Source organism: Cornus florida, unplaced genomic scaffold (genome assembly GCF_030987335.1).
Source record: "Cornus florida cultivar Cherokee Brave unplaced genomic scaffold, ASM3098733v1 CherokeeBrave_3.0.0_Hap2_Chr09, whole genome shotgun sequence".
Lineage (NCBI taxonomy): Eukaryota > Viridiplantae > Streptophyta > Magnoliopsida > Cornales > Cornaceae > Cornus > Cornus florida.
In genome coordinates this window covers 35,489,543-35,561,631 of record NW_026775579.1, presented here as the reverse complement: position 1 = coordinate 35,561,631, position 72,089 = coordinate 35,489,543, and the positions used below count along the sequence as shown (strand labels likewise).

At 35.0% G+C, this 72,089-nt stretch overlaps 2 protein-coding genes across 3 annotated transcripts; both read right to left on the bottom strand.

Moving 5' to 3' along the window:
- Window positions 1-18,126: 18,126 nt before the first annotated feature.
- LOC132273668 (NAD kinase 2, chloroplastic-like) lies at window positions 18,127-26,713 on the bottom strand. The gene is made up of 8 exons (XM_059774668.1): window positions 26,451-26,713; window positions 22,808-24,736; window positions 21,571-21,692; window positions 21,334-21,475; window positions 21,018-21,242; window positions 20,753-20,827; window positions 19,474-19,575; window positions 18,127-18,737 (listed from the first exon to the last, which is right to left on the bottom strand). Exons 1-8 carry the CDS (start codon window positions 26,667-26,669, stop codon window positions 18,534-18,536), a joined length of 3,018 nt encoding a protein of 1,005 aa, XP_059630651.1. The 5' UTR covers window positions 26,670-26,713; the 3' UTR covers window positions 18,127-18,533.
- Window positions 26,714-30,748: 4,035 nt separating this feature from the next.
- LOC132273667 (uncharacterized) lies at window positions 30,749-64,422 on the bottom strand. 2 transcript variants are annotated; one of them, XM_059774667.1, is made up of 16 exons: window positions 64,262-64,422; window positions 59,436-60,197; window positions 59,162-59,247; window positions 59,026-59,060; window positions 58,853-58,931; window positions 58,643-58,721; window positions 52,162-52,245; window positions 51,896-52,068; window positions 51,431-51,487; window positions 46,586-46,745; window positions 41,307-41,526; window positions 40,798-40,911; window positions 39,951-40,076; window positions 39,711-39,762; window positions 31,201-31,379; window positions 30,749-31,104 (listed from the first exon to the last, which is right to left on the bottom strand). In XM_059774667.1, the coding sequence occupies exons 2-15, from the start codon at window positions 60,079-60,081 to the stop codon at window positions 31,227-31,229; spliced, it is 2,064 nt and encodes a 687-aa protein (XP_059630650.1). In that variant the 5' UTR covers window positions 60,082-60,197; window positions 64,262-64,422; the 3' UTR covers window positions 30,749-31,104; window positions 31,201-31,226. The 2 variants fall into 2 exon arrangements, with proteins under 2 accessions (XP_059630650.1, XP_059630649.1); XM_059774666.1 differs by having other exon boundaries at window positions 30,749-31,379.
- Window positions 64,423-72,089: the final 7,667 nt, after the last annotated feature.

The following is a 72,089-nucleotide window of genomic DNA, read 5'->3' as shown; positions in this document are numbered from 1 at the left end:
TACTCCACTACCGAGAAGGAATTACTTGCCATAGTGTATGCTCTTGATAAATTTTGGTCCTATCTCTTAAGGTCAAAAGTCATTGTCTATTCTGATCATGCTTCTTTGAAGCACCTTTGAACTAAGAAGGAAACAAAGCCTCATTTAATAAGATGGATTTTGCCTCTTCAAGAATTTGAATTTGAAATCAAAGATAAGAAAGGCATCGAAAATATGGTTGCCGATCATATTTCAAGGTTAATAGTAGAATCTTCCCCAAGCCCACCAATTCATGATTCATTTTCGGATGAACAACTCTTCTAAGTTTCTAATGGACAAATGCCTTGGTTTGCCGACATTATGAATTTTCTTGCAATTGGCAAACTTCCGACTAATTGGTCAAAGCAAGCGAAGAAGCGTTTCTTTGCTAACATCCAAAATTACTATTGGGAAGAGCCTGTCTTGTTTCGATATTATCCAGATCAAATTGTGAGAAGGTGCATTCCGAAGAGTGAAATTCCAAGTGTGCTTGTGTTTTGCCATACCTTAGCATGCGGTGGGCATTTTAGTGCAAAAAAGACCGCTTTGAAGGTGCTTCAAAGTGGGCTATTTTGGCCCACCATCCATAGAGATGCCTACAATTTTTGCAAGGAGTGTGAGAGATGTCAAAAAATGGGATCAATGTCAAGAAGAGACATGATGCCCTTGACGAATATTCTTATTGTTGAAATCTTTGATATTTGGGGCATTGATTTTATGGGTCCTTTTCCTATGTCTTATGGATTTCAATACATTTTGCTTGCCGTTGATTATGTTTCTTAGTAGGTGGAGACTTGTGCTACCAAAACCAATGACCACTCCGTGGTTGTTCAATTCATTAAATCCAATATATTCACTTATTTTGGTATGCCAAGAGACATGATTAGTGGTGGAAGAAAGCATTTTTGCAATCAATTCTTAAAGCAATTATTTCTTAAGTACTCCGTTGCTCATAAAGTCGCCAGTCCCTACCATCCTCAAACAAGTGGGCAAGTAGAAGTTTCAAATCGGGAATTTAAACATATTCTTGAGAAAATGGTTAACACAACCCGGAAGGATTGGTCGAGTAAGTTGAATGATGCTTTGTGGGCCTACTGAACGGCATATAAGACTCCCATCGACATGTCTCCTTATAGACTTGTTTATGGAAAGTCTTGCCATCTTCCGGTTGAGCTAGAACACAAATTTATGTGGGCGATTAGAAAGCTCAATCTTGACCTTAACAAAGCCGGAGAAAATCGGTTACTCCAATTGAGTGAGTTGGAAGAGTTGAGACACAATGCCTATGATAATGTCAAACTCTACAAAGAGAGAACCAAAGTTTTTCATGACAAACACATTATGAAGAAATCTTTTGAGCCTGGTCAAAAAGCTTGGCTTTTCAACTCTAAATTAAAACTCTTCCCCGGAAAGTTGCGGACCAAATGGGAAGGTCCTTATGAAATCATTTCTGTTGCACCTCATGGGACTGTTGAAATTCAAAGTTTAAAGAATGGCAACACATTCAAGGTGAATGGACAAAGGTTGAAACCCTACATTGAGGGACAAGTTTTTCAAAGACATATAGAAGCTGCCCTTTTGGTAGATCCAATCTATGAAGAGATATAGTGATGCACTTAATGTTCTCAAGAGATGTTTAATCTTCATGCATATTCTTGCATGTTCGATTGATCTCAAAAGATGTTCGATCAATCGAACAGTCATCTCTGCATCCAAACACCTCTCTGTCCCATCGTGCGTAAATTTCCTGCGTATTTCAGCTCTCTATGTATCGTTCGAGCTTTATTCTCGATCGATCTAGAATTCTTAGATCGATCCAGCTTTTCCTTGGATCGATCTCAGTTCTATACTTAGAAAAAATTTTAAGGCTTTGAAATATCACCTTTCTGTTTATCGATCGAACATGTATACAGGTTTTCATCAGTTGGATCGATCGAGACTTGGTCGATTTACGCTCGATTGATCAAGTTGTTTTTACCGAAAAAAAAAATAAAATAAAATAAAATAATTATTTCACCATTGTGCCCTTGTGTGTAGTCATGCATATTTCCTTGTTTTATTTAGGTTTGATCTCATATCTCTCTTTCATCTTGTGCTATATTGCCTTAGATTGCATGCCTTCGTTATTCTTATCCCATTAGATATTTGATGTGAGTTTGCCAGTGTGGTTATTCAAGTAAGTTGTTGATTCCAAGTTTGAGAGAGACGTCTTTCGAAGTGGATCATTATCGTGCTTCATGTCTTTGCCACCATGGTATACTCTGTCTATCTTTTCCATTGTTCTCATTGCACATTGAGGACAATGTGCAGTTTAAGTTTGGGGGTAAGGTGGCTTTGTTGCATTCTATTTAAAGTTGAGCTTTAAATGCATGATTGAGATTGGAGATCCATGTTAGCTATGATTTTGATCTTTTGAGGACTATATTGCTTAAAATTTAAAAATTATTTGACTTGAGAGTCCAATACTTTCTGTATCCCTTGTGGATGCTATTTAGGAGTAAATTTTTCGAAAGATTGATATTTTGCTTGCATTTGTGGTCCACATCATCCTGATTTTGTGATTGTTTTGAGATTTACTCTATGATTCTACACTAGCACAAGCGCACACTAGCATTCATTTGTGGGATACATGCTTTGTTGATTATTGAATTGGTTATATCCCAATTGAGCTAGTAGTGCATTGAAAGCTTTCATCTTGACAAAAGTGGATAACAATCCCTTTTCATTGAGTAGCTTGGATTCTAGCCTCATCAAGCATTGAATTTCTAGCGCCGAAAGGTGGAGGGCCCAAACTCTAGGTTAATAATTGAACGCCGCTAAAAAAAAAAAAAAAAAATGAAAAAGAAAAAGTTGCAGAAGTAATAAAAAAGTGAGGACTTCTCCCAAAAGGTGAGAAGTGGGAATTGATTAGATGGAGGTTGTTTTGATTTGTAACCTAGTTGATTGGAGTTTGTAAGTCCTTAGGGGTGTTTTAACGCCTAATGCCCTAAAGCCGTCTGGTTTGGGAGTTATTGACCTAACGCTCGATCTCATGGATCGCTAGAAAGCTTAATAGATAAACACATTGCACTATACTTCCATCTTTGATCCTTAGGATTAAAAAAAAATAAAATAAAAATAATCGAGTGAAAAGAATAAGCGCACCTAGATCAATAAAGCTTTAATAAAAGGTCTACTCTTTGTCTTGATGATCGGTACTAGATTTATGTGCTAGTTTGAGAGTAAGGATGTGATCATTTCTTTAGTTGACTTAGATAGCAACATATTTGATGCTGGTCCACTCAAAAAGGATTCTAGAGTTGTTTTGATTTGCATGATCATTTTCTTGATGTGTGGAGGACCATACTTATTTGCTTGATGTTGAAATTTTGAGAGATTGCTTGGAAATGGTTGAAAAATTGCATACTTGAGGTAGTTTTCTCCCAATGCTTGTTTGTAATATTGGTGTCTCTTTTGTGAGAATGAGCTTAATGTTTGTGAGTATCATTTCTGGAAACCCTTACAAGACTTCACTCGTCCACTAGGGGTAACCTATGGGTTTAAAAGGCTTGTTGCATATGCTAAATGCAATCGTGTTTCCTACGAAAGTGGCGTTATCCATTTATTACTTTTTAGTTCAAACTTGTATAGTTGTTCATTTCATTCCTTTATTTTATAGTTCATTGTTAGGGACTAGCAATATTTAAGTTTGGGGGTGTGATGAGTGCTGAAAAGTGCGTATTTAAACCCCTTAAGCTCGAGTATTCTAAGACCTTTATCTATCTTACTTTCTCGTTTTCGACTAATTTCATGTTATTGCCCTTTTTAGGTGCTTATCCTCAAAATATGTCAATTCAGCCAAATTAAAGCATAAAAGAAGCAATCTCAAGCTGAATGGAAGAAAGGAGCAAAGTGGAAGCAAAATGGTGGAAATCAGCAATCTTTGATCGATCAGGAATACTTTCGATCGATTTCACATTGATCGATCCAGCCTCATCAAGATGGATTAAAACCCTTGTCCTTATCTTCAAAGAGTTTTCATCTTCGATCGATCTAACTTTCTTCAGATCGATCGAACTTCCTTGATCTTATCCTCACTTACCACTTTTGTCTTTTTCCCAAAATATTCCAAAATATCTCAGAGATTTGTCGTATTCTAAAAAGGAGCCACCAAGGAATGATCGATTTGGCTTTAATTCGATGGATCAAGCCACAGTTCGATCAATCTCATCTGAATTTGATCGATCGAACCTCCTCAAGTCTGAAATAAAATAGAGTCCAGCTCATTAAAAGAGGGCTTGTGGTGCAATCATTAAGAGGGACCTTAGTGCACGAGACCTGACCATTGGGTGTGACACTTGAGCTACCTATATAAGGATTTTGAGCCATTTTTAGAAAAAAAAAGGAGAGGAGAGGAGAAGGGAGATAACTTAGATATCTCATATCACATATCTTGGAGAGGAGGCTAGAGCTTCGAGAGACATACACTATTTTTTGGGAGTTCTTCCATTCTTCTAGGGTTTTCATAAAAAAGAAGAGCATTCCTACCATGGAGATGGCCCTTGAGGGTTAGAGGACTACATCAATGAGTGGCTAAATATCTTCTTGGGGCTAGAGTTAGCTCTAAGCATGCCTTCTGGACCTTGATGTTTTGTATTTTGAAGGGATTTGTGTTGTAATTTTGTCTTGACATTTGATTTATATATGAATCTTGTTTTTACAATGATTTGTGTTGATTAATACTTCCAATTGATCATTTCATTCTATCCATATGTTTATGTATGCTAGAGTAGATATTCATATGTTTATCTCTTGGTTTTGTGATATTGATACATGTCTATGTGTATTAATGTTATGAATTTAGAGATTGTCAAGGCATAGTGTTTAAATAGAATATTCTTGTGGTTTGTTTGATGGTCCATACTCATTTCATGATGGATTGTGCCTCTACCTTAGTTTAATTAGTTTAATTTTCATGTACTTAGCTTAGAAGTAGTGTAATTGCTTTATTTTCTTAGATGTGAGGACAATCCATACTTATTGTTTGATGTTTCATATTTATGAATGCAAGTAGTACAATTCTCTATCTTGTTAGTGTGTTGATTGTGAACTTAAAGGAAGGATTAATGGTTTAATTTGATATATTGTGCTATTCACTAGGTTATTTAGACAATGTATACTTAATTAGTCAATCTATGCTTGTTGATTCAATCAATCACATCTCTTTGTATTGCAACACATGTTTCCCCCCATTCATTACACATTGAGTATCTAGAATGGTGTTGTTTAGTGGTGACCTCTAAATCCTAAGACCTCTCTCTCGTCTCTACTCTTTTATTTACTTCAATTGCTTAATATTGAATTCATTTACATTATAGTTTAATTAATCAAACAAACAATAGATCACTCGACTTATTAATCTGACCTTGTTTCCATATTAACATAGCCCCTAATCCCTTGGGATGATCCCTTCTCACTTATACTAGATGGTATAGGTGTTAAGCGGTTTATAAATTTAAAGTATGATGCCCACTTGACACTAATTTCGAAACTCAAAGTGTTGTGCATTATTTTGTGTACACGCTCGGGAAGTCACCAAAACCAAATAGTTTGAAAAAGTTGACATTTTTTAAAATATGTAAAATTAAGTAGTGAACTTTTAAAATTTCCCTAAAAATTAGTTATATACATAGTAATTCATAACATATGATTAAACAAAGTAAAATATTGTTTATACAAAAACTGCTGCTAAATCAAAATATTGTTTATACGAAAACGGCCGCTAGATCAAAATTTTGTTTATGCATGTTGTTATTAACATAGGACCGGCCACCTCATGTTTGGGCCAGGAGGCCCAGTACTTTCACTCAAACAGACATTTTCGTACTAGCATCGATTTGTAAAGCTGAAGAACCCTAACATACGGAGCTCGAACCAGGTTTAGGGCAACAGCGTTCATCCTTCAAGCACTTTCAGAGAACCAGAGAGAGAATGATAGAGAGAGAAAATTGAATCACTGCAAATCTATGATGCTACTCCACTTCACAGGCAAGTACTCATCTCTACACTCTTTGCTGTGATTGAAAGCATATCACTTCGTATAATACATCTGCAAAAGTCTGAAAAAGTCTCACCTTCAAGAAATGACAATTTGTATCTGCAAAAGTCTTATCTCTCTCTCTCTCTCAAGAACTCTTCACATCTCAGCAAAACTCGTATCTCTCTTTTCTCTCTCCTATTCTTCTCCTCCTCTGCAAAAACCCCCATTGCAGTGTCTGATTACTTGATTGATGACACAAATTTTCTCCTGAACTGCTTCGAGAGTGTCTTCCGTCTTAAAGTATAAGTATCTGAATAGGCCTGAAGAGACCGATTCGGTTCTTTCATTTCTCCAGGAAAGTGTTTTTTTGTGATACCCATCTCGAGAATGTCATAAAAATTGGCGCGTCGAATTCTCTTTGCAATCTTGAGCTCCCCATCAACCCCAAATTCTAGTTTTTTCAAGACTTGGGTTTTTCTTCTAGCCATATCGTGAAAATTGTTTCGTCTGACCCACGGATTCTAAATCGTAGCGTTGATAATGGGCTTGGCCGGTCGATTTTAACTTTGAAGAGTGTTTTGGGTTCCAATATGGATGTGTCTAGGGTTTTAAAGTCACCTGGGTGGTTTTTAAGGTACAATTTGGCGAAAACTATTATACCCAACATTGAATTTTTGAAGATTTGTGGTATTAGTTCGTCACAAATAACTGGATGGGTCTCTATTTACCCAACATTTTTCTTGCATAAACCGATGAGAATTAGAGAATGAGTCAAGAGGGTTGATGAGATTGGCATTGACAAGAAGTCCAAGAAGTATCTTCATGCTATTCGGGCTATTAGTTCGTTGTCTATAGAGAAGTGGGAGTTGAAATTGGAGCTCTTTAAGAGTTTGGGGTTCTCGGTAGATGACATTTTGTCAGCTTTTAGGAGCGCGCCTCAGGTTTTTGCTTATTCAGAGAGGAAAATTAAGGAGATAACACAGCTTTTCCTCAGCACGGGCAAATTGGATATCTCATTTGTTGTTAATTACCCAGTAGTACTTGGTTTAAGTGTTGAGAATAGGCTTAAGCCACGTCTAAGGGTTCTGGAGGTTTTGGAAAGGAGGAATTTGGTTCTTAAAAACCCTAGTTTGGCAAAGGCATGCAAGATCACTGATATACTCCCTTATTCAGATCAAGTTGGCGAATTATTCATGTTTAACAAGACCTCATTGAAAGAAGAATTATGTGCTTAAAATCATGACAACCTCCTGTGTCACTGTCAGATTTAATACCTAGAGGACATGATTCCACAGCACCCACCCCAAATGACTTGGCCACATATCATGGCAAGTAAGTTGGTACTCTTTTGCACTAGATATTCACTTTTTTTTTTTTTTTTTGTTTTTTTGGTATCCATATGGTGTACTACTCTGAAAAACATGGATTAAATTTCCAGCTGGCTCTCATTTTAAATGAATTTAATTGAACATTTCTTTTGGTTCCACATTTTCAATTGAGGCATCATGTTGAATAACCCTGATAGGTATCATATTTTGCTCAAGCTTTCTCACTTTGTGTGTCAGGCAATGATTGTTGAGGATCTGCACATATAGCCGTGATCTTATTCTTCACTTTTAGTTTCTCATTGTGCATACTTGCATGCTATTATAACTGAAGTACTCATGCATGTCAGTACGATCTACCAATATAACCATGCTTTGGGGAAGTAAGGTGCTTCTTCCATTGCTATCAGTATCCCATTGAAGTTGTCTGCACTCTGCAGGCTGCTTCTTGCAATAGTGAATGTTGACTTAGATTTACTGAGTACTTCTTAATTGTCCTTCTTTAGCATAACTGACGTGGCTTCTTTTTTTTCATTTCCTTTCCTACAAATTTCCAATATTTGGGAACCTCTTAGATGATTCTGGTTTAGTTTGTGGATTTCTGTTACCACCTTGAGACTGGATTGACAGGAGATTAAGCACTAAAGTAGAGAAGGTTTTTGAGACTTCTCAGGGGAAAGAGAAATCTAAAAGCTCTTATGTTTCTTCTAAGAATCAACTTCTTCTTTTAAGGTCACTCTCATGAACACGCTGAGTTCATCTGTTGATGCCAGTCCCAGTAGGAGCAATATCCTGCCTTTTGTAGTCGCATTCCATTAATTTCTTCTTCCTTTTTTCCTATCAACCAAATTTTAACTTGTAATTGACTTCATGCCCTCAACAAGTTGCTTAGATTAGGGCTCATACAGTGGTCTTTCGAAAATGCCCTTAACAAGAAACATGGTGTAATGCTAACATGTAAAACCATACTACTACTATTTTTTTTTGGTTAATTCAAGTTAAAGATGATCCCAACTTGGAGCCAGAATCATTAATTTGTTAATGACTTCTTTTTTGGTCCATAGAATTAATGGTGATATGAAGGAGCATTAAAGTATTTTTTCTCTGATATGAAGGAGCATTAAAGTATTTTTTCTCCAAAATTTGATTATTTCTCAAATTATTTTCTCTAAAATTTGAATTTATCGCAAGATGTATGTAACTATATTTGGAATGGTAATTTTATACATTTTTTGTGTTTTGGGCTTATTCTTTCTCCATTTTAGAGATATTATTGTTTAAGAAGTTAGTTTGAATTATTTTTCTACTAATTTGGTAGAATCTTACGATTCTTGATCCAATTCTACGGAGCCCCCAACGACACTACGTAGAATCCCGATCCTGACAACCTTGATCGTAACCACAAAGGGTTGTATCCTAGTGTACTTCCTCACCTTTCAAGTGGGCATGTGAGTTTCTTGTCAAGGAGAGAAAAATATGTAACCATGAACTGTTTTTTGTGAATTATTGCATCAAACATGGCAAACGAGTAATTATGGCAAGAGTGAGACCATCAAAACAGTCATCTCATGATAAGAATTATGAATTTTTCAACAACTAGATTGAGAGATTTGTTAAAACATTCATTTCACTTTTACAAATTTCAAAAATTGTCTCAATAAAGTGGTTATTAATGAGAGTTGATAACTCTTAAACAATTTATTGTTCTATCATTTCCAATGTTTTAACACACTACTTTTCAAAAACAATTTCTCGCATTTCTTCTTGCTAGAGGAGGTAATGCAAACTGCAAAGGAGCATATTTCTCCTTACAATCAGATTGAGAAAACATACAAAACCACAATATCAGAGACAATCCTAAGAAAAGCAAAAAAAAAAAAGTAAAAAAAAAAAAAAAATCCAAATAGAGAGGAAGAAAAGCATGAGAAAATGGCTCAATCCATTATTTTCATCTTTTTTTCAATACTACTTGAAAGAAGTTAGTTATGATCTTAAAATGGTTTAACACAATCAATTCAAGATGATGATATCCAATAGTCTATTAGATTAATCTAACAAAAGATTAAAAGGAACTGTCATCTTTAAGTCCCACTAGAGATGATGATATCCAATAGTCTATTAGATTAAAAGGAGAAAACATCGCAAGGAGGTAGCTGGGACTTGAGAGGGTTCAATTCATTGCAGAACTCCATTAGAGATCCTACTTCAATATCGGCAAGTGTTTCTATCTATTTGATTTCTTGATGAGAGACAACGCCGTTAAAGGTCCCATTGCTGTTCTGATCTTTATTTTCTAAGACCGGATAGGCTTGGTTGGTAAATTCTAGAGCGGAACTATGAGTCTTACCCACTTTATCTACACCTTCTTTTAAGTTTGATGAGATGTGAAATTCTACCATTCATCTTGTATCTCGTGGTATAATGTCAATCGGAGTGACTGTGTGATTGAAGACAAACTGCAATGCATGGCGAGCCATGTACAACCTCCATCTAGACACCATAGCAGAAGTTCTTTTCACTCCTTCCTTACAAAAGATTAAAAGGAATTGGCATCTTTAAGTCCCACTAGAATGCATAATATTTTCAATTTTTGTCAAGTTTTGTTTTAGAACATTAGTCGTTTAATTTATTAATTCTTGATATATTCTTCAAGTTTTTAACTTTAGATTGATGCAAAATTGTTCATTATAGATTTTTTTTTGGAAAGTGTTTTGTTCATTATAGATGATTGTGGAAAATTCGGTTCTATAAATAAGGAAACCGTGTGTGTATAGCTGTAATTAGCTAAGGAAACCGTGTATGTATAGCTGTAATTAGCTAGGAGATTTTGTAATGTTTTAGTCATTGTAATCCTCAATTTTAGAGAATTAGTTTTTGGTCAATATCTCTAGGATTAGACAGTTTCCTGGTTTTAAAGTTTCCTAATTTAGATCCTCTGAAGTGTCTATAACAGTGTAATTTCATTGTGATTTCAATACCATTGAATTTCAGCCCAATTTGTGTCATGGTATCAGAGCTGTGGGCTCAATTTTGGGAATTGTATTTCTGGTCTTGCAAACTCTCATATCGCTAGACTAATTATTAGCAATCTCCAACCCCACACTATCACCCCTCAAGACCGTAACCCTTTTACCAAAAGACCATGTCAGAAACAGTCGACAACAGCAACACCACGACTACCTCGGAGGTTCCTTTGACTGAAGGCAGCAACTCGATTCCAACAGGGGAATTGCAGAACATCCAGGCAGCATATAGGTTGAACGGGAAGAACTATCTAAAGTGGTCTCAACTGGTTCGCACGTTCTTGAAAGAAAGAGGCAAACTGAATCACTTACTCGGTATTGGGCCTAATAAAGGGGATCCCAAATTTGATGCTTGGGATGAACAAGACTCTATGGTGATGTCTTGGTTATGGAACTCTATGTTGCCAGAAATCAATGATACATGTATGTTTCTTAACACAACCAAAGAAATATGGGAGGTCGTGAAGCAGACTTACTCTAAAGTCCAGGATGCTGCACAAATCTATGAAATCAAGGCCAAGATTTCATCCACCAAGCAAGGAAGTCGATCAATCACATAGTACTCCAATATGTTGCAGAGCTTATGGGAAGAGATGGATCATTATCAGTGCATTTAAAAGAAATGCAACAAGGATGCAGCCCTCCTTAAGAGGTTTGTCAAAAAAGACCGAACTTATGATTTTCTTGCAGGACTGAACATTGAATTTGATGCAGTAAGAGTCCAAATACTTGGAAAGGAAGATCTGCCATCACTTAACGAAACAATTGCAATTATTCGTGCTGAGGAAGGAAGAAGAGGAATTATGATTGAGAATAACCCAGTGGACAGTTCGGCCTTGGTTACAAAAGCTGCAAATGTGAGGAACTTTGGCCGGGAGCAACCATCTAATGAAGACAACAAGCGGGCAGATTTTACAAGGCCAGTCAATAAAGATTCCCTATGGTGCACATATTGCAAAAAGTCCCGCCATACTAGGGACAAATGCTGGAAACTCTACGGCAAATCGAAGACGGCAAACAAAAAATGAATGGCAAAAGGTGGACAGCCAAAGGGACAGGGGCAGGCGTATATGGCAAATATACAACAGGATGGAGAAGATAAATCTCAAGAATCATCTATTGAGTTCGATAGAGAGGAAATTGAGAAATTGAAGAATCTGCTGGGATCTTTGGAGAAACCATCTACAACAGGTACTTGCACTTTGGCGTTCTCAGGTATATCTTCCTCTGCTCATGCTTTTAAAGTCTCGGATATATCCACCACAAGCTCCTGGGTCATTGACCCAGGAGCTACAGATCACATGACCCACTCGTCACAAAAATTTATCTCATATACACGTTGTCCTAGCAATAGGAAGATAACAATACCCGATGGTTCTGTGGCAATAGTGGCCGGTCAGGGAGATATTTTTATAAGCAAAACCCTCACACTTATAAATGTTCTCCATGTACCAAAATTATTTACCAACCTTTTGTCAATCCACAAGCTCACTAAAGATTCTAATTGCAGTGTGGTGTTTTATCCCTCTTGTTGTGTATTTTAGGAACAGGGCACGAGGAGGATGATTGGACATGCTAGAGAAAGGGATGGTCTCCACTAAAGATTCTAATTGCAGTGTGGTGTTTTATCTCTCTCGTTGTGTATTTCAGGAACAGGGCACGAGGAGGATGATTGGACATGCTAGAGAAAGGGATGGTCTCTACCATCTTGAAGAACCCAGTGGTCAAGTTAGTGTTGCAAAGACAAGATTTGGCTTCAACACCTCTATCTTGGTCACCCGTCATTTAGAGTCCTTAAAATTATGTTTCCTTTATTGTTCAAAGGATTAGATGTTGAAAATTTTCACTTTGATGTTTGTGAACTTGCAAAGCACAAACGTGCTTCTTTTCCAATAAGCGATAAAAGAACATCTGTTCCATTTAATCTTATTCATAGTGACATTTGGGGACCGTCCACTGTTTCTAACATTGCTGGGGCTCGGTCGTTTCTTTCATTGATGATTGCACTCGTGTGTCTTGGATCTTTCTTATGAAAAATAAATCTGATATGAGCTCTGTCTTTCCTGTTTTTTACAACATGGTCAAAACACAATTTGGTACTGAAATAAAAAGATTTCGTTTTGACAATGCTAAAGACTATTTTAATCAGTTTCTCTCACCATATTTTCGAGAAAAGGGCATAATACATGAATCTTCTTGTGTTAACACACCCCAACAAAATGGTGTGGTTGAACGAAAGAATGGTCACATTTTAGCTATTACAAGAGCATTCTTGTTTCAAAAAAATGTTCCTAAGCAATATTGGGGGGAAGCGGTTTTAACTGCTGCTCATATGATAAACAGATTGCCTACAAAAGTTCTTGATTTTAAAAGTCCTATGCAAATTTTAACGAAATTCTTTCCTAATTTCAATGCTTCAAGTAGACTTGTTCCCAAAATATTCGGTTGTGTTGCTTTTGTCCATGTGCATTCTCAAAACAGGGGAAAACTTGATCCACGGGCTGTTATCTTTTTTGGCTATTCTTCTACTCAAAAGGGGTACAAATGCTATCATCCTCCCACAAGAAAATTCTCTGTGTTAGCTGATGTCACTTTTGTCGAAGAACATCATTACTTTACTCGTCCTTATCTTCAGGGGGAGATCTCATTCACGGAAGATAAGGACAAGGATCTTTTTCTTCTTGATTTCCCATTGTCCTCCTCCTCAGTTCCTGTCTTTGTTGTCCAGCCAAACACTTAGTCCGTTCCTATTGACACTCAGTCCGTTCCTGTTGATCAACCTGAGCTAGTCCAGCCTGAGCCAAACATTCAGTCCGAATCCATAGAACCTTAAACCGAGCCTCATACACCCAAGTCACAAGAGATGATAAAGGGAAAGCAAATTCAAGACTCTACTCGTCCACTGTTGGTTTTTCCAAGAAGAAGGGCACCAATCACTCAATCTATGCAGGTTCAATCACTCAAATCAACCTATGCTCTTGGACTTAGCGAGGTAATTACTGAACCTATTTCTAATGAATATGGTGTCACTGAAGTTCTTGATCAAAGTGATTATGATATTCCCATTGCTATTAGAAAGAAAACTAGAGCATGCACTAAACACCCTCTATGCTTATTCATGTCATACAAGAATCTGTCCCATAACCACAAAGCCTTTCTCACAAGCCTAAACACAATCTCCATTCCCAAAACCATATCCGAGGCATTAGGTAATGAGAATTGGAAGAATGCCGTGAAGGTCGAAATGGAAGCACTTGAGAAGAACAAGACATGGAACTTGGTGAAATTGCCGAGAGGGAAGAAACCAGTGAGATGTAGATGGGTATTCACAGTGAAATACAAGTTAGATGGTTCGTTGGAGAGGTACAAAGCAAGGTTAGTTGCTAAAGATTATACCCAAACATATGGAATAGATTATCTTGAGACATTTGCTCCTGTTGCGAAGATGAACACCGTTAGAGTGTTGTTGTCATTGGCTGCTAATCTGGGCTGGAAATTACAGCAATTCGATGTCAAAAATGCCTTTTTACATGGTGATCTCAAGGAGGAGGTTTATATGGAAGTTCCATCGGGGTTTGGTTCGAATACAGGACAGGTGGTATGCAAGTTAAGAAAGGCGTTGTACGGATTAAAACAGTCTCCAAGAGCTTGGTTTGGAAGGTTTGCCAAGGTAATGTTCGATATGGGATACAAACAGAGCCAAGGCGATCACACCTTGTTTGTAAAGCACTCGGCTTCAGTGGGAGTGACTGCATTGTTAGTCTATATAGACAACATTATAGTGACAGGTGATGATTTGGAAGGAATGGAGAATTTAAAGAAGTGTTTAGTGAAAGAATTCGAAATCAAAGAGCTCGACAAACTAAAGTATTTTCTCGGCATTGAGGTAGCACATTCTCGGGAAGGAATTTTCATATTTCAGCAAAAATATGTTACATATTGGCTGATGGAAACAGGCAAGTTAGGTTGCAGACCAGCAGAGACGCCTATAGAGTTCAACCACAGGCTTGGAGATGCTCTGGAAGACACGGCAGTAGATAAAGGCTTCTATCAGAGACTTATGGGAAGGCTTATCTACTTGTCACACACTAGACCAGACATAGCCTATGCAGTTAGTGTTGTAAGTCAATTCATGCACAATCCCAAAGAGTTACATCTTAGGGCTGTGTATCGAATCCTACAGTACTTAAAAGGCACACCGGGCAAAGGAATTCTATTTAAGAAGGGGGAGGAGCTAACTCTTGAAGCCTACACTGATGCAGATTATGCAGGGTCTGTAATTGACAGGAGATCTACCTCAGGTTATTGCACTTTTCTAGGAGGCAACCTTGCGACTTGGAGGAGTAAAAAATAGAATGTTATGGCAAGATCCAGTGCAGAAGCCGAGTTTAGAGCAATGGCACTTGGGATTTGCGAATTATTATGGCTAAAAATTGTCTTAGAAGATCCAAGAGTCAAGTGGGAAGGTCCAATGAAGCTTTATTGTGACAATAAATCAGCCATTAATATTGCACATTATCCAGTGCAACACGACAGTACGAAGCACATTGAAGTTGACAGGCACTTTATAAAGGAGAAGCTTGACAGTGGCCTAATTTGCACTCCATTCATTTCCACTAGCAATCAACTTGCAGACATACTCACCAAAGGATTGTCTGGAACATTTTTTCAGAGACTAGCAAGCAAGCTTGGAATGGATGATATCTATTCACCAGCTTGAGAGGGAGTGTGGAAAATTCGGTTCTATAAATAAGGAAACCGTGTGTGTATAGCTGTAATTAGCTAAGAAAACCGTGTGTGTATAGCTGTAATTAGCTAGGAGATTTTGTAATGTTTTAGTCATTGTAATCCCTGATTTTAGGGAATTAGTTTTTGGTCAATATCTCTAGGATTGGACAGTTTCCTAGTTTTAGAGTTTCCTAATTTAGATCCTCTGAAGTGTATATAACAGTATAATTTCATTGTGATTTCAATACAATTGAATTTCAGCCCAATTTGTGTCAATGATTGCATTGCTGATGGTTATATATTAGTATATCCTAAGTGACCTAGTTGATAAGAATGCTAGATTGGAAGAATTTAAAGCATTAAAAAAAATCATATGATCCATATCATCTAGTGAAACGAAGAGAGTACAAGGACAAAGTGTCTCATAATATCATCGTAAGAAGTATTTGTTTTCAAATGAATCATAGCATAGAGGTAACGATTTAAGTATGGTTTTGAACAATTCAGTGTTTAAAAAAAAAAAATCGTAAAATATCTTCAGGTGGCTGGTTTGGTAACTTTTAGCCAAAAGCTTTTAGCTTTATCATTTAATCTTTGAGGTCAACTTAGCATTTTTTTTTTTAACTAATGGAGCATATTGGTGAGTTAAGCTATGTGGACTTGAATTTTAATTTAAGTTGGATCTGATAGAGATGCATTTGAGTCTTGGAGAAGTTAATGGTTTGAGAAAGTAAAATCTATTTTGGTTATTTCTATGAATGGTGGTTATTTCAGGTGCTGTGGGGAGCGGGGTGTGACAAATGCTATCAGAGCCCTTGGTTTGATTACCTTAGGACATTGGGTAAAGGTTTGGACCTCGGATACCTTGGGAGTTTAGGTGTCTTAGAGATATAAATTGTCCCATTTGAGGCAAATGATCATGTCAGAGGTGGGATTTTGCAAAGGAATGTATTATAAGTTGAAGAATTGAAGACTAGTTGGACACCATTACAACTGAAAAAGCAGGATCTTGGATTGACCTGTTGTGGTAGAAGGAGCTGTAATTGGATATCTTTTCTGTGCAACAGACAATTGATGATTATATTAGATGATCTTTTTTATCGGTTTGAAAATGTAAGGAAAAAAGAAATGAACGAACTTGTTATAGCTTTTTGTCTGACCAATGTTAGGTTGAAAGTTCCAGTTCTCTCATTTTGCAACTGCTTAGATTTCTCTTGGCTTGCAAGCTCAGGGAGATTGATTTTTAGAGGTTCTAAAAGTATGACTTACATTGAGTTGTCCGCAGGGGACCAAATTCAGTTTGAGAATGCTAGTCATAAGCGAATCTGCCATAATCAAGTTACTTGTTGCTGGTGAAAATTTAGAGGAGGTTGAAGTAATTTATGCCTCGAGTTGTAGTTTGCCAGGGGAAATCCCTAGTGGTATTGGGAGATTTTCCTCTTTGTAAAATCTTGTGATTTTGTTTTACAAATATTTAGTTCCTACCAACAAGTATTTGTGGGCTATGTCGTTTCGAAAACCCTTGATTTGCTGGGCTGCAAAGTACTACAATCGCTGCTATATCTTCCTCCTAGTTCCAAGTCTTCACAACCTGATGAGTTTGAAGATATTGCACCAATTTTTTTTTTTTTTTTTTTTCCTGAATTGGTTTTTTATTTTATTGATACAAATAACACAATACAGTACAAAAGAAGAAGTGACCAAGGAAGATCACCAAGAGAGCATTAGTCTAGGGCATACATACCCCAGACTAGAAAAACAACAGAAAAGAAAATACATCAGACAACTGCATCAAGAACTAAATACATCAGACAACTAAGAAGAATGTCAAAACAAAAGCCATCCCAACCGGACCTTCAAAAACATAAGATGAAGATGCTGGATGGATAGCCCAACAGAAGCAAGGCCTTCAAAACATGCCTCAGTAGCCAGGTGCTGAGGAGAATGGGTAGGTACCATCATGAAGCCTTCAGTTCCTCTCATTCCCAATGCACCAGAGGATAGTGGTGAAAAAACACCTTTTCAATTTACTTTTCATAGAGTTTCGCTTTGTATCTTGCTTTGTTTGTAATTATGAAAACAGTTTTCTGTTCTCAGAAAATTGAAAACTCTTGGTTCAGTTTTGTGAAAACTGTTTTGTGAAAACTCAGTTATAAAAAGGTCTGCATTTGGAGAACAGTTTTTTATAGTTTTCTGAAAACTATTCTCTATTTTCTGAGTTTCTGAGAACTGTTTTCAGAGTTACAAATCGAGCATAAGTTCTTCAATTCTCCCCACTTGCAGAGCTGTGGCAAAGTCGCAACACCAAAACAGGTGATCTCTAGGAACTTGTTGAAACTGAAGTTTAGGTATGGAACTTGTTGAAACTGAAGACATTATTAGGGGTGATTTGAAATACATTAGCATAATTGCCGATATTGAATTGACATGTGACCTTTGACGTGGTTGTTATAATAAATAAATTTGAAGTGAAACTGCTCATTTATAGTTTGTCTGGTTTATAATTGAAAAGTTACTGGGAGCTTAGTTGTATCAACAATGTGATATTGAATTTATTTGAAGATTAAGGTTAAAACCTAGATTTACATGGAATGGAAAATAGTTATGATGATTTGCTGATTCATAGGATAATGATTTAGGAGTTGAGAGGTGTTGAGTTCTTTGAAGGAATTGAAGTTACTGGTTTTGTGTTTCTTGCTAAGGGCAGCCTCTAATGAACATAGTATGTATGGTTTGCTGGTGTTTGTATGGTAGTAACTCAGTTAGACAGGATGTATGATTTTTATAGTGGGTTGCTAATTCTGGTCTATTGTAGAAGTCTGAATATATATTCTTTTTTTACCCTCAAAAGGTCTCAAAGATTACATTTTTGCCCTCCCAGATTTTTTTATTTTTTGAAAATTGTATAACCGCCTCCAACAATCTTCAAAAGGGGTGCATACAAGTGTCATTTCCATTTTCATGGTGCTTTTCAAATAAAAATTAGTCATATAATCCATAACATGTGATAAAATTGAGCAAAATATTGTTTATTATACAAAAACTGCTGCTAAATCAAAATACTGTTTATACAAACCCACATGGCAATAACAGAATTGACAGTTTATTTAAACTATATTACAAAATGGTGTCGTATTGTAATATAGTTTAAATATTTCTTACCAAATTTTGAAATATGAGAAAATTGAAGAATAAAGAGGGATAAAAAAAAAAAAAAAAAATGGCAGACCCTACTTTAATATATGGGAGCCAATGTGGAGCAAGAAAAATATACTCTCTCTAAGCTGGATCATCTGTAATTCTTTTGTAACTGATAATAACTCTCTCTAAGCTGGATCATCTGTAATTCTTTTGTAACTGATGATATGTACAGTAATTTACACGAATCTCAGACCAGTATGAAACTCGTTCTTAGAGGCTTCAAAGGGCCTTCTGATCTACCCTCTCGTTCCAATTAAGGCAACGAACCAAGCTATGGAACCAATCGCCCGTTTGGTCAGACTTATTGACTGTGGGAAGTGGATGCTCGCTCATAGATATACGGACGGAATCTCCTCTTAGGAGTTGTTGTCTTCTCTTCCCATCAAACGACACCCATGCGTTACTCCGTCCATCCTCCGGGATCTGTTCAGATACAATATATTCTTTTAGAACCTCCAAAAGTGAAGAATATTGTCAACCACCATACAATCAAAGACTACGTTTTCAGCATTTCATTGTAAGTGTTAGAATATATTGTACAATAATATTGTTACCACGTATAGGTTTACCATATAGGGTTTATGATTATTTGCTCTCCGAACGTATCATCTCCTATATAAATCCCTATTCCTATTTATTTTTATATTATTCACATTAATACAACACAGAGTTCTATACTCTCTCTTATTTCTAACAATATGTATAAGCAAGCATAAAAAAAACACTTCTCACGAGTACCTAGACCAACTTAGATGTCCTAAATATGATACTTGCATCAAGGGTTTCTTTTCATTTTTTAACTTTACAACGATTCTTTAAATTTGCTTTAAACTAGTCAACTATTTAAATAACTAATTCAGGAAATTCGATTCCTCATATTTATAGTTGACATTGCTTCCCGTATATGTTTTTAAAGCCTATACTAGCTTTCTCAGTGATGACAATTATTCACAAGCAATGTACTTGCATTATGACTAGTTTCCCGGAAAGGGCGAGAAAGTTGCAAGTATATGCATCCCACTCGCCTTGTTCCACATGTCTGAGACGCTGGAAACGTCTTTTTCCTACTGCAGTTAATAATCTATGTGGAGCAATCAAATAAAAATAATACAGGAATCAAGAATCTATAATTGCTTGTAAAAATGGAGATATGAATCACCTTTAATTCAAGTCGTGCAGAATCTGGAAGAATGACAGGTCTGAATGAGAGGGAGTGCGGGCAGATTGGTGTAAAAAGCATGCAAGGAACGTTTGGATGCACCTGCATTCCGATGATCCGTTATTAGAAACATGAAGCCTTGATTATTTAAATGCAATATAAATCAACTACTACGTACTGACAGGAAAATATCAAGCTTCCAAAATTTTGTTACAGCATCAGATACGGTCTATATTTGAAAACTGAAATAAAACCCTCAACCCTCCAAATTAATCTCGTTCTTTCCTTAAGCTCATGTCCACACAGTACACAGAGAGCAGACTGGAAAATATCAAAAAACAAGACTATTTATAGAATCCGCAACAAGAAGGTTTTCCACTACCCTCTACTAGCATCTGTAGGTAAAGGTTCCATGGTTTAGTATACTCTTTACACGCAGTGCACCTAAATAGGAATTAGCAAATTTCTGTCTAAAAAATTATCCACCCTTGAACACTTTGTCTCCACAAAGCATCACAAAAAATAGGCCACTTTCGTAAAAACCTTAGCATTCACTAAGGGTACCAGGCCTTACTTCCCAAAGAAAGGTTAAGGGTCCAAAGGCATGCGTGTGTAAATCTAGGTCTTAACCTAATCTTGGATCCCTTGGATTTCTCACTTCTCATTCAATTAGGAAAAAAAAAAAAAAAAAATCCGAGCATTCCACACTTTTTCTAATAAGATATTAACCACCTTCTCAAAACCAAGACGGAAAAAAAAAAAAAAAAAAAAAATTATAAGAGGATTCCTCCAATATTTGTTCTCCAAACATCACATTGTTGACTCCCCCAGCTTAATTTTATGCCCAAAGTTCCAGTAAATAAACTATCCAGAAGCATCTCCTCTCCCGCCCCACATACACAAGTCTCAAGTAGACTCCAAACCTCAACAACCCTAAAATCAATAAGAAAAAAAGTTTAATATTTGTAGTTCTCATTGGATTCGTACTCCCTTTGGTACAATATCATTTTTGCTAACGTATAATTTTTCACCTTTACAGTCCCCATGTTCATATTTCTTTGGTCTCAAAATAAAGATTCCCCATTGATAAGAGCTCATCTCAAGAAATACTAGAAAATACTAAAACAAAGGAAAGAGGAATTAACTCCCTTTCAGCAACGGGTCCTATCTAAAATCAAGTAACAAAGCTGACTCCTTAAACTAACAAATTTATATGGTACCGCAAGCTCTACAAATACTTCTATGGCAATAAATTCAAAACTCAACAAGGCTAGCGTACCATGGAACCTCCGGCAGCTGTAGAGTAAGCTGTACTTCCAGTAGGCGTGGCAACTATGACTCCATCTCCTTGAACCTATCAAATAAATGATTGGCAATGTCATTAGGAAGTGAATGTTTTCCGCTATTTATAAGTTTCGATGAGAAAGTGGTTTGAAAATTAGAACAATCTGACTTTGCTATTAGCATTGCAAGCATGAGAGCAAGATTGACTCAGTTAGTCAGTTACATATATGAATGTAAAGGGCTTGGCTGAGGAATCATACCTTAGTTATAAGGCGGTCATGTTCATAACATTCAATTTTGGAGAGGTACGGATTAGAACCTCGGTCAACCACGATCTCATTTAGAACATCAAATACTTTCCCGGTCATAGCCTTTCCATTTCGAAAAATTTCACACCGAAGACGCATTCTAAGAGTTATATAAACACCATCCAGTGTGTTGTTCCCATGGATGACTTCTCTCAAGTCTTGCCTATAGTCTTTAAACTTCAGAAGAAAGATAAAGAGGAGTGAGGAGAAAGATCATTTGTAAAGAGGCAAAAGATTCTGTCATGAAAGTTCGAGTCAAGAAGCGTACGGAATGAGAAGTGAGAAATCCAAGGGATCCAAGATTAAATGATACAACAGGGGGAACAGCACCTCTAAATATATTTGAGGCATGAAGTATAACCCCGTCTCCTCCCAAGCAGGCGACAAAATCAACCCTCTCATGAAGATCACTGCAAAAGCACATTGGCTAAGGTTAGCAAAACTTTCAATACTTTTAACAAAATTAGAAAAATGCTTTTGCAATTGGATCTATGAGTTCTAGTACCTGGTATCCTGACTGTAGAAGGTTTGAACAAACCCAAAACCTGGGATTCTTGCTAATAAGTCATGTACATCAGGTTCAACAAGAACAATCATTTTCTCTTGGCGATACAAGAAAGAGGCAATCTGCATTTCAGATACAAAAATTTCTGTTCAATCGCTACACCAAACACGAATAACTTTACATGTATACATAATTGCTGATGAAGGAATGACACACAATTTCTTCAAGATACCACCAAGGGCTCAGCCCAACTATCTCCTCCTTCCAAACAGAAGGTTGAGTCCCCAGCCGGAAAAATTGATACGTGTGTGACTTACCTACCCCGACCAAGAAAAAAACAGCATATATAATTTAGTTACAGTAACCAAGGGCATTGCTCAAGCGGTATCTCCTCCCTCCTTCCAAATGGAAGGTTGAGAATTTGAGTTACCTAGGATAAGTGTGTGTGTGTGTGATGTACCTACTGAAAAAAGATCATGTCAACATTTCCAACTAGACATCCCCCTAGTGGAAAGGGCAAAAAATTCCAACAAGAAAATATATTCATATTCTTATATAAAATCATATAATAATCTTTCCAAACCTACAATCATGAAAGTGAGAACGGAATCACGCCTGGGACAGAGCATCCAACAGGGGAAAAATGAGAGATGGAATTAGACCAACAATGTATGTCAAGCTCTGTAGACATACGTCCTAGACTACAAAATAAATAATAGGGAAAACCATATAAAATCTCCCTCAACTTTCAAAATTTCGTAGATTACACATTTGAAATTTCATTTTGATACAAAACCCTCTTAAACTATTCTGAAATGCTGCCAATCACCCCCTGCCATTTGCGGACCGGAACATTATTGATGAAATTGTATACACGTGCAGAACACTTAATGTTTTTGGTCCTGAAATCTCTATAATACCCTTCTTTACTGACAAAAATGACCTTCGATAATTTTATATCCATCAATCGATCCATAATGTTACTATGAGTTATCTGTTTGGATCTAATAACCAACCCATTTTCATGCACATATATTCATCTATTGCAGCCAACCTGTAAATCGTGTTGGCATCCATGAGAGGGAGACTATGATAAACAGAGAACTGAAACTTAAGGGGAAACATGAAGATAACAACGACAAAAATACCACAATTGACCATACTATAGTAACAAAATATTGGAATATTTTGTTTGAGTTAATTATAAAATAAATATATAAAAAATGTAGCATGCTACCTCTTTAGCTTCTTCCAAGAGTTCTTGGCCCAATTTCTTCAACAATAATACAGTTTTTGGTGTAGATTTCCACATAAGCATCTGCTGCTGGGTGCTAGGATGCGAGAAAGCCAGTGAAGATTCTGTTACCTTTTCTCTGGTGCAGGAAAATCCATCTGTCCGAACTAAGAACATCTCTGCTTTCTTTCTTGACTGCACCCTCACGACACCGGTTGTGGAAGCACACATATTTCCTTCAATCATCCCCAACTCGTCGTCACCCGAAGTTGTGGAGTCTTCAGTGTTGCTCCTCTTCTCCTCTCTGACGGTTGTAGACACAACATGTTTATTTAATTCCTTTCTTACACTCTGAAGCTCATCTATTTCACTAATGGTATGACTTTCCCTTTTACCGGATCCATTCAAAGAGAGAGCAGAGGAAACATAACCATTACGACCTAGATATGTCCCATTACTAAATGGACGACTCTGAGGCTTTGAAGACTTCTTAGTGCTCAGTGATCCATTTGAACTCCCCGCTTCCATATGCCTTGATTCGGGACTGGTCTCAATGACTTCACTCTGCAGAATTGTCCCATTATAATTATTTCTCGAATCAGATAATGTCTCCAATCTTTTCCGCTCATAATTAAAGTAAGTGGGAGGTGAAATCTTCTTATTTCGGAAGAACCCGGACATCTGTTTTCTGGAGAAAACATTGCAAGGAGGTAGCTGGGACTCGAGAGGGTTCACTTCATTGCAGAACTCCATTAGAGATCCTACTTCATTATCGGCAAGTGTTTCTATTAATTTGATTTCTTGATGAGAGACAACGCCGTCAAAGGTCCCATTGCTGTTCTGATCTTTATTTTCTAAGACCGGATAGGCTTGTTTGGTAAACTCTAGAGCGGAACTATGAGTCTTACCCACTTTCTCTGTACCTTCTTTTAAGTTTGATGAGATGTCAAATTCTACCATTCGTCTTGTATCTCGTGGTATAATGTCAACCGGAGTGGCTGTGTGATTGGAGACAGACTGCAATGCATGGCGAGCCATGTACAGCCTCCATCTAGACACCATAGCAGAAGTTCTTTTCACTCCTTCCTTACTATGCAGATATATGGGCTTTTTGGTTGAATCCAACACTAATGCTGCAAATTTCTGGACCTGCTCCATTGAGGGCACAGCGCCAACTTCAACCGGAAGTTTGACCAGTTCAACTTTCCTCGACAAATTGGCACCATCTAATGCTGCTTGATAGAAATTATCCTTCACAATCTCTCCTCTGAGGTCTACGATCGTTTTAAATCCTTTCTCCATTAGCCACCCCAGACCTTCTTCTGTTACCTGGCCACCCTTCCAAAAAGCAATTTCGGAATCTGTAGATTCCTTGTCATCTTTTGAGGTAGACAAATAAACAGGATTCCAGTTTGCAAACAATGTATGACACGGATAACCATCCCTGCGGGGAAAGCCAGAATCATAGCAAACATTCTTCAGCCTCTGCAATTTACTCCATACCTCCAAGCTTCGAATATCATCAAGCATCAAATAGTTTTCGAGAGCAACATGTAAGCTCTCACAATACCTTTTCATCTCGCCCCTAAAAAGGGCAAGGGGCGGAAGCCTGTCCTCCATTACATTAACATCTGAAACGTCGTGAAATGCATTCATAATGGAAGATCTTCCCGAAATAACATCCTCTTTTCCTTTGTTCAGGAGACATATCATGCAACCAAGAACGGACACTAATTTGTCTTCCAATAATGGATTATCATCTGACACGCCATCATATGAAACACTGCACCTTCCGGTCAATGGATTGCAAAATGTGTCCATTAATGCATTATGAAGTTGTTCAGCGGCTCTAAAGATTCTGCAGTAAGCCTCAACTTCTGCAATATCCCCAGGAAGTGGGCCAATCCAAGGCGAGTTCGATGAGTCATGGAACTGGACAGTTCATATCCAAATAAAGCACTGTCAGTCTATAACGAAGAATAATCAACTCATAATCTCTTCCATCAGAAAAGATACAATAAAGCAATCTCAAATACTGAATAAAATGGAAAACATTTTACCGTAGCCTGAAATGGGTAGCAAAGAATGCAATAAGATGGGAAGATGCACAATAAATAATCTAAAAGAGTAAATTACTGAAGCCATATAACAATAAGCTCGAAGAACAATTTGAAGAATGTTTCAATCTTAAGCGCATATTAATTACATTAGCATATTTTTTCAAGAGGGGAGTGCTCCCAAAAGAATACACAAAACACCAAAGGCCACAACTAAAATATTAAGCTATCCACAAAATCCAAAAATCCCCCAACGATTTACAATTATGCCCGTTAACCCAAAAAACAATAAAGTATACAATATACTGTATTTGAGAGACGAAATAGGAGTGTCCTCAAAGCCACACTGTAAGGCAGCAGGCTCACCAAAAAAGCATAGTTTGACAACCAAACTTAATACAGTCAAGTTTGAGGGACAAACAATTTAAAATAATAAAATTGCAAAAAAAATAAAATAAAATAAAATAAAATGTAAAGTTAATTCAATTGAAAATATGCACTTTCCCATAAAAATAAAAATAAAAAAGGGTAATGCTAATCAATTCATCCCTTTTCAGTCTATAATAACCAGAACGATCATCTAATTGACATCCAATTCTGGAAAAGAGCTATAATAAATTGACTTCATTACAGTATACATGAGCTCTCTGTTTTTAAATTACAGTAGCTCACACATGCAAATCAAACTTTTGCCTTCCCTATCCTTTTACTGAATTTGACCAACCTGAACTGCCATCTTTGACCAACTCATATGATGTTGTTTAAAGTATTTTGATATGATTTTTTTTAACAGGAACACCATTGTAATACATGTCCCACCTCAAAAATAAATATACTATTAACATTTTCAAACTAACCTTCACATTTACTTGATTAAACAAGTGCACTAATTAGAATATCTTATCAAAGATAAATTTACTAATTGATTTATCATCAATACAATCAAAAAGTCTAAAAAACTACTAACATAAAAAGTTGGATTTCCAAATAAACTAAAATTTTGGGACGGAGGGGTAAGTGAGGTAAATAAAAAGTAACATAAAATTTTGGTTTTTTTCTTTTCTTTGGTAAAAAAGAATAATTCATCTACTAGTCACTTTAGACTTAATTAAACAAGTATACCAATTAGAGTATCCTTTAACAAAGATAAATTTGAAAATTGACTCGTTATCAATACAATAAAAAAAGTATTAAAAAAAACTAACATAAAGTTGGATTTCCAAAAAACCCAAATTTTGGGACATGGGGTAAAAAAAACCTAACATAAAAATTTGATTTTTTTTTTTTTTTTTTTTCCTTGGCAAAGAAGAATCAATCCACCCGCTTAGTCACTTTGGACTTTCAAATGGGTTGGACGCAACCGCTCACAAACTATCGACATCAGTTAAATCCAAACAGCCTTACCAGCTGAGCTGCCTTTCGGGGCTAAGAATTTGGTGATTTACTAGTCATTTAGTTAAACATATTGCTTCAACTATAGACACACAGTGACACACACACATATGTGTGTATAACTGTATATGTATGAACTATGAACATATATACAATACTAAGTAAATTCACATAATGTAGAGAAACGAGCAAATCACCTGAGGAGAGTCCGAACCATGTGAAACGGAAAAGGGTCTTGAAGACACCAAACTGACAACTGACCTAAGACGACGCCGTTCGAGCACTTTGATTTGTGATCTCTTGGTGTCCCTGAAATGGTGGAATTGGAAGCAGCAGAGATGATGGGTTGCTCCGGAGGCGGCAGCTGACCGGTTCCTGTAGGGGACGGACACGTGGCGTGAGCAAACACATGCCATGCCACCATGGAAATAGAAATAATTGCGGGTGTGTATACATATGTTTTATATATACATATGTTATATATATATATATATATATATCAATGTGTGTGTGGACCGTGGTGGTGTGTATGTGTTGGTTAATGTATGGTTGGTTTTGGATTTTTGAATGAGTAGAGAAATCTTTGTGGATAATCCTAAAATCGGTGGCTGAGTTTGTTTCGGCTGGTTGCTTTCCCATTTTATTTGTCTTTGATTTATTTGATTTGATGGTGATATTTATAGTGAACAAATTGACAAATAGTTCTTTAGCGTAGGAATTGTGGACTCTTGAGCAATATTATTGTGGATGAATTCATATTTAATTGGTTACTAATTCTAGAAGAATTTTTTTATTTATTGTTTCAATGAAAAATAATAATAAGAATAAAAATGACAGAAAGTAATAAATAAATAAAATATAAAAGAAAAGAAAATTAGATCTTCAATTTTTTGCTAAATAAAATTACTTTCTACTCCTTGATCTCTCACATGCTTTTAAAGTATTTAATTCGAGAAGAATCTATTTTTTTTTTGGTTTTTTCAATGAAAAATAATAATAAGAATAAAAATGACAGAAAGTAAAAAATAAATAAAATATAAAGAAAAGAAAATTAGATCTTCAATTTTTTGCTAAATAAAATTACTTTCTACTCCTCGTCTGATCTTTCACATGCTTTTAAATATTCAGGTTTTGAAATCCACAACACAACCTTAATCTTAGGACCTGTTTGGCATATGATGCGTTTTAGACATTATGTTTTTTTCAATACTAAAATAATCGTTTTGTTATAATAGTGTTTTGAATAGAAATCAAAACGAAAATTTATTTTAGTTTTTCCGTTATTATAGTACCAAAACACACAATATCATTAATTTGGTGATATGAATTTTGGTTAAAAAAATCAAATATATTATAAATTATTCCAAACCAATATTAACAGTTTCAAACATGATATGAGTCCAAATTTAAATACCAAATATTATAATACTTCCCAAACTGAATATTGTCAAGGATTTAATATTAGAATATTATTGCATTTAGATAAAAATATAATTAAAATTACACTTGAATCGTAGGTCATGTTTTACCCACTTTGGTGAATGTGGAAAACAAAACGTACCAAAATTTATTGAAACGTACCAAAATTTACTACTAGTGTTTAGGTAAATCAAACTCTATTGTCTCAATGGTGGTCTATATATAAAAAAAAAAAAAAAAAAAAATGTTCTCTATTTTCAATGGTGGGTTAGATAGGTTTCTTAATATATAGTCTTTAGTATTTTGAGTTAGAGTTTTGGAGAAGGAGGATATCTAATCTTAGCAACAAATAGATGATATTTATTTTTAGTATTATTTTTGGCAACAACTAAATGATATTTGATCTTCTTTACATGAATATATTAAACTTCCTTGAAAAGCTTGTAGATGAAATAGTGTACAGATTTTGGAATGCCTGAATTTACGGCAAAGGGGTCAACTGGGTAAGAGTATTCCATTTATTAAATGGATATGCTTGAATTTTTAAAGGATTGCTTAAGGTTGTGGGATAATTTAAAAGAAGCGTATAATGAATATTTTACGAAATCTTTTTTTTTTTTTTCAATAAATGTTATGAAATAAATAAATAGTTTACGTTTATATCTTCAATTGGCTTAAACTTTTGGGTGTCATATTCATAAATTGCTTGTTTAATATATAAATTTGTCTTTTATAATACAAAATGGTATAGTGGTAAATTAGTTAAAATAGTTTCTTTTTCTTTCTCCCCCAAACATGATTATTATCATTTCATTTTTTTTTTTCATTTTTTCATTAATTAATCAAACGCAACGTGAGGTTAACATTATCTTCTTCTTCTTCTTTTTTTTTTTTTTTTTTTTTTTTTTTTTTTAAACTAACGTTATCCTTTCTTTTCTTGAGCCTTAATGTCTGACATTATTGTTTAGAATTTAATGTTGTAGAGTTTATCATGCTATATATATGTATGTATATAATACATGTTTCTTTTGATCATAGTTTTTGTTGAAGAGACGAGGGCAACTCATACATCAAAGATGTAACACATTTTAACAAAAATATTTAACAACCCATCTATAGACTATAATCCAAATGTTAATCATTAATGTCACACTTATGTTACATAAGATACTTAAATTATTAATACAACACACATATGTTAACAACACAATTATATTATTAGTGCAACACATATTACATATGATATACAATACACTTTCTTCATTAATATAACACATTTACATCACACATTACATCACATACACATATGCGACACATTTATTCTTGTTTTTACATCGCTTATGAGTAATTGTGTTTATGAATAATTTAAAAAAAAAAAACTAGAAATAAATGTGTAAAATTGTATACACTACACTTAATGATTTATTAATTAATTAACTAAAACTTAAGAGTAGTATAAAAATAAGAATTTTAAATTTTAAACAAAACTATCATGTTTACCAGTCAGAAAAATCAGCCATAAGATTAGTAATAGATAACGTTAGAAATTTGAGACTTAGACTGCTGAAACATTTTGTAGACTTTTAAAAGGCACAAATAGATAGGATTGACTTCGTCTTTCCAAGGAAGTCTCTAATGAAACAAGTGTGTGTTATATATATATATATATATATATATATCTATCTGACTTATTCGTAATTTTCCTTTCAACATATGTAAATATCAAAAGTGAATGGGTTCCCTATTTCTTTCCCAACACTCCACTTAGGAGTGAGAACACATCTTTGGGTTAACCATTAAGTTTACTACAACTAGCACCAGCAACACATTCTTTTTCTTGCCAAACTAAGGGAGCCCATCCCGACATATGAAATGTTTAATCCGAATTGAACTCTAATCATACCTTCAACCTTAACTACTCAACTCGAACCCAACCTATCTTTCTACTTTTAAACTCGAACTTGTAACTCAGATTTAGATTTCGGGTTAATTCTATAATATGATTATGGATATCCGAATTAGTATAGCAATTATTGCTATACTAATTCGGATATCTGTAATCATATTATATAGAATTTGATATTATAGTATTGTGTAATCCTTGGTTGGTTGGTGTATCCCATAGATGGTTTGTGCTGTTTTGGTTTGTGCTACTTTGAATTACTCATATGACCAATTTGATTAAATTATTCTTAAACAAGAAAGTTTTAAAAACTTACTGCATTTTTTTAATAAATTACTAACAAATGCTTATAAAATTAATTCTTCTAAATATTAATATATAATAGATTAAGATTTAACAAAGAAAGTTGAAAAGAAAAGAATGGTCATAATTTGAATAATATATATAATGCATTTAAAATTAAAAATATATATATATAAATAATATTATAATTCAAGTTGTCACAACCCAAGCCCGACTCTAGTTAAGTTCTTGTTAACAATTTTGACCTAGACCCAACCTTAATTATAAAACTGATTGTCCAATCCTGCGAAAAAATAAATTGGGCTCGGATTGCCCAACTCAGGGAGGGGAAAACTCCAATATGGGCACACCCATCCCGCTTGGGGAGTTAAACGCTCGACTAACTAAGCCACTATATGATGCCCATTTACACAAACTCCTTTGATTATAGGATTTTAATATAACGAAAGAATCATTCTTATATTATATTCTGTTGTACGACTTTGAAGATAAAGAATAGTAGTACTTGTCATCTGTTCCAACACTACAATATAATTGAAACACAGAGATCTCTCATGCATTATACTACAGATCAGAAACCAAAAATAATCACTTTCCAAAATAAAACCAAAAATGAGTTGTGTCTGAGGCTTATCCCTCCCCACACTCTGACATGGTGCCTCATGAAACATAAGGTCTGAAATTCGGCTCCCACCGAGTGCAAATAATTCATTGGGGCTAAGCCTCTGCAGCCATACTCCACGATTTACCCGGCCAGGGGTGGAGAGGCATCTTTCCCGTGTCCTTGGAGATTAGTCGGGACAAAGCCCTGGATACCCTAGGTTAATCTAAAAAAAGGAAGAACCGATAGGTAATGATCTAAATTCCCTATTAAACTACAAAGATCACAATTATTGGCATTTGGCACATCTTAGGTCCAAAACAAAAAGTTAAAAAAGAGTGATTTACACAGAGTCCTTTGGTTATTTAACATTTTAGTACAATGAAAGAAACACTTTTATATGATGCACCGCTGCTGTTAAACTCTGAAAATAGAGAATACACTAGTTACTGTCTAGAGCTCCCAACCTACGTCCTGATCAAGACCATTCAATGCATATTCATTGCTTAAGCTCTGCGTCAAACGTTCGTTACCCTGGTCTCTCCAACAAAAACTCTCAGCGCTAAAGCAGAGGTATTTGGACTCCGTTGTGAAAGCATCAAATATTATTGAACAGAATCGATTCCTGCAAATCACTTTTCAAGTTTCTATACCTGAACAGTCCAACCATTTGCTTTGAATTTGCAAGAGTTCTTGTCCAGGAAAATGATGAAGCTAATACCATGGACGCCGTGTGGTTCAGATTGTTCAGTCAGCATCACCGAGTCCATCACTTCCATCCCCTCTCTTGGATATAGGTGCAAAATGAGAGTTAGGTTTCTTCTTTTGTGAAGCAATTTCAGCATTTTTTCTCAAGACAGCTCCCGGTGATGGGTAGGGGCGCTGCTGAAAGAGAGGACCCTGAAACCAAAGAAACAAGAAACAAATTAATTTGAAGCACGGATCTTCTTTGGGATGGTCAGTCAGTGAGCCTCAACTTGTTACAAAGACAGGCAGTCCATATATGTTCAGTTAGTGAATGTATATGGATGAAGAAGGAAAAGAATTATGATATTGACCATCAAACCGACATCCTAAATGCGGAAATACAGACAGATATATATATATATATGGAGATATCAAGTCAAAATTATTGTAAAAAGATAATGATGGAAATTAATATAGAACGTGGATTATTTTTATAACTCATTTGAACATTTTAAAAATAATAATAATAATAAAACCCCTATAATTAACATTTTGAGTCATTATATTGTAACAAACTGCGTGACTCCTAAATATGCACTGCTTAGAGTGCAAAAAGTAGGCATTTCACAATTTTTCCTGAACATCAATCCGTATAAAGTAAATACTATTCAACAATTTAAAAAGATTGAACACCTTGACAACTTGAATACTTCGTAAATGCAATTATATGGCGATGATTAAGCCATGACACATGACGTGGATAAATTTTAATATAAGACTTTTACATGGCTATGAAAATTTTGCATTCTCAAGTTCTTCGTAGCCTGAAGATGTAATAAGACCATATACAGACTGAGGAAATGGATTATGTAACACTAAAACATCTAAACATAATTTAATGTGTCATAAAGGGAACAATACTTCAATTGTGATACGAAACAGAAAAATGTGTGAAAATACATCAATGTGATATGAAGCAAAAGAAAGGTTGCTTGAAGCAACATGAATAAAGTATAAAACAGAGAAGGCGGGCACCTATCCGAAAACTTCTCTAAAAATTGAACAGTTATCCCCTTAAGGACATCTAATTTCTTACCGGGAGAGTTACATGGTTATATAGAAATACTAGGATATCCAATGAAAACGAGATCTTCACGGAAAAATTGCTAAAATGAAGTAACACCCCCATATTTATCTCAAACTCAAGATACCTACATATTCAAGATATTGAGTATCTCAATGATATTAGTGCACAAAAGGAGAAGAAAAGAGCATGAATCACTGGTATGTGCTATACTTGAAGTTCTGGGGAGAAAAGGAAACAAATAAATTTGGAGATGACATCAAGAAGCTCGAGTCATACAAGAATGCCACCAATTTGGGATTTATTATCCTATAGTTACTAGTTGCTTAGGGGGCATTGCCTAGTACAGTGGTAAATACTCGGGCTGTCCAGCGTGATAATGCAGTTCGAAACCTAAGGCAGCCACTTACTTTCTTTTGTTTTTAGGGGTTACCTCCTTTTTCTCTTGTACTTTTTATTTTTATTTTTATTGAAACAAACACATTTAGGGGGTAAAAAAAAAACCTGACCCGGCCACTTTTTGCAAATAATGCCAAAGGTTATGTCTCAATTAACGGGGACGAGGTACCACACTAGGTAATGACCTTTATAGTTATTAGTTAGTTAATCATGTTTGAGGCTGTCTGGACAATGAAAATAGAAAAATAACGTACAGGAGGGTCAAAATCCCAAAACAGTCTGGAAGTCATTGTAATACACTCAAGTCTATGCTGGATGACACAAAATCGCGAAGCTTGTTGAAAGAGAGAGAGTATATGTAAACGTATATCTTATTGAGTGAATAATACAATAAAACAATGGGGTTTATATAAGAGAAGCTACAGGAGTAGTTGAGTAGAGAACAAGTAAAGCCTATACATGGTAATGCTATATATGGTAATGAGGGTTAGGTGAAGGCGGCTACAGAATACAGAAAACTCTAGTAAACCCTAGAATACAATGTAATCTAACTGTACACATGTGACAGCTCATACTATACTTTACAACCCTCCCCCTCAAACTGGAGAGTAGATGTCAATAATTCCCAGCTTGCTACATATGAAAACAATATAGTTCTTGGGAAGTGCCTTAGTGAAGATGTCTGCCAGTCTGCTATGAGGAACAAAAGGTGTAACAATCTCATTCGAGTCAATTTTAAATCGAATAAAATGGCAATCGACTTCAATGTGTTTAGTTCTCTCATGATAGACTAGATTGATAGCAATACGAATAGCTGTCTGTCAAAATGGAGAGGAATTGGGTACAGAACTGAAATCCCAAGTTCCTGTAAAAAGGTCTTCAACCAAGTAAGATCACAGGCAATGTGCGCCATGACACGATACTCTGCTTTAGCACTGGAATGAGCCACAACTGACTGTTTCTTGCTCCTCCAAGTTACTAAAGTTCCTCCTATGAAGGTGCGGTAACTCGCGGTGGACAGTCGATCAGACGGAGAACCAGCCCAATTTGCATCCGTGTACCCCACAATCCGAAGATGTCCAGAAAATCAATAAAGTAGACCACATCCCGGTGCACCCTTGAGAAATTTCAAGATGCGTACAACTGCCTCCATGTGGGGTACCCGAGGACTGGTCATGAACTAGCTCACAACACTAACTGTATAAGAGATCTCTGCACGAGTGATTGTGAGGTAAGTAAGTTTACCTACAAGTCTCCGATACATCTTGGGATCATCGAGTGTGTCTCCATCATCGACCTTAAGTTTTACATTAGTCTCCATAGGTGTAGCTACAAGTTTCAAACCAAGATATCTAGTATCCTGTAAGAGATCAAAAGTATACTTTCGCTGATAGAGACTAAGCCTTACTTCGACCGAGCCACCCAATTCCTAGAAAATACCGAAGTTTGCCAAATTTCTTAGAAAGGAAGCTAGAACTGAAGTGATGGATTAAAATTTGTATTCCAAACCCAGGTGGAGCCATATAAATTGTCTCAATAAGGTCACCATGCAGAAAGACATTTTTAACATCAAGTTGATAAAGTAACCAATCCAGATTAGCTGCAAGAGAGATTATCACACGAACATAATCCAGTTTGGCCATAGAAGAGAACGTCTCAGTATAATCAAGGCCATAAGTCTGAGTGTAGCCTTTAGCAACAAGGCGAGTTTTGAGACGGTCAACACTACCACTTCTTTTTAACAATGAAAATCCATCGATAACCAACAACCTGAGTATCAAAAGGCTTAGGAACAAGGTACCAAGTATGATTCAATTTAAAGCATTTATTTCTTCTTCCATAGCTTTCCTCCACCCTGGATGAGAGTGCCTCCCTGTAGGACTTTGGAAGAGCAATAAAGGATAACGACAAAGAAAAAGCTTGAAAGGAGGAGGACAATTCATTATATGATACAAAATTAGTGATAGGGTGATTGGTACAAGATCTTTTACCTTTCCAAATAGCAATGGGTTGATCAATATTAGAGTCTGGAAAAATGAAAGAATCTCTAGGTGTTAAAGCGACTGGTGGAAGTGGCAAGACTGTGTTTACTACTTCAGTTGTAGGAACATGATTAACTACTCTTTTTGGCGACAAGCATAGGCATAGAGCTGGTGGGATGTCAGAATCAAAAACAAGAGTTGGAAGAACAGACTCTTGAAGAACAGAGTCCTCCAAACGATTGCCTTCCTGGGAATAATAAGGAACATCCTCAAAGAATGTTATATCTGCCCACACAAATTGTTTATGAAAAAAATGCATTTGTGGGGAGGAGGATCAAGTTTGTCTCGTTCAAGGGTCAGATTGTGAACAAAGCAAACACACCCAAACACTTTTAAAGGAATACAAAAAGGGTCTTTATCAGGAAACATCACTTGGAAAGGTGATTATCCTTGAAGAACCCTAAGAAGGCATATGATTTAAAATATATACAGCAACCAGAACCGCATCTACCCAAAAATGTTTTGGAACATGCATTTGAATTGTTAAGGCACGACCAATAGCTAGGAGTGGTCCATTCTTTCGTTCAACAATTCTATTTTATTAAGGGGTATCAACACAAGATGTTTGATGGATAATGCCCCTCCACTCAAGAAACTGTTGAAAAATATTAACTTTACATTCAAGGGCATTATCAGTTCTAATAACAAGTAATTGAGCTATTTTGAATTTCAGCATAAAAGGATTGAAAAACAAAGAACACTTGAAATCTATCTTTAAGGATATTTTAACAACCATCTACTCCAAAAGCTTAAGTTGTTAGAGAGAGTAACTTAAATATATAACTCTTTCAACACAGCCCCTCACGTGTGGCCTTCTTTTTTGGAACACAAGTTTCAATTTTAATTATCAGGGCGATGGTGAGGTTTGAACGCGAGACATTTTGGCTCGAATACCATGTTAACAACCATCTATTCCAAAAGCTTAAGTTGTTAGAGAGAGTGTAACTTAAATATATAGATCCTTAAACAATTATAAACTCAAGTTAAACGTGAATAATCATCAATAAATGACACAAGTATTGATGATTATATCATGTTGCTCAGTGGGAACAACAAAAGCAGAGTGGTTTCCCTTGTCAATCACATGGGCATGAATAGATGCTCTTCGAACTTAAGCAAAAGTCTCACTAGCTGTGGGTGTCTCCTTGCCAAAAAAATCCGTGAACTGATCTGAGTGAGTTCAGGTTCAAGTCTAGATAGAAATTTTGCCAACTGAAACTCCTCCCTGCGTCGTTTCTGTTATTCTATGTCTACAGTCAATGGTTGGTAGACATTCAATACTTCCCAAGTACCCTTCAGTTCTGAGTAATAATCTTCAACAGAACGATCTCCTAGCTCGAGATTAAATATGTCCTGGTACAACTAATAAATACGAGAAATATTCTTCTCTGAAGAATACATGTCCTTAGATTTTCCAAGATATCTTTGGAAAATTCTAGGAATGACACGTTGAATATCTCAGGTTCCAAGCTATTCCATAAACAAGTCATAATCTGAGCATCTTTTTTCTCCCAAGCCTCAATAATCTTTTTATTAGTGGTGGGGTTTGGTTGATCGAATAGGACTGTTTTCCTTAAGCCCGTAAGAATACCTCTACGGCTCGAGACCATTGAAGGTAGTTCAAGCCTCTCAGTTTGGAGTTAGTGATTGACCCAAGAAGATAAGAGTCCTTGGTATCCACAGGGGGGCTGTCGAACAAGAGATAGGAGCCAAGATGAGAGAACCAAGATCAAGTCGAGATGAACCCAAGAGAGATTGCCGAGACGAGAACCGAGATCACCGAGGAGAGATTGCCGATAAGAGATCACTGAGAGAGCCGAGATGGAATCGAGATCGAAGTCTGAATAAGACTGGAAAAAAAATATTTAAGAGGGATCGATTTCCTTTCTGATACCATGTTGAAAGAGAGAATATATGAAAACGTATATCTTATTGAGTGAATAATACAATAATACAATCGGGTTTATATAGGAGAAGCTACTGGTGTAGGAGAGTGGAGAAACAAGTAAACCCTATACATGGTAATGCTATATATGGTAATGAGGGGTAGGCAAAGGCAGCTACAATACAAAAAACTCTAGTAAACCCTATATACAATGCAATCTAAATGTACATGTGTGACAGCTCATACTATACCGTACAACAAAGCTTATAAATGAAAACTTAAAGATGTTGAACCCAGCTCAAAGGATAATATACATTGCAGCTGCCTATTACTCAGGCTAGGTTTTCCAGCTTTGGCGATGAAACTAAAGAAAAAGAGCGTAATTTTTCTCTTTTATCCATCTCCTTTACCTTCTCCTCTCCACTGCCTTCATTTATTTCTTTAATTCCTTCCCCTTTGTTCTTCTTCCCTTGATCAAAGGCAGCAGTAGGTATGTCTGCAACAACTGCAGTGTCTGTTTCCTTGTCCTGTACCCTTTTTTTCTTCTACTTCTTCCAAGTGCAAGATAACCCCAAGGTGTTGTTTTTTCCCATACCAATAAAGGCCCTCCCTTCACCATCCCTATGCAGATGGTCTACAGGGCTTATTTAATATTCCTCTTTAATACAGGGCGCTTACCAGTGCTTGTGTGCACATAGACACAGAACTCTGTAGTAAGGACACAAGTCCATATAATGAAGAGCAATTTTACTAAAATGATGAATTACCCTGACCTCCCTTGAGGTTTGGCCTCTTCACCCATAGACTAAACCTTTGGAAAAATCACTCTGACCTCCATTGTCAATGTTAGAGCCGTTAATTGAGTCAAAGTTTCTGCACATTTACCATTTTCATAATAAACATCACAATAGCTGATGTTTTGTTGACATAATGAAATTGTTTCGAAAACAAAAATTTGCCCCTCAACTTACATCAGATGATATCTATCAAAATCTAGGAAATATAAGTTTCTCCCCTCCCTCCTCTCCCAATCTCACAACTAGGAAGGGAACATACATGCCAGCACTACAAAATTTATGTGACATACTATTTCTTTTCCAACTACATGGCATACCATAGTTAGTAGTATAGTATAGATTAACACCATCGAAGAAAATAAATTCCACCAACATGCCGTCTCCGATTCATTCCCTTTAGTGCTTCAGTCTACCACTTCACTGTCTGCACAGAACAAATTTCCCTTCACCAACAGAACCCTTTCAATTCTCTCTCTCTCTCTCTCTAGTTTTTGCTGCTTTGGCCATCCCTCTTCCTCTCTAGATTGTCAAATTAATGTATCGAATCAAAATGTAATTTCCACATAATAGATTGGTATTCACTTTGGTTCTCAGATTCAAGTATTTCTGTCATGAAATGAAATTGAATCTTTGAGTTATAGATTCTAGAGTTTCAAAATAGTTCGTCTCCAATGGCTATCAGAGGCATAGATTTCAAGTGATAACTTTTGATTCTTCGTAAAAATGAAGATTTTATTTGATATCTATATTTGTGCTTAAATTTCTTCAGCTTCTCATAAGTATATTATTATTCAAGTAAATTGTTATCACTAGATTACACCAACACACGAGTTTCGAACTTTTGCTAATGCAGTATAAGTGTGTATCCTTTAAATATTTAACTTGTGGGTTCCACTTTTCCCAAATCTAGAGAGAGACAGATATGAAAGATATGTTATGAGAGAGTACTAGAAAATAAACACACACAGACCCTAGACGTCTCACATGTTTGTGCTTTCTTCCATTATGCATGTGAGATGTTTATCTGTCATGAAAGAGTACTAGAAAAGACACAGATCCTAGAAGTCTCAAATGTTTGTGTTTTCTTCCATTATGCGTGTAAGACGTTGTGCACGTGTGAGAGAGGGGGCTAACATGGGGGTACACAGAGAGAGAGAGAGAGAGAAGACCTTATATTTCCCTCCCTTCTCTGCTTGTACCTCAGATTTGTAAAAAGAAACAAAACTGCATCTAAATGCACATGTAAAAGATAGGGCATTTTTGTCATATTGATATCCGCATATTTTGTTTGAACCTTATTAATATGGGCATATTAGTCATTGAAAAATTAGTGTTAATTTTGTCATTTTAGTGTAACTATGGCCAATTTTGGCTTTGGAATAAATAATTTTGACGGTTCTAGCAACCACTTAATGGTCAGGGGATACTCTGTTCTTTTGCCCAAACTTCAAGAGAGGTTGATCGCAGATCAAAGTTTAATCTATGGGTAAAAAGTCTAAACCTCAGAGGAGGTCAGGGTAACTCAACCTTACTAAAATAAAAATAAAAGGATCTAAAACTGGACAGAGTAAGCCCTTGGATGCATGTGACTCCCAAAAACAATCAAAGAGGAAAAATTGGAATGAGGTTTGCCTTAAATAAAGAGAACAACAAGTTTTAGTTAATGAGGGCAGGCCTGGCACAACGGTAAGGTTGGTAACATTCCTACATGGTTTAACTTATCGATGTCCTTGAGTCCAATTAAGATAAAGAGTGGGCAATCATCTAACCTTTCTCTCGCGCTAAAGCAAAAGAATTAGGGAGTTCTTCTCTCCTTTCTTTGTTTTCTGTATCCAACCTGGAAATACAACTTCTCTACATACTAAGGTAAGGCTGCACAAATTTGAACATCATCTGTCAGGGCCCTCGTGCACTAGGTTGTCCTTTTTTTTAAGTAAATTTTAGTTGATCTATTCAAGCGTTTGTCATATTCAACTTTGGTTATGACTTGCCGTGAAAAAAAGAGAAAAAGACAAAGCTTTGGTCATGGAAAAATCTAAATACTGAGTGCAATATGCCAAACCAATTATTATGAAATGTATTTCAGAATGTGTCAAAAATTATCTGCACGCATCCGAAATCCATTTCCTATGTATAGATAAAACAGTATCAATTTACTTTAGAAACATGTCTTGAGACGTGGACAACAACTTCCACACGTCCACTACAGCACATACAATTTATTTAATTGTGTAAAATGAGTTTCATTAACGCGTCTTTCATAGATATGAAGATGGGCAATACAACTCAAGTAGCTAGAAAGCAATAGATTTATAAAATAAAAAGCACTTAGTGTACCGTGGCAGTGGTATCCGCTGCTCGTGGCTGAACTCCTTTAAGGCCTACAACCCTGCAAAATCAGCAATAGATGATATTACCAGTGAAATAATCAGGTGATTCTCCAGATTACCTATGACCAATTTAGGACTCAACATTTGACTAATACATAGCATTCTCAAGCAAAGCATGAGAGGACCCACAACATGCACACAAAGAGTTGATGCCTCAAGTCCTTTAAATAAGATATGCAAATCATACCAGCCACCACGTGGAGCATCAGAATAAGAGCTTGGATCCATGGGGTCCAATTCATCATCCTCAGTGTAGGCACGTTTCTTGCTGTCTCTTTTATTGCCTTTTCCTGTTGGGGGTTTCATATTGGACCTATAAACCCAAGGACAAATTAATTATGTCAATATGAAGCTCCAAAATTTGAAACTTTTTAAGTTCACAATATTTTGATTAGATTTCTATTCAGTTTGTGCGAATCAATATTCAGTGAGATTTAAATTTCAAGTACTTAGATCTTTAACTAAGTTTGTAAAGCCAAGAGGATCCCAAAATAAAAGATAGAATCCAGTTCAAGAGGGAATTTATTTTCTTAGTTACGATATATTTCTTAAAAACTTTATACCACCTTGGTCTTCTGTTATTCGCTTTGATGAAGTTGCCATCCTTTCACTTCCTCCCTGTATTGCTTTTATTTATTTATTTTTAATTTTATTTCCTGCAATTTAATTGTCTTTTTAGGTAGTTTTCATACTTTGCTCTTTTTCCCCTACTTTTAATAATATTCTTGCCTCTTGTTCAGAAAAATCAAATAAAGGTGAAGAGATTCTCAGTGTTACATAGCTTTAAGGACCTCTTGAAGCAGAAGAGTCCAATATGAGCTTAAATCCAATGGTAAACCTGCTTCAGTCCCTTTGGAATTGATTCCCCCTCCCTCTATATGCGCATTAACAAATGAAAGAATTTTTAATCATATTTCAAATCCCCCAAATGGTACAGAGCAAATTAATTTGACAGCTAAGGCACAACATTTTAAATTAAAAGCTTAAGTGGCACAGCGTTTGAAAAACATTAAGCTTCAAAACAGTTAGGATACCTGTGCTTTGCAAGCCTTTTTTCTGAATCTTCTCTAATACTTGCAGCATTGGGGATCTGCTGTTGGGTTTCCAGGCTGTGTGACAGGTACTGGCTTTGAGGAAGATTGAGAACTCTACGTTCAAAAAAAGATTTGATAAATATACAGAAATAATATCCTTTGTTGATCAATAATAACCATAATGATAATGGTGATAATAATGAATGATAATAAATATAATAAAATTATTAGAAATTTATGAGAGATGTTTTGGACTTCAAGACTTTTATCAAACTTGTAAATGCAGACTGGCACTTTATATATATATTTGGTAATCAGCTGCTTTATTTTTATTTTGTATCACTATCTATAGGTGAGAAATCTACTTATCAAATTAAGGTATAAAAAGCGAATACAAACAAGACTTATATGAACTATTGTTTTTATAATTTCATTAAAAAAAAAAAAAAAAAAAAAACAACACTCCAGTCAAAATGATTGGTTGTGATAAATAAGTGGAATTATCAAACCGTGTGCAATGATTGCAGTAACCCCACGACTGCACAAGGCCTACTCCCCAACCACTGCATCCCATGCATTTCTTTAGCAAGGATGACTTATCAGCCCCATTCCCATTAGCTGCAGTTCTGGAAATAATGCTTCCATTTTGGTGTGAGGAGACCTTCAGTGATGACTCAGGGTGCTCCCATTGTGATACATGCGTCTTCGTGTTGTAGTAATATTTTTGACCTGCATTTAAACACATAGTATAAGAAATACATACTTAAATGGTTAAAGAACCTGCATAATGAAAGGTCCCTGTACTCCATAGGCTGATAGTAACACATTTTTACCAATTGGTACATTATATAATTTTGAAAATTAAAAATGCATTTCTGCTGAAATAAATAGTTATGCACTAAAAGAACTGATAAGCGCCGAATATTGCATATTCAAGCGCCCTTACTTGCATTAGTTAAGTCCATTTTTGGTTTATATGTATATATTTTCTCCAGTTCTTTGTTTCTGTGCATTTTTCAGGTTTGTCTGCAAAAAGGGAATAAAATGGAAGCTCAGAAGGCTTGTTGAAGAGCAAATCAATCCGGGCTTTTGCATCCGGAGATTTCCAAGAAGAATCCGCTAAAATAGGTCCATGAAGCCCTTCTACAATGAAAAAGGAGCAAGTGATTCTCAATAGGCCAATGACAAATCCCTGAAGAAGAAGCTCAAAGCAGAAGCAAGAGAAAATGCATTCTGATGCATTTTCGAGCGCTCGAAGCACCACCTTCGAGCGCTCGTGCAGCACAGATGACAAACCCACGTATGCTATGCCATGTCATTCGAGTGCTCGAAATCAAAGCAGAATGCCCCAAGGACTCTTCGAGCGCTCGAAACCCATTCTTCGAGCGCTCGAAGGAACATGCAGACCCACTTGTGCCTTGATTCCCTCAACTTCGGATTTCCCTCTTTTATGAGTTGGTTGGAGATGTCTTTTGATGGGAGTTGAGCCTCATTTTGAGGGGGTTTGGTAGACATTATGTCTACAAAAGAAAGGGGAAACCATTATTAGATATCATATATCATTTGGCAAGATTTTTTTGGAGAGAGAAAGGAGGAGAAGATAGAGTTTTGTGTGGCTAAAAAAGGAGAGCTCGAAAATGGGGGTTGGATCCAAGCTTCTTCCTTCTTTTAGGGCATCCATGGGTAACTAACTCTTCCTCTAGGGAGGTGATGAAGCCCTCCCTTATAAGCATGTTCTAGCTTAGTTCTATTTTGGGGATTACAATGTATAATCTATGGTCTTTTCATGATCAAGAGCATTTCATTTGTTGTAATGGATGTTGATGTATATGAATGATTTTTCTAAGTTGATTATCTTGTTCTGGATAATGTCTTACATTAATCATATTACTTATGTTTTCATGGTAACAATGGAAATAAGGTTATGAAATGGTTTAATGGCATGTTGGTAGATATCTTTGATAGGCCATTGCTTAGGTAATCCCTTTGATGGTTTATGCTTAATCTCTAGCTTCATGTGCTTCAATATTTTATCAAGGGTTTGATAATCTTTCATTTAAGTAAGTGTGTTTAAGCTGCACTCTAGTTTAGGTAGTCTAAACATATTCACCTTTGATGGATTATTCTTGTTTATGATTCAATGTACTTCTTGTTAATTATATGGCAACCATGTGTTGCTATATAATTCTTGACCATTATATATTGTTTTTCCCCTAAATTAGTTCTAATCTAGCATGTGTATAGGGATGGAGGCAGATTCACTTCCCTAGTTTTCTTTACTCGTAATTTATCTCTTTTAATTCTCGCAAGCTTTTATTTTATGAACTTCACATTCTTAGTTTTAGTGACAATCCAACAAATCCTCTATAAACCCCCTTATCATTCTAAAAAGATTCTAGATACTTAGTTTGCCATAGACTAGCAGTCCCAGTGGTTCGACTTACCCGACCAATAGGCCTATTTTACAATGATTTGTGCTATTGCAAATGGGTTGATTTATAATTGATAATCGATCCGTCGATCAAGAACACTAAGGACTAAACAAATAATATAGTTAAAACAGAATTAAGAATGACAAAAATCTAATTAAGAGTGACAACTGTGGTAGGATAGGTATGAGGTCCTCAAGCCCCACAAACTTGTCATCATCTTCAGGATAAGAAACAAGGGGATCAGTCAGGTTCTTAAGGCAGAAGAAAATTATTTCGATTAGCTCAAACACACTAAAAAAAATTTGGATTCGGTTAGGCTGCCCGATACCCAACATGGCCGAGCAATCTCCTGTCCTGGCCGATGTGTAAATGTTACCGTGCAGGAAGGAATCAGCGAAGAAAGAAATGAAGTCTAGTGAAAACACAGTTTCACAGTTAAGGTCGAATAATTTCCAGTAATGTCTTCTTTTGCATGAAAAAGAAAAGGTGATTTTTTTATTTTATTTATTTATTTATTTTTGATAAGTAAAATTGTATAAAAGGCACTCAAAAGGGGAACGCATCCCAAGAGAACTACACAAGACCAAATAGGGCCTCTACACTCTCAAGGAGTCCAAAAACTCTACAATCTCCTCTATTACCTATGAAAACAAATCAATATAAAGAGGATTTCAAGATAATGATAAAGTGATACACTGAACTAAATATCAAGAGAGATGGCTGTATCACAATTTTTGAGACAGCCATACCAAGTTTCCAAACAAATTAAGGAATCATAAAGAGATATAAGTTCCTACTTTGAAGAAACGTCCAAAGGCCCCATCAAAGAGGTCAGGACTAGTGCACTGAGATGCAACAACAACAACAACCAAGCCTTTTTCCTAACTACCTGGGATTACATGAATCCTATGTTTCCATTCCGCTCTATTTATTAAGGCCATAGCCACAGTCAATCCACATGCTATCATATCCTTCCCTTCTAACTATAGCCGTGACTAATGCACTGAGAAGATTTCACTAAATTTCATGGATCTTCATATTCAAAATGATGTTTTGAGTTCAGGTGTCCAAAACTAAGCCTATTCTTACCATTTCTTCGCACTGTATTCCAAATGAGAAGTAGCTGGTGCAAAAAAGTAGGAAGATAATGAAGACCGTAAAAAAGGGCAAGATGGTGAAGTGATGTATGCAAGACAAGATGCGATTGAGCAAGACGATGTTTGCATAAGAGGACGAATGTTGAATGGATGTGCGGTAAGACTAGAAATGATAGAATCAGAAATGATCACATTTGGGAGATGGTTGGAGTGTACCAATTGGTGATAAAATCAGTTAAGATGGTTTGGACATGTGCAAAGAAGACCTTTAAGTGCACCGGTTGGGAAAAGTGACACAGTCCACATTGAGGGTAATACTAGGGGAAGAGGAAAACCATAGTTAACATGGTTAGAGTCAATAAAGAAAGATATGATAGCATGCGGATTAACTGAGGCTGTAGGGAAACTAAGGCTAAAATATGAACCAACTGTAGAGCCATACAGTATAGAAAGCAGTTCGGGTAACTAAAAGAATGTAATTTACTTCACTACTCAATCGAGGTAAAATATAATCATGCAGCTTTAAATAATGTAATTTACTTCACTACCCAATAGGGAAAAAAAATAATAATTAACTTTTATAATTCCCTATGTCAAATAAACAATTTAAATTAAAGTAACTAGCCCAAACATGACATTACATGAGTTAGAGTATTGGTACATGTCCAACATGTCTAATGTCAGATATACACAACCAAATAAGGGAATTCACAAACTCATTCTTAGTTCTAAAGAGAATGCCTAAAATACCTATTATATAAATGCCATAAAAGAAGTGAAGTAACTAAATGTAACAACCTACATTACAAGGAAGCTTCATTTCACCAAAAGGTGGAAATGGGAAAAAAAATGGAAATTTCATTCAGCATGTTCCCATGTCCTAAGATTCAGGGGAGTAGGAGAATCTGATATCTAAGCACACACCGACAGTTCATGCATACCTCAGTCAGTTTTAACAGACTTCTAACGTAGGAATGTCACATTTTTCTAGGTGAAACACAAACCTATATCATTTTATCTGGTGCCCATGAAGGCCTTATGAGATCTTCTCCAAGATTGAGGTACATCCTACATGTCCACCATATCTTGCTTAGGCCTTATGAGATGAGGTACATCCTACATGTCAACCATAAGCTCATAACTTGCTTTACTCCCAGCACCAAACAAAAATAAAGATTTAATTAGACTTGCATAAATACCAGAATAAAATATTATCATCGTACCCATACTACTAATATGAACTATCAACCCAACAAATTTTCTGGCCTCCCTTATTCCTCCTTTCCCCCATTCCCTCCCAGATCCATCTCTCTTTTCCTCTCCAAAATTGGTTTTTTAATTATCAGATGGCAAATCACAAGGCTAAACAGTGAAACCAATTCATTGAGTCTCTATAAAGCACAAAGACATAGAAACACAAACCTGGTCCTGTTGATGAACCGATCACTCAACTTTTAGTTAAACTAGCCCCCCATAGTTTGCTCTATCAACTTCATACCTCCTTAGAAAGATTGATCAGCCACGGCTCTGATGACCCTTGTAGAATTTTCTCACTCTATTTTTTATTTTTAGATACATGATTAAATTGTCAATGACTTATGTTGTTTATATTACTTCCTTTTCTTCTGGTCAAGCTTCAACTGTTGGTTGTTTTGGCATCTAATTTGATGGTTTAACTAGCAACTTATCTTTTTCATGGTGAAAGAACATCCAGGCCCTTGCATCATTCCCATATCACTCTTTGCAAATCAAGGAATTCCCCCACTGCGTTTGTTTTCTTCTGTATCTCTGATTCCCTAACCAAGAAATATGACATAGGATCATAACACCACCTTTTAGTGCCTTGAGAAATTGCCAGTATGATCATATACCACCTTCCTAGTAAGTAACAAGAAAAGTAAAATATGATGCCCATTGGTTTTATACAACTTGAAAGTGATTAAAAAAATAAAAATAAAAGTATTTTCTCTTAAAATCATTCCCTCAGAATTTTGACTGACAGAAGACCCAACTTCAAAAGAGCAGGTTGACTGGATACGAATTAATTGAAAGGCTTTTGTAGCACTTAGCTTTCCTATTGATCTATATCAGTTCTTATCAGCATCACCAAATAAAAATGCATAACCCCCGAACCATCTCCAAAGAATTGCTTGGTCTTCCCACAACAGTAAAATGCAATAATCTGTGTTCTTTCATTTAATTTTTCATATTCTGTGCTCCAAAAATATAGTAGGAAAGATAATGATGTATATGTTTTACCTGATGTTTCATCCAGTGCCTCCAGCCAATCTTCCGGAAGAGTTATATGAGATGGGGGCTCTGTGTTAACAGCCGTCTCAACAGGTCTTTCCCACTGACTTTTCCCAGAATTTTCATTATAATAATATGGAGCACCACTTGCAGGGTCCTTTGATTCGATCTAAATCAGAATTATAATAGCAATATGAAAAAATAGCAAGTAAAGACAATCCATGTAAATAACAAAAATACATAAGAGCTAATTTGGAATAAAGAAAATTACAATTTTCACTTCTGGAAGAGAAAAAAATTACAACTCAGCCAATGACATCTCTCCACCCATCCAAAAATAGAAACGAAGTTATCTTATAGCCGTCACACCATCAATTTCAAAGTGAAATTAATTAAGAAACAAGACTAGAGCAGTAAAGCAACAAACTATATTAAGATTAAGCATGTAATCACACAAACCTGTGCAAATCAAAATAGAAAAAGAAAAACCAAATCTCATAAAATATTAATTTCAAACTTTAAACATTCTGACAAAAAGTTTAAAGAACAAAAATTTTAAGTTCCTGATATGGATATAAAGAAAGATGAAGTTGACAGCATCTTTGCATTTTTCTATTAAAATAATCAAAATTCTGGGAACCCACCAGCATTTAAAAGATGCACACACTTTTAAAACATATCATATCTTGCAAAAGTTTTACCAACAGCTTCTTTTTCTTCAAATGCAAAACTTCTACACTTCCCTCTTCAAATAGCCAGTTATTCTATGACATGTTGGTCAATAGAACAGTGACACGAGGCAGCATGTGAGTGTCATACAGATATGGCATAAGGTACCTCAAGGAGGTGATGAATAGGACTTATTGAACAACAAGCATGTCCTGTGAGTTGGCCCTTATGGGTAATCAAGCTAAAAGAAGATCAATAATGTGACCGCACGCATGCAGATTGGCAGAGGGGGAATAAAAAAAAAAAAAAAAAAGCTATAACAGGGAAGGGTCAATCAGGCCACCTTAGCATCAAGTAACTGGATGAAGGAAAGGATACACTACTCATCCCGGTGTGGTCTGCTTGCCCAGGTGTGGGCAATATTGGGAAGCTCAACCTGACATGAGCTTGGTGCACAGAACATTATAAGTAGATACTTCACATCTCAGTTTCACGGCCATGAGGCAGTTTGATTGACCATGATTGGGGAGGGATACCTTGCCCATGATGTTTTCAAGAACTGCAACATACCCATATGGCATGAATAGGAAAATATCACAGCTTTTCCTCTCATCTTGGGAAATGCATCTTACAAACTCCATGGTCAAGTCCAAAAAGGGTCAAAATCAAGATGGTTGCATTAATGGAGGAGGGGTTGGACTTATTACAGACCTAGCCTCCTGTTCCATTTGTATAGTGTCTGCCATCATACCGAAGCCCGAGCTTTGGAGTAATTGTCTTATATTCAGTGTCTGGTACATAATATTCATAGTCTGTTCCCATCAATTCAAGGTGCCTATAAATATTCATAACTTAACAAACTAAAATATAATTAACCAAGTTGAAACTTGAAACCAATCCACCCCTAGTGATTGTCTCAATGTCTAACGATTAAATAGATGCAAAACAAAGTAATTCATGTTGCAACAGTGGGCGGGGAGGTTTTTTTTTTTTTTTTTTTTTTGATAAAGAACAATGACCTAAGATTTCTCTCCTTCAAAGGATCTTTTATTCCGCTCCCTCCACCGACACCACCAAAGACACACGGGCGCCATCCTACAAAACCCTGTAGCCTATGCTCCCACCCAACCCCCTCTCCATAAATCCATCAGACCTCTCGTAGATCTAGGCATGACCCAGTAAACTCCAAAGAGGCCTAACAAGAGATTCCAATAGTCAACCACTACTGAACAATGCAAAAGAAGATGGTCAACCGACTCTCCATTACACTTACACATGCAACACCAGTTCACCGTGATATGATTTCTCCTTCTCAAATTATCCAACATCAATATTTTACCCCACACGACCGTCCAAGCAAACAATGTCACTTTCAACGGCGCCTTAGTTTGCCACGGATCACTTGGCTGAACAAAAACTCTAAAAAAACCAAAGACGTCATCCATCTCCCAGTCCTGAAAGGATTGCTAAAAAAGCACGTCCCAAACCGGTCTCCCGCTATCAAGGCGATAGGAGTCAGCCACCGAGGCATACCTATTAGCCGCAATCCTAAAGAGTCCGGGGAAAGAACATGCTAAAGTGTGATCTCCAGACCACAAATCCTCCCAAAACTGAATCTCCGTACCATCATGAACTCTGAATCTGATATGTTTAGAAAACTCATTCCATCCCTTCCGAATAGCTTTCCAAACACCAACGCCTCCAGGAAGAGACACCAACCCCCCCCCCCTCCCCCCCCCAACCCAAACCAAAACAACACAAGATAACCCTCCTCCACAACCTATCCCGCTCAATACCAAACCTCCATAACCACTTACCTAAAAAGGCCCTGTTAAAAGGCAGCAAAAAACCTCATAGTCAAATATGCATTCCGGCACCTAAAACCCAAATCTTTTACCGTTGTTCTAGGCATTGCTCTCTAATATTTGAAATCCATTCCAAATTAACTCAGTGTGCATGCAAATACTCATCAAATCCGTTATAGTAGAGTCTAATTGACAAAGTTAAAGCAATCCTGTCGTGTCAACGTCTTAAATATTATATGGATTCACAACAAACCTGTTTGTGTTGCAACAGAGAAGAATCATTTTTTCTCGAGTAATGTAGGAAAACTAAGTCACTAAGTCGAACTATTTTTGCATCGAGTCAAAATGTAATGAAATGTATGGATCATCCACAAAACATTAAGTTCTATTTAATCATATTCTAAAGCAACTCCACATAGAAATCTATATGATACATCTTCCATGTATGTGACCTCAAAAAATCATTTGACAAAGTGCTATTGTAAATGGAAACTTACATGAAAATTACCATGAGATTTTAGTTCTAATTGGTGCAATCAAGAGGCAAGATGATGAAAAATTGTTCAACTTCATCAACACCTGAGTTTCTTAGAGGGAATAAATAAAAGAAAAACCTTCTACAAAGGTGTTAACCAAGCAAACCCTAACATTATCAAAAGAAAAAAATAGCCAAAGTTGGAATTTGTAAATAAGCAAAAGTTTCTTTACAATGTTGATAAACTTCTATTTACACTGAGAGAATACCAGAAGGCATAGTAAAATAAAATCCTAGCTGTTAAACTACTCCAATTTTAACCCATGTCATAATTAATATAGAAAGGAGAAAAGACACAAAATCTCCTAGATAAAAATAGTGTAGTCAATGTTACACTTGCACTACTGAACTACTGTAGAACTCAAACAATACTCCTACATTTGTCGGGAATACTAATACTTTCCCATGTTACTTTAGTTTACTTTTCTTGAGAATCACTGTCCCACATGACACCCTAAACATCAAATGGAGCATCAAATGACCACCCACGTGACCTGTTGGACAACCTGATGGAGCCTTAAATGCACTTATACTACAGTAAAGTACCTTTAGATCTCATTTTGCATGTCTCTGGTGATGATTTTCTTTTAAGATTCTCAAACATTTCATATTTCTTCATGCATTAGAACAGATGTTTGATATCTGACTTTGCCATGTTCCAAGGGGTTGGCTCAAGTGGGTGTGTCACTTGGCTCTGATGCCATCAGGTCTAAGGTTCGACTCCTCCGCAAGGTACTAGGAGCGGAAGACTGGATATGGACCTAATCTTTAGCATATAGCTGTTTAAAGGCTCAAGGCACCACAGGTCTTCTGGAGCTTAAGCGCAAGTCGCAATATAAGGCACAAGCTTGATCAAAGTAAGGTGCATGTGTAATAATAATGCCTATTAAATACAAGTATATAAAATAAAAATAAAAATAAAAAATTAAATTGTGCAACACAAACTAGTTAATATTAAAATGAATGAGTTTTCAACATATCAATCAATAGATTAGCAAAAGCAACATACATACATACATATATATATATATATATATATATATATATTCAATTTGCATACAAATTCAATCAAATCAATGTACAATAAACAAATTCAAGAAATGCAACACAACTAACAAAAATTCTAGAAAAAAAAAAAAAAAAAAAAAAGCCTTTGGCATATCAATGAAGGGATCAGGTACATTAATGTGCATAAATCCTTTCATATGCATATGCATTTACCAAATTAAATGTGATTACAAATGTGAAATAATAATAAACTATAACCATGTAAAGTTTAAATGCATATTATTATAAATATTCAGAATCAAACAATAAAAAGTGTGAGTCTGAGGGCTTTGTGTGAGCCTAACTGAACATGTCTGGCTACAGTAGGTCGAAGCGCTCTAGCTCTAGCTCTAGCTGAGCCTGGGGCCTTTTTGGAGCCTAGGAGAACCTTTAACAACTATGCTTTAGCATTATTTCATAGAAAGTAGCTGCTCTCAGAACCAAACCTGTCCTCACGCTGGTCAGTTAGATTTTGTACCATTGCACCAAGCAATGGCCCCTCCAAGTTTCAAGCAAACACAAATAAAATAAAAAAAATTTCAAATAGAATTTCATGTTCCTTTTCCCCCACTATTTCCAACTCACATTTCAAGCATCTTAAACTTGATTAGCAAAACTTTTTTTAGGTTCATATTAAGAAAAAGCAATTGTAAAGAACATTCAATAAACACAAGTCAAAATGCAAACATTCATAACACAACCACAATGCCTATTCCAACCTGTTTAGAAAATTGAAGATTCCGTACTTACCATGAAAGTCTAGTTGAACAAATAACAGTAATAGCAACTAATACATACCCATCCCTGACGCAATTTTCCTAGCTCCGTGGTTTGAGGTGATTGAGCCTCCGACTTCTGTAAAGTTGCAAGGGGACTATTAACGAAGTAATAGAAGAGGATAGATTGACAAGCAGACACGTAGATAATATGAAAGTGGCAAAGTTCGAAAGTGACAAAGAGATCCCCAAAAAACAGAAACAAAAAAATAAAAAATAAAAAAATAAAAAATAAAAAAAAATAATAATAATAATAAGGTTGACACCACAGAGAAAAATTTTGGGTTAACAACAAAGGAATTCTGAGATTTTTTAATAATGTGCTTATATAATAGTCGACTGATCACAACTTGTCTACAGTCAAGAGTATTATAATCCAAGAATAAACACTCTACGTTGAAGATTAGTTCCACAGGACCATCCAAAACGCCAAGGCAAACAGTTGGGAAAAAGGAAGAGAAGAAAGATCGATAAGAGGTCAACTTGCATTATCAAAGATAGCAGGATCCTTTTTGGCCAAGTCATCTTTTAGAATACCCCTTGCTTTTAGCTTCTGCTTAAGGTACTCAGGCAACCCCTTATCCACAGGCTTCTGATCCAACTCCCCATCAAGCTCAGGTCTTTTCAGGCCTGTTTCATGACCACCAACTCCAGGTTTCCCTGAAATATTAGAACATATGAAAAGATAACCTACTTTAGAAGATACCCAAAATTGATAAAAAGAGAATTAAACATAGTATCTGGTAGACTTACTGGGAGTGTCGGTATTAGGCCTTGAAGCACCATAATAAGCACCTCCACCGGGAACACCATATCCATTTCCAATTTCCATATTGCCTAATATCAAAGCATAGACTTAGCATTTCTTCCCATGAAGTGAGACGGCATTCTTATATAAAACCAAATTATATATATATTATGGACAAAAGGATTATTGACTTTGTTCCTTGAATTATAATTATTGTTGATTTGGAAGTATAGCTATAGAGGCAGGAACTCATGGAAGTTACAAACTATAATTTTAGCCTGGAGACCTTTATCGAGGTACTGCTCATGTGCCAAATTTCACATGACAATATACATATCAGACTATCAATAGTCATGCACTGCAGCATGCATCAGGACAATTCGACAGTCCTAAATGTTAACATAAAGTAGGTACATTTATGAGTGGACTGGTAAGGAATCTGTACATGTACTTGTGAGAAAAAATTTAGTTGGCAAATTTCAGTGTCAAAACCTGAATTGATCGAGTTGTAATTTTTGTTTTAATTTGTGTCTTATAAATGGAGTTGAACAACAAGTGCATGGATGCCGTGGATGCGATGAGAACATCATTTAGTACAGGTATGTGAGCAAGGACACTGTGCACTTTAGTTGGTTGGAGTTGGACTAATACTTTGGAAAATTGAAAAGCTTTTTAAATTTATTTTTATGGTTAAATTTAATTTTATCTTCAAAAACGTCTTTTTTTTTTTTTTTTTTTTTAAAATTATTTTTTTTAGAAGTTCAACCGGTTGGGGATTCCCCAACCGGTCCAGCAGGTCTCAGTACCGAGACCTACAGAGTTCAACCGGTTGGGGATACACCAACCTTTTGAACCTTCCTTGGTTCACATGTATATACCCACATGCCTTTTGAGAGATTTGATGCATATTGGTTTAAATAAAAACATCTTTTAAAAGTAATAATGATCATACTTAATGCTTTTTCCTTTTGAATTGCCATCATTACTAATTTTATTCATATATATGGTCTAGTGCAAAAAAAACCCTCGCTATATACAAAATTTGCAAGAATCACCCCTACTTTTTATTTTGTGCATCTAAATCCCTGTATTATCAACATTTAGAGCAAATTGCCCCCTATGATCAATTTTGACCAAAATATTCTCTTAAAACCCCAAAATACCCTTTTAAATGCCCATAATACCCCTTACAAACTTCAATATATTTTACACAGTTGTGTGAATTTTGGATACCTCTATTTCTCTCTTTCGCGATGAATAACCATTTTTTCTCTCTCCCCGACGTCTACACTCTCTCTCATCCGTATCTATTTCTCTCTCTACAAATCTCTCTCCATTCTCTTTTCTCTCTCTAATATTTTAAAAGTTCACACAGATTACACTAACACACACACACAGATACACACACACACACACAACATATATGTATATATTCCAACAATTAATAAATAAGAGAATTTGAGCAAATAAAGAGAAGCGAGAGAATCAAAACCCAAACATGATCATCAATTTGTTTCTTAATCTTATAAATAGGACTTAATGATTGATGAAAAAAACAACCCAGTTCCAATTTTAGCAAAACCATTCACAGAATAGACATGTCAAGACTCAATTGGCATTTGATCAAGAAAGCCACAGAATTCACCATATAATCCATAAAGAAGAAGGAGCACAAGAGGGAAGGGAAAAAAAAAAAAAAAAAAAAAAGAATAATTTGAACCAGAAATGAAGGAACTAAACAACCTTATCAAATGCACTAAAGGAGGTGTAGTAGTTTTAGTAGCAGCAGTTGTGGTAGAGTCCTCTTCCACAACCTTATCAAATGCACAATTTAAAGCAGACCCACATGCTAGTTTACCAACTGGAGTACAGTTTTCAAGGAGACTCCCAAAATACTAAGATGTAAATCCAAGTCGAACCCCATGATATTCAACAGATTACTAACTGCATTTACCAAATGGCTCCAAACAATATAGCATAAAGTATACAAACACTCTGCTACTACTAAGGACAAACAATAGAATGAAGCTTGTTATACACACACACATATATTTCCATAGACTTGTTAAACTTTACAAGAAACCCAGAAAATCCGCTCAAAGAACTTCACCACTTGAGTCTTAATTGGAGGAAAAGACCCAGAAAACGACTTTGATCTGCTTTGCATGCAAAGAACAATTAGGGCTTCTTAGAGACCCATCAAGTCATATAATAAAATTACTTATAGTTGTGACCCAACAAGTCAAGCCCTAATCCAAAAATTAGAAAGAGATCACCCGCCCTTGTTTTTATGTTTTCTAACCAAAAAATAAACATTTGGACGGGAAAGTAAAATAAGAGAGAGAATGATGACAGGATCGAAGGGAGACAGAGAGAGTGAAGTCAGAGTTATGAATTGGCAGCTCCCTTGGGTGATGACGTCGAAAACTGAAGATTCAATGGCTGAAAATGAATATGGCAGTGATGAGTGTGAGAAGAAGTCGGTAGAGATACAAGTATTTCAATTTGGAGTGATGTAGTAGTTGTATTCAAAGTTTGGACTACGTTGCAGTTCAGAAAGAGGCCAAAGAAAATGAGGAATAGAGGACGAAGAGAGAGAATAATCGAAGAGAGAGAGTTGAAATCAGCCAGTTTTAAGGAATGTCCTTTTCGGACAATTTGTTTTTTTGTTGTTAGGGTATTTTAGACATTTCAGAGACTAAATTGATAAATTGTCCTTATTTGCACAAATTGAAAAATGTAGGGGGTTTATTGAACTACAGGGTGCTATTTGCACATTCTGTATATTGCGGGGGTGTTTTTTGCACTTTCCCCTATATATATACAAACATATCTCAAAGTCCAACCAGTTGGACTCTCCACCAACCAATTGAACTAATCTCAGGAGCTGCACTTTTGGTTTCCCTGCACAGACTAACCGGTTGGGAATTTGCCAACCAGTTGCATTAGTCCTAACAGGTATGGAACTTTACCTTTTTGATAAAGTTTTGATTTCCTTTCCCAACTAAATTACTTGAGATGTCCAATAGAATGTTGAACACTTTTACTTGGACTCTCTTGTCTATAAAAAAAAAAAAAAAAAAAAAAACCTCTTTGCTCCAGCACGGCAGCACTGCACGTGTACAATAGATTTATTATTTTTCACAGGCGAAGTTTTTTTTTACGGGAAAATAACCATGGATTTTTCTGTTTGTTTTTCTTTATTAGAGAGCACACACTATTACATGTGAGTGATTTTAGGGTGATGTTCTTAATCTGATCGGCAATACAGACTTTATGTACAGATCATCTTTTTTCAGTCAAAACAGTAGGATTTGTTTTTCCCTTCATCTTTCTGATTGTGAGGAAGGTGATTTGATCACTACAAAGTGAACAGAGTGTTCATTCGAGTTCTTCTAGCAACCCTTCTGCAAGAACTGAGGAGTAACTGGATGAAAAGTCGCAGAAATCAGCCTGGGATGTTCAGGAACTAGTTCTTGAGTGGATGTGAGCCTGAGACAGAGTTTGTGTAACACTTCTTCGAGATAGTGGAGTGGTTTCGCCAGAGACATCTAGATTTCTGTGGTTTTTTCCTTCAAGTTTCCACGTAAAAAATTCCTACTGTTATCTCTCAGTTACTTTATATACTGCTTTTTGTGAATGGTTTTTTATTTTAGTTGGGTAAAACTAAAATAATTTAAAAATCCATCAACAGAGCAAGTTTCACCTATTCACCCCCCTCTAGGTCTTTTAATATTAGATCAAACCTTTCACACCACTTCTACACCACGCAACTCACAATACTTTCTAACCTCTACTCTATATGCAGATCAATCCTTCACTTGTTCTATTTGCCATCATCTTGGAATAGGATTAATCAGATGGTATAAAAGGTTGTACTATTACTTGTTTTGACATTATTTCTTATTGAAAAGGTTAAGACAGGACAAATGTAAACACCAAAAAAGAAAATGAAAAGGAACCCAAAGAAAATAAACAAAACTAATTTATAATTTTGACTTCAAAAGCAACACAACCATCTACATCTAGCCATTGTTTTCAAGTAGAAGTTAAAACTCCTGAAGTCATGCAGTAAGAGCCCTCTTGCTCCTCCTTGTGTGGTCGTTGGATATAGATTGGGAATTTCCCTTTTTTCTGTTTCAGTTACAAGGGCAAAGTCTCTGCTGTTGGGCTCAATGAGAATTGGACCTTGTTGTCTCTTTTGGGGCTTGTTAGGCTTCTTAGCCGTTTCATGTATTTTGCTTTCAGGTGATGCTTACTTAATCTTTTGGGCCTCCCTCAGGCCATTTTTACATTTCCCCTATTCCTTTATTATATTGCTTAAACTTCCAGGGATTTTTTTTTTTGTTAAAACGTAGTGTATATTAAGTTTGGTTTTTTTTTTTTTTTTTTTTTTTTTGATAAGTAAGAATATAGTGTATATGAGTGTATAAGGGGCATGTTAGTCATTTCATTGTAGTACTAAATTAGTGTTATATATTAGCCGACCCCAAATAATTGAGAAAAGGCTTGGTGGTGGTTGTTGTAGTGTTAGATATGTATATAACAATGAGAGAGGTCAAAGAACTCTCAAGAAATTCCAAAACAGTATTCTCTTCCTTCCTCTCTTTATCACCATTTCAACAATAATATTTATTAGTGGTGCAAGAAAATGCTTCATGCACTCCAAATATCAAAAACCAAGCCAGACCATTCCTTGACAACATGATGGGCTACTCATTAAAAAAGAAAATATCAAAACCAATAATCAGTTCTAAGAATATATATTCCATTGACATTACTGTGTCTTTATTAACATTAACTTAACTTCACTGCAAAGGGTATAAGTTATTCAAATTGTCTTAACTTCACTGCAAAATGTATGACTAAATAGGAACTTCAGTTTAAAATCGCAATTTCTAGCAACAAAAATCTTATCTTAAAAGCAGAACTTACCCCGCTTGGCAGGTCAGATGGTCTAAACTTGTAACAGGAAGTTCACTATTCCCCTTTAAGTAAGGTTCTCTAACACTGCTAATTCAATAAAAAAAAGCCAAGTCTAGATTGCACATCTTTCCATGACCATAAAGCAACCTCTCTTGAAATAAGACAAAGCATTAATCATTAAAGACGATAGACAATCTACTTCCCACATTCTATCTTTTAGAGATTGGGGAAATACTATATGAGCTCCAAAATTTCATGAGGAAAGGACGTGGTTGTTTCCTAACTGGAACTGGGCCAGTAGTGGTTACTCATTTACATGTTGCAGGTCATGCTGACCATTTACAATAGAGAATCATCCAATGAACTTTGATATTATACAAAGTCCCAGGTTTCACAATTTAAAAAGAGAATGTTCCAAAAATTCCAGAGTTGGCCAAGTATCACGGATTTAGAGTTTGTTCCATACCCACATCCGTGCTTTCCGGTGAGAGCTCCTTTAGAGGTAAGAACCTGTAGATCAGAAATAATAGAACACTACAGGATTCCCTGCTTCTTCATTAACTTTCTAAAGAGAGCGCCACTTTTATTCTTTTGTGGAAAAATTGGCTTCATCAACTATTTTGGATCCCTACTAATAGAACTTTCCTAGCAAGCATCATCACTCTCTTGGATCCCTACTAATGGAACTTTCACTATTAAATCAGCTTGGGATAGAATTAGACCAAAACAGCCCAAAGTTCCTTGGTACAAAAACTCATTTATTCTTTGGTTAGCAATTCAAAATCAAATTGTGATTCAGCAGAGGTTACTTTTCATGGGCATAGCCAACAATCTGAGTTGTGTATTTTGTAGGGAGAGGATTCTGAATTCTTTATGGTCAGAGTTCACTCATGTATTATTGGACTACTCTGGTTTCCATCTCTGACTAATTGGGGTTTCTATCTTGCGCTTTACCTGAGTATGTTGAGAATTTTTGTTGCCCAGTTTGCTGCAAAATGCTCTTATTGTAACTACTGCTACAAAGGGTATGGTTTTCTGCTGCTGCTTATCCTCTTATCTGTGCTGCTGACTCCCCATTCTGTTTAGGGATAGTTTTGTTCACACCTGCTGGGATGATTGCATGAAGAAAGGTGTTGGCTACAAGTTTCTGATAGGAATACCCTTTTTTCTAGGCTTTTGCTTGTTAAGATTCTGTATTTGTTTTGTCATCAATTTTTTTTATTTTGGTTGGGTTCTCTGATGGTTATCAAAAACTTGGTGGTACTGAGATTGTCATGAATTGACTTTGCCGAGGGTATGCCCATTGGACATTTGTAATTTGGCTTTTGTCATAGTTTTAATAAACTTCTCAAACTTACTTATCAACAAAAAACAAAAACAAAACAAAACAAAACCAACAACAAAAAGAAAAGGATAACAGTATAATAAAAAGCCTCCTTCAGGAGAAGTTCCACCAACATATTACTATAAAGAATAATAGTTAGTCATGCTAAACTCTTTATGTATAGATAAGATTCATAAGAACAATATAATGTTAAATAAAACAAGTAAATGACTAACCTTCTTCAGGAAGGGTAGACTTGCCACGCTTTAATGCCATTTCTGCACGATGCTCCGTGGTCATCTTCAGCAGATGCTCCTGTATATATCAAAAGCACGAATTCAAATATTTTATATCAGAATAAAAAAATAAAATGGCAACCAGTGAGTCCTTGTAGAAAGAAAAGAGAAATTTCGAAGAAGTCCGATGTCATCAGATAGGTTACACGCCTTTAACGCATTCGGCTCATGACGTCCTGAGAAAATGTCTGTACTATCATCAGGAGGTCCACTTGCACTTCTTGCTTGCCTAAAATCATAAAATTACACGTATAGAAATACTTTCTTGTAGATTCAACATTAGTTGAATCAAGACTAATAAATTGAAAGCAAATCAAACTTACCTTTGACTATGTATAATTTTTTGTGTGGCGATTTCCTGGGAGTTTCAGACAAAGATACATCATTTACATCAATCAAAAAGAAAGAAAGAAATGAAACATGTGATATGTAACAATGCACATTCTTTTAAAGACATACTTGTTCACGCAGCACAGCGTCCTGAGCAGCAGTTTCAATATCATGGCCACTTTCCATCAGGTAGCTAGCAGATACATCAGGACCATCTGTTGCAATTTATATTCATTTTGCCAAAGACAATCACTAGGTTGATAACAAGTTGACCAGAAATTTTAAAAATAAAAATAGTGGAGCAATTTTTCTCTATCTTATCCATGAAAATAGCTATTAAATATCACATTAGTTGATCTTCCTTGACATTTTTGGTCATTGTTCTGCTGCGGCATTCACTTACCCATCTTATTTTGTTTTCCTGGTTGTTGGTCGGAGATGTTCGCACCATTTTGTTTTGCAGTTGACAACCCATTTTGATGTGCACTAAATGGTTCAGAGCACTTCTTTTCTCCAGATTTGCTTCTATGATTTATTTCCCCATCAGGATCTGCTTCCTTCGTTTGTTTGGTAGGAACATTTGGTTCAGCTAATTGCGGAAAAGTTTGGTGTCCTCCACCTTTAAAGCTTTCTGGTTGTGGTTGAGAACCATCACAATTCACATGGGAATGCATTAAACCATGTGAAACCCCTGTTGGTACCACCAAACCAGGAGCTTCCTGTCTGATGGTTTGAGAGGATGGAATGATAGGTTGGATAAAATTGTTATTCTGAAAGTTACTATGGATCTGATCTGAAAAATTAGGAGCATATGGAGCTGGTGGAACGAAATGAGGATAAAAGCTTTGAGAGGGAGTAATGAGGGTTGCATTGGAGGGAGGAACAGGAAAAAGATTGTTTGCAAAATTGTGAGCATGGTAGTGAGGTCTAACAAAGTCCTGAAAAGGCCGAGGGTGTTGGATGGATGGACCTGAAGAGGCCGAGAGTGGTGAAGAATTTGGCAGAGAATGAACTCCAGGAGGAAGTGGCTGATCATAGTTGTTATCCATGGGCTTCAAATATTACATATAACAAAAATGTTTATAGCAACTTCGATATTAAAGACGTCAAATTCGAAGGCAAGGAAAATGGAATGTTACAAAGATGCCAAGAAAGAACACAACACCTGCATGAGCACATATCTTCAAAATATTAATTCCATATATTAAAACCATCTAGATAGGAATATTTAAGTACAGAAAGGACTTCTAACACGCACTTCTAGCTCATTAAAAGCATTCAATGTTTTTGTAGAACTTTTATCTAAAACTAAAATTACTTTTTAGGGGCAATCTATCTTACAATACAGCAATACCCAAATACCGATATGCTTAGATTAAACATTACATAGAAAATGTGTCAGCATTATTCCCATTTTTTACTCTTCAGCAAACAAAATGCTGCTCAAATTTCTACTGTAGAATACATCAATTTATTTTGGCCAATTACCCTATCAAAAGCCAAATCCTAAAGTGAAACAAGATAATTTATTTACTCCAGACTTTCTCTCATGTTCTTTCTCAGACACCCTCGATCCTCTACATCTTTGAGACAATAGGTCTCCTTTTAAAGCATAGAAGGCAATTATCTTCATTGCACATGCTTAACCCATATGAGCCAACTTTGTCCTTATCATGCCACTTTTTCTATCACTACCTTTCTCTCTCTATCTTCAAAGCTTTTGTACACATATCAGAAAAAATATATATTTGAAAGAACACAGGAAAAAAAAGCTATTCAGTTTTCAAATGCAAACCAACTTTTCACAATTGATTCAAATTGATCATATTCTCCCTCTTATTTACACATCTTTATCTAAAATCATCCTTGCATAAAGGCTCAAACCATGAAAAGTGAAAACATATTATTTGACTGCCTCGCATTTGGCCTTAATTTGGAATTTATATCCAGACTGGGTGCTCAAATGAATTCGAAGAAAATTCAGACGTAAAGTTCGTAAGTCCGGCTCAAAGGGAAAGATTGTGATTAAATCTGGAATCCTAAACCATTTAATCATCATCAAGTCCAGCTCAAAGGGAAAAATTGAGATTAAATCTGGAATCCTAAACCATTTAATCATCATCACCACCTACGGGTTTGACCAGATGAATTCTCCTTTTTCATTAGAAACCATGTTTCCTAATATATTTAAAATTTTCAAATCATTCTAATAACTTCATCTAATGTTTGTTTTGGTTGGCCTCTGTCTCTTTTCTTCTACGTAAACAATATTTCTTTTCTTATCAGTGCATTTATGGATTTACATTGTACACATTCATACCACCTATAACGTTGTTTTGTTTGGACTCTGTCTCTTATCTTCTATGCAAACAATCTTTCTTATCTTATCAGTGCATTTATGGATTTACATTGTACACATTCGTACCACCTAAGTCTGATAACTGTTATTTTATCACTCAAAGGCATCACTCCTCTTCTATGCAAACAATCTCTCTTTTCTTCTCAGTGCATTTATGGATCTACATTGTATACACTCGTACCACCTAAGTTTGATTTCTCTTATTTTATCAATTATAAGCATCACTCATACTTTTTTCCTTACACGTTGGTTATTAAGTCTAATCTCTTTTAGTCACTCATATCATCCATCTCAACATCCTCATTTCAGTTACATGAGTATGTTGTTTTCGTTTCATTTTTAAAGCCCAACACTCTGCTCCATAAAATATAGTCGGCCCGATAACCATATTATAGAATTTGTTCCTTTTAACTCATTTGATATTTGTTTATCACATGGGACCTTACGAATCTGTCTCCACTTTGTCTAACATGCTCCAATCCTATTGATTACATCCTCATCTATATCCGCTTCCTTTTGTATTATCAATCCCAAATATCAAAAATAATTATTTTGGGTAATCCTTTGGTCATGAATTTTTAGTCATATTCTCATTCTCTGATACTCAATTGAACTTACATTTCCTATATTTTGTTTTAGTCTTACTAATTTTAAAACCTTTTGCTTCTAACGTATTTCACCATGTTTATAATTTTATTGATGAGGCTTCCTAAAAGGTATCTAATAGTATTTGTCATTGTAAGCAACATACAACATGGAATTTTTTTTTTTTTTCTATAAGTAAACATACAGCATGGAATATCTCCTTGTATATCCTTTGTTATTATATCCAAAACTATCAAAAATACATATAGACTTAACATTGATTCTTGGTGTAATTCTAGTCTTATAGAAAAATTATTAGTCTATACACTTAATAGTACGAACCCCATTCTTTGTCTCACAATACTTATCATGAATAAGATGTACAAGTTCTGATAGGGAAAAATAACTGCATTGGCTATTTGAATAAAATCTGAATATTTTTTAAAGTTCGAATTTACAGAAAATTAGGATGTCTTCAATAGGACGTTGATTATAAAGATGGGCATCCCATCAAAATGGTTGTTAGAAGAGATAAAAGCTTCCTCTGATCACTAACTTGATCACCGGAGCTTCCTCGGCCGGCACCACACCGGTTCCATTCGAAGTGACGTCATCCTTGTCGTTTTGCAGGAAAACGGTGTCATTCCAAATTACGCGAATTTTCTCTCCAACAAGTTCTATAAGGATCTATTTTCTTTGTAAATCCCACAAAATAATACTCCTTGGTACTCTATCATATGTCTCCATCAAGTCTATGAAATGATGTGTAAATTTCTTATCAAAAGATGAAATGATGTGTAAATTTGTTTACTTCTACAATCTTCTATCTAATGTCTTATTAAGTAAATAGCCTCCACAGTGGATCTACCTATCATAAATCCAAATTGATTTCCGAATACTGAGGTTTTCTTTCTTAATCTTTCAATTACCCTTCCCCATAATTTCATTGTATGGCTCATTAATTTAATTTCACGATAATTGCAACAATTTTGATTATCTCCTTTATTTTTCTAAATTGGTTCTATAGTGTTTTTTTCCTTCTATTTTGAACTCATTCTTTCTTTTACAATTTTGTTGAATAACTTTGTTAGCTACTCAATTCCTACATTTCCAAAAATTCTCCATGCCTCTATAAATGTGTTATCAGTTCCAAACTTTTTTAATGAAGAGGTTTTTGTTGCTCAAAAAGCTAGAATTCATTGGTTGCAAGATAATGACAGAAGCACCACCTTTTTCTACAATAAAGTGGCTCAACATAGAAATCCATAATGTGCTATCTCTACTATTTCCTGTAAGGTTCATATCGTATCACATAACAAAATATAGAAAGCAACAAGCTGAAAATCTTCCTCCATGTCTCCAAGTGACTAGGGTGAGCTTCCCGGCTTGTGTTGGGATATAAATGAGGCTATTCAAAGCGTCATTACTTGTAATTTCTTCTCTAGTAAAATTTTCATTTAGTATATGTTAAAAGCAAGTTTTCCATCTTTCTAGAATATCATTTTCTCTAACTAGTAACCTATGGCTATCTTTTCCCAACTTAGAGAGAGTTTTTTCACTCTCTTTTGTGCCTAATTTTTATATAAATCATTTCCTGTCTTCTGCTCAACAATTTTGTTTTCTCTAAACCCTCTTGCTTCTTATTTGTTTTTCATTTTCTTTTGTTTTCTATTATATATTATATTATATCACTCAAAAAACCACATTCCTAATACAATCTGCCAATTTTGACCATAAACCATTTATATTGTCATTTCAAATAATGGAATCCAAAACCATTTAATGCTAAATGATAATAAAGCAGATAAATTATGGCCAAATAATTGAAAATGTTAGATTTTAGCGCAAACCATAGTCATTCGTGACCAGAACCTTAGACCAGTTCCCACTTGGGCAGATGAAAAATCAAAAGCATATTCCCAATTAATACCACAACCACGGCTAACTCTCTGCAAAGTCCTTAATAAATTTCCACTCCAATTGATTTTCCAACTTCCAAGGAATTATTATCTGATAATCGTACTAAGCTACTACTCTAAACAATTAAAATCCTATGTTTTCAGAGCAATCAACTTGGGTGTCTTATGAAATCCTATGTTTTCAGAGCAATCAACTTGGGTGTTCCATAAGACACTGTAATTTGTTGAAACTAATTCACATGCCCATACATAATTGCTTAATTTAAATCTAAAATAGCAGAAAACTTGAATTTTTCAATTACTTGAAGGAAGATTCTAAAAAAGAAGTGAAGACAGATTACGAAGAAGAAAATCAAATTGACGAACCTGAACGCACAGTTATTATCGAGTATGAAATTCTTTACGGTAATTTTCCGGGAAAAAGGGCAAGAAAATTGTCGCCTTCAGCGAATTCTTGTAGATTTGTCGGTCTCAAAAAACACGCAGTGTGTAGTCGATTCAGAGAAGAGTTTGAAAGTTAATTTTGACGCTACTATTAAAATTACATATAAAGTTAATATATAGATGACCTTATTAATTGGGCTCTTTTGAAAAAAATGCCAAATATATATTTTACTCAAATACGCATTTACAAACATGAAATAATAATAATAATAATAATAATTTACCTTATATGAATTACAGTGACCTAAAAAGACTTTAAAGCCTTCGTTCTGTCGGACAGAAAGTTCTGAAATGAAATGATTTTTTTTTTCTTTTTTTTTTTTTTTTTTCAATTTTGTAAGAGTTTGGAAAACAACATAAGAATTTCATTTGCATGCTTTTCGAGGTATTTAAAAAAAAAAAAAAAAAAAAAAAAAAAAAAAAAAAAAAAAACCTATTAAGTTATATTTTAAATTTTTTACTATCAAAAAAATTGTATCACTATAATTAGTTGTTCCCCAATATTCATATTTATTGTCACCAGTAAAGAGGATTAAAAATTTAAATAAAATTGTCAAAATTGTACTTTGATGAATTTGATGTGAAGGTGATATTAACAAAAATTATAAATTTAGATAAATTATTTTATAAATTAATATTTTAAATTATAAATTTAGATAAATTCCAAAAACTATGAATTGATCAGGCATCAAACTTTCGTGACTTTACAGATGATATGTTAATCATGTAAAATATGATAACCAATGTGTCCAAAAATGTAAAGCATTGGAAGATAAACCATGTGATAAGTTAGATAAACTCTATCTTGTTGTATAATATAATATCGACATCCTATGGTAGAAGGTGCACTGAGAGCAACATACTCTTATTGACTCAATCTTCCTCTTTTGATTATTATTTTTAGGTCTTCAATGTATATGTTCAAATCATTTAAGTCCATTGTACAGTGTTAGTTATATTTAATCCCGAAATTGTTATAAACAATGAAGACAATGTTGTATTGGTTACTTGTTGGTTAAACCATGTTGAAAGAAAAAACTCAAAATTTATTGCAAAATATACTATAAAATGAAATAATAACGAAAAAGAGTCCCATTACCTTGTATATTCATCTCTTTTTCTGAAATAATTTCCTAGCAAACCCTAATTGTTCTAACCCACACATATATATACACATCAATTTGCGGGATTTGTTCACCTTCCAAAAACAAATATATTTGTGGGTTTTGTTCTGCATTGGATTAGTAGATAGAGACTTTCCAACCCTTTTGTGTTCGTAATCTGTTTTTTGGAGCTGCCATTATTCTCCTTTTATTTTTGGCAAATTAAAATATAAATTATCCTACTGCTTAAATATATATATCTATTTAAAAAACCAATGACATACGTTTGAACACGTAAATTTTAGAACACAATGAATTATTGTGCCAAGACAAGTAATCATTATTGTCCTACATATTTTCACAAATGACGAAAAAGAAAATTTGAAAAACAGAGTACCCATAAATATTGAATTGAATTAACCTATAGCATTAATTATATACAAAGAATTTAAGAACCCAACTTCATCCTACTATTTTCACAAATAATGAAAATACAAATAATATATAAATATAAATACACGAAAGATACATGCACATGTATTTACATAGAATATATAAATTTTTAGAATATATAAATTTAGCTTTTGCATATAATTCTAGATCTGGGTATTGTTGCCTTCAAGTTTCCTAGCTAGCATCAGTATAGATTTCTTAGCAGATTTATTTTCGATTAAGTTGAGGCAATAATTTGGTCTCATGTTGGGTATTTGTAAGATTATGCGGTTAAGAAATACGGAATACATAAACATTTTGGGACCCATTTTAACGATTGTGGGCCTATTTTAGCGATTTGTGTACTCTAATGGACTCACCGATTTTTGGCCAGCTAAAATAGAATCGTGGAATGGTCGTTGTTTGGCGATCCATCCACGGGCTCGCACTTGCGGGCCTGCCTGTTTTATTTTTCAAAAACAAAAATGGCCCAATCCACAGCTGCCCAGAATTGGATTTAAGGAGCTAAATTAAATGGTAGAAATCACCTTTTTTTTTTTTTTTTTTGGCTTCTTTTTTTTTTCCTCTCAAAGAGCTGTCACAAATAGTGCATTAAAGGCTTTTTGGACAAATAATAAATCAAAAAAAGGAGGAGAAATTCATTTTTTTTTTTTTTTAATTTCATATCATACTATATTGTTTTAATTCATAATGGGTATTGTTTGTTTTATTTATTTTTATATTATAGCCGTTTGAAATATAGTCGTTCGTTGTTAGAAATATAGTTGTTGAAAAAAAAGTTAAGAAATTTATATATTAAAAAAAATAAAAAATAATAACAATATTAATATTTTTAGAGAGCAAAAATGCATAATTGGAACACATACGATAGCTAAAATTTGTATAGTCCAAAACCCTGATGTGGCTCTTGAAAGTAATGATGTGACTCTTGAAAAATGCTGGCATTGCAAATTTAGATTGCCAAAATTTGGAGATGTCATTGGAGTTGTTCTTACTTGGATATATATTGTTTTTACTTTTTGCAATGTGATCAATTTTTTGCCTTTTAAAATTCTAAATTGAATAGGAATTAAGAATTATAATTATTGTTAATATAATTATGTGGATATATTTTATTTTTACATTTTGTAGGAAACTTTTAGTGTTAGGGAATACATAGACACTTGAATTTTATAGTATAAATTACGTAGATATATATTGCTTTTACCTTTTGTAGGAATCTTTTAGTGTGATTAAGAAAAAGATATAGATATAAATCTATATAAATATAGATTTATGTCACATTATGATATAAATATATATATATATATATATATATATATAGTAAAAATATTTTGAAATAAGAAAAAGATATAGATATAGATAGATATAGATAGATCTAGATATACCATTTAAAAATTTTCTGTTAAATATTCTTTTTAATGTCATATTATGAATTCAGAAAAATAGTAAATATTTTATATATATTGCTTTTATTTTTTGTTGGAATCTTTTAGTGTGATTAAATTTGTGCCTTTTAAAATTCTAAATTGTATAGGAATTAACAATTACAATTATTATTATTATAATGATTGTATTTTTAAAAATATAAAATGTATTTTAAATGTCACATTATTATTTTAAAAAATAGTATAAATATTTAAAAACAAGGAAAAAATATTGATATAGATAGATAGATATAGATATAGCAAACTACAGATTTATGCCACATTATGATTTTAAAAAATATAGTAAAAATATTTATAAATAATAAAAAGATATAGATATAGATAGATATACCGTCTTTAAATTATCTGTTATGTATTCTTTCTAATGTCAAATTATGATTTTAAAAAAATAGTAAAATTGTTTGGAAAAAAAGTAAAAGCCTTACACTTTTATAATAATGTGTGTGTGTGTGTATATATATATATATGTATGTATTTTGTCAATGTGTATGTGAATTGCGTTATACTTGAAAAGAAAATTGACATTGCTATTTTAGGCAAGTTCTTAAGCATTTTTATTTTGGGTAAACCACGCTAACCTTCCCTATTGAATGTCTAAATAATAAGGACCTCCCTCTGATTTAAAAAATAACACTAAACCTCCCATATAATTCTGGTCAAAGTAACATTAATCGCCTCTCATAAATTCCAGTCAAAGTAACACCCATCACCCCCTATTACTATTATAAAATCTATTCCCATTGTCGATTGATGTCATGTTTAAAATTTACTTACCAAATTTACCCTTAGAAAACTTGAAAAAGACATTTTTGACCAAATATTGTAATGGTAATTGACAATAAAATTTCATTGGGTATAATTGTCATTTCACACCTTCAGTAATGACAAAGCAGATCAATTTTTAAAACTATAGGGAGAAGTTTCTATTATTCAGACATTCTACAGACGAGGTATGATTTGTAAATTAAAAACTTGGGAGAATCTCAAACTTTTTGGAAGTGTCAGTGTAATCTAAATTTTTTTAAAAAATATTAAAGAGTTAAAATCTTTAAAAATTACTAAAGAGTTACTCAAAAAATCTCAAGAGTTACTCAAAAAATCTCAAAAAAGAAAAAAAGTGTGTGACAAGAAAAACCAAATATATCAAGATTAGCAAAAAGACCAAGTTTGGCATTAAAATTAATAGTTCAATTAAATATGTACTTGTTTATAAGATTAAAGTTTTGGGGAATTCGATGATTTGGGAAAGGTTCTATAATTTCTTACTTCGAGGAATGGCTATAAAACTTAAGAAAAAGTTACCTATCCTAGAAAAGGTTTAACATGCACATAATATGTGATATCTTAAGTTTTATTAGGACTTTTAATTGTGCTTATAATGTTTCATTCAGTTCAATTAGTTGTAATCATGCTTAGTTGCTTTTAATCGTACTTAGTGAGTTTTAATCTTGCTTAGTGATTTTTTACTCATGATTAGTGGCTCTTAATCGTGTTTAATGACTTTTAATCTTACTTAGCTGATTAATTGTTACTCATTATGTTTCATTATGTTTTCTAATGGTTCTGTGGTGTATAATTGTTATTTATATAGAATTAGAGGAAAACTAATGAGAGGACCATTTCGTAGTTGTTTTTAGAGAGGGAGGATACTCAAATTTGTCAGGGTTATGATAGGTGGAAATCCAAGTGGCAATCCCACAACAGGTGTATTGTGTAATATTCCTAATTTTTAGAACATTTAATTTATAATTTTAATTGTTTTATTTGTTGGAAGATATATGCTTCATATGAAATTTAAAATATAACTAACCTTATATTAATATGCCACGAGATAATTAATAATATGCTAAAAATAAATAATTAATTATTCAACTCGATATTTAATTAAATATGCAAATTAAAGCAATAAAATAATAATAAATAAATAAAGAACCTGGACCGATACTAATATTGGATACTATATCCTTAAGATAATTTACGCCTTGCATGGTGTTGACAGACTCTGTGGTGCTTATTTCCCAGGATACAACGGTTTACATCCACTAATAGCAGCACTACAAACTTGTGAATATGGCAAACCTCTTCCGTGTAATACCCTCTTTGACTAAAAAAATGTATCTATACTATATAAATGCTAAATTGGATGCAATCTGAACCAAATGGTTCGGACCAATCTTAATATGGTTCGATAAAATTGGATTAGGGTCTAAGTGGCTCGGACCACTTGACCTATGGTTTGAACTCACTTGGATTGGGTTTAAGTCTAGAGAGAGATATAAGAAATTAAATTGAACAACTTGCAAATGGCAACCCAAGGAGGTATTTATAGAAATAGAATTGCCTTTTTGGATTAAGTGTATCTCTTTATCATTGAACATAACCACTTATATATGTCTTTTCATTACTAGACACAACCATTTATATGTGTCTCTTCATTGCTAGACACAATCATTTATATATGCCTCTTCATCACTGGACACAATCACTCCAATTGTAATGGTTCACATGATATTTGTTCACCACTAGACACATCTACTCCAATAAGTTGTAATGGTTCACATGGTGTCTGTTTACTACTAGACATATCTACTCCAATAAGTTATGTCTGTTCGTTTTAAGTTTTATCTTTTCATCTCATAACCAACCAGTAATCACACCTATTTAGTTAAAGACATCTATTGATGACTAATTAAACAATTTTCATTCACAATTTCTAACAATTCCCCATATGAATGGAAATTGGCTGCTTAAATGTAAAAGATGATCATGTAGACACTAGCGAGAGTATAGTCGGAAAGTTACTGTATCGGGATAGGTAGATTTTGGCCTTAAACCTTCCCTAGTGTATTGCTATTGGATTTACTAGTTAACCAGTGAACGTGATGCGTTCAGCCGTTTGTGTAAACCAAAATAATAACAAATACATAGTACCTTTCCTCACAAAATTAGTTCTCATTGTTGTGTTCATTTTGACCTGAACAACTCCTGATATTCATAAGTACTCTAGAAAACTTATCCTTTATAGTAAAAAATCTAATTACTTTACATTACACTCACCCGATAAAAGCAAATATGGTAGCTGATGCTTTTAGTTAGAATAGAAAAACTACAACCTACGTGGGAGCTGTCAAAACTTGAAAAATACAAGAGGTAATTGAAGATTTTGGTCTGCACTCAGGAGAAATGGAATTGCCATGGTAGTCCGACCAACACTTCTTCAACAAATCATTCATGCCCAGCATCAAGATAAGGAATTAGAAGCCATTAAAGTTCAGACTGATATTTGAAATAGCGTTTCAGAATGGTCTCTTTACACTTATGGTGGTTTACAATTAAGGATGAAGTTCTCAATGAAGCTCATCATTCAAAGTTCACCATTTATCCGAGAAGCACGAAAATGTATCAGGACGCGTGGTTTAAATTTTGGTGGAAATGCATCAAGAAGGATGTAGCTGAATATGTAATAAAATGTCTCATGTGTTAACAAGTCAAAGCGGAACATCCACGGCTAATCGGTTTACTTCAACCCATTTCTATTGCCAAGTGGACGTGGGATTGCATCACCATGGATTTCGTGACCGGGTTGCCTAAGACTCGACATGGTATAATTTGGTTTGGATTATTGTGGACAGACTCACTAAATCAACTCATTTTCTTCTTATTTGTGCTATTGATTCATTGGAGGCTTTTAGTGAACTTTATGTTGAGAAGATCATTTGTCTACATGACATTCCTTTACCGATTGTATCCGATAGAGATCCACGTTTCATCTCCAAATTTTGGACATGATTAATTACGACATGCTATGGGAACAAAGTTATATCTCAGCACTGCATTTCATCCACAAACATATGGGCGGTCAGAAAGGATTATCCAAAATTTAGAGGACATTTTAAGAGCGTTTGCCATAGACTTCGAGGGCAGTTGGAGTGAGCATCTAACGTTAGCTAAATTCGCATACAACAATAGTTACCAATCCAACATTGGAATGGCTCCATATGAAGCAGTTTATGGAAGCTATGCCAATCACCGCTCTGTTGGGGTGAAAAGGAAGAAGTCCTAGTTGGTACAATAAACTACATTAAGGTAATCCAAGAAAAGCGATGAACAATACAAAGTTGACAAAAGAGTTATGTAGATAAGAGAAGAAGACCGTTAGAATTTGAAGTCGGAGATTTTGTTTTTCTCAAAGTTGCACCATATAAAGAAAATTTCAAATTTGGGAAGAAATGAAAGTTGGTACCAAGGTTCATTGAACCATTCAAAATTGTTCAATGAGTAGGTGAGCAAGCATATCAACTAGCTTTGCTGCCACAGTTATGTTTTCCATGTCTCGATGGTTCCGAAGTACCTTCCGGATCCGTCTTATTATCTAGAGTGGCACAACTTGCCTTTACAAGAAGATGTCTCATACCCTTAAATAACTTGTTTTAGTGGTGGACCGAGAAAAAAGGTTTTACGTAACAAAACCATTCCGTTGGTCGAAGTATTGTGATGACACCGTGGAGTAGAAGAAGCAGAATCCAAGATGCAAACAAAATTTCCTTATCTATTCAACGACTCAGGTTTGCGTTTTAAATTTCAAGGACGAAATTTACTTAAGGGGAGGAGGATGTGATGTCTTAAGCTTTATTAAGATCGACCTTTAATTGTACTTATGAACTTTAATTAAACTTAATTATTTTTAATCGTGCTTAGTGAGTTTTAATTTTGTTTACTAATTTTTAATCATGATTAGTGGATTTT

Excerpts from the sequence above, each read along its gene's own strand:
- LOC132273668 (XM_059774668.1), bottom strand. The coding sequence starts at position 26,669 with ATGGCATGTGTTTGCTCACGCCACGTGTCCGTCCCCTACAGGAACCGG. Across the intron at positions 24,737-26,450 it reads ATGGTTCGGACTCTCCTCAG|TTCCATGACTCATCGAACTC; the intron begins GTGATTTGCTCG and ends TGAACTGTCCAG. Across the intron at positions 21,243-21,333 it reads GATTTCTCACTTCTCATTCC|TTTAAAGACTATAGGCAAGA; the intron begins GTACGCTTCTTG and ends TTTCTTCTGAAG.
- LOC132273667 (XM_059774666.1), bottom strand. The coding sequence starts at position 60,081 with ATGGATAACAACTATGATCAGCCACTTCCTCCTGGAGTTCATTCTCTG. Across the intron at positions 58,722-58,852 it reads ATGAGCCGAATGCGTTAAAG|GAGCATCTGCTGAAGATGAC; the intron begins GCGTGTAACCTA and ends TGATATATACAG. Across the intron at positions 31,380-39,710 it reads CAGCGGATACCACTGCCACG|GGTCCTCTCTTTCAGCAGCG; the intron begins GTACACTAAGTG and ends CTTTGGTTTCAG.